We start from the raw sequence: 72089 nt of genomic DNA on the forward strand, positions 1-72089 counted from the left end.
ACAAATGATGTTGAACATCTTCCCAAGTTCTTTTTTGTTTGTTTGTTTGTTGGGTCTGGTCATGGGGCCTGAACTCTGGGCCTGGGTGCTGTCCCTCAGCTCTTCAGCTCAAGGCTAGCGCTCTACCACTTAAGCCACAGCGCCACTTCCAGCTTTTTTCTTTTTGCTTATGTGGTGCTGAGGAATCGAACCCAGGGCCTCATGCATGCAAGGCAAAAGTTCTACCACTGAGCCACCTTCCCAGCCCCCTTCCCAAGTTCTTATTGGGCTTCTAAAGATCTTTTGTGCATTTTTTTTGTCATTTGTGGGGCTTGAAGTCAGGGTCTGGAGATTGTCCCTGAGCTTTTATGCTCAAGCCTAGCACTCTCTCACTTTGACCCACAGCTCTACTTCCATTTTTCTGGTGGCTAATTGGAGATAAGAGTCTCATATACTTTCCTGCCCCCACTGGTTCGAACCTTGATCCTCAGATCTCAGCCTCCTGAGTGGCTAGGATTACAGGCATGAATCACCAGTACCCAGATGTCACCTGGTCTTTAATGAGTAGTGTGTCATCTAATTGGGTAGCCATTACTGTTCATATACTCAGATGTAGTTATGAGCTATAAAAACTTCCTCCTTGTTCAAAGTGTTTTTTTAAAGAAATTTTCTTAGTATATCTTTTGAACAGTAAAAGTTTTGGGGGTCTGGTGTGTATGTGTGTGTGTGTGTGTGTGTGTGTGTGTGGTACTGGACCTTGAATTCAGGTCCTCAAACTCTTCCTTAGCTGTTGCACTCAAAGCTGGCACTCTACCACTTAAGCCACACCCCACTTTCAACTTCTTGCTGATTAATTGGAGAAAAGAATCTCTTGAATTTGTCTCCCTGAGTGGGCTTCAAACCTTGTTGATCCTCAGATCTCAGCTGCCTGCGTTGCTAAGATTACAGGTGAGGGCCTTTAGCACTTGACCAACCTTTTCCTTTTATGGGCGATTGTGCTTTGTATTTGTTCTAGAAGAAAATTTTTGACAACCAAAAGCCAAGAGATTCTCTATTTTTTTTAATAGTTTCCAGTTTTACACATTTTAATTTTGCTGGTCTTTTGAAGAACCTTCATCCTTATATTATTTTCTTTCCTTGGTATGATCACAACTTGTGATTATGACATCATTCCTGAGGTTTCTAAAGTTTCCCTCACTTCCTAGGATCTGTGATTAATCGGGCTCCTTTTCCTCCTTCTTCTTACCAGAAAGAGTGGAATTTCTAACAAAGTTCTAGCCAACCTAACCTCAGGTAAAATCCACCCAAAAATATAAACTCACCAATGTCACTCACTTCTCCAATGTCACTTCTCTTTTCACTTTATTCTTCCTAATCCTCAGGTAATTGTTAAATTATTGATTTGTTGTTGTTAAATTGTTAATTACACAAAATTATTACCAGTAGGAGGACTTGTCTGTAGGGAGTTCACAGTATCATACTAGAAGAGGGATTTTAACATCCACAGATGCATGTGTGCCCAATGGTGGAGGTTTATTCAAGATCCATACACACATACACACACACACACACACACACACACACCTATGTGTGTGCTTTGTATAGTTGCACAAACTACCTTTGAAATGATCATTTCTCTCTTCCCTACCAAGGAGCAATTAATTGATTCTTTAACAGCTACTGCTTCTCCAGCCTTTCAAGTAGCATAGGCTGCTTTACATATGGCATAAGGAGTAAAAAAGAACAGAGGGGAGTAGTCACAAAAAAGGGGAAGTTGTGGTTAGTGGGTTCCTGAGCAATTCTCAGCTGGCTACCGATCAATCAGAAAGAGCGGAAGATTTCTAGTTTACAGTTACTCTCTGATTTCTCCTTCTTACAGTTCCAAATAGAAGAAACAAATATCTGACTCTTTCTGTGTCTTATACATGACCTCCAAAGTAGGTGGCTTTCCAGTCAGGACACAGGGGACTCTGAATGCGCACCTTGGCCCCCACAGTGCAGTGTGTCCCTGCCCCTCCATAGTTACTATCATCTCCACTCACTGACATGCTTGTCATTCTGTGGGATCTGGCCTGCCCTGGGAAGTAATCCTATGTGCTGAGGAATGCCAGTGATGGAGAGCTCTCTAGAGATGGGGAGACTTCATAAGTGGCTACAAATGGGGCAATTCCTGTGCTATCTATCTCCTGTGACCAGCCCCAGTGACTATCATGGTCCCCGAAAGCAGACATGTTCAAAAGGAATCTCACAGAGAAATCTATATTCCATGGCAGAAAAAGGTAATGTAATTATGATGATCATCTGTGTTCAACATCTAACCCTGATACTCGGCATCTGCTTCAGAACCTAATGGAAAATCACTGCTACAAAAGAGAAGAACCTTGTCTTCAACCCAGTGTTTAAATCTACTGAAAACTGGGATCCCTCTTCTACTTATTTAGCTATTTAGTTAGTTCTTGGTGGTACTGGGGTTTAAACTCAGGGCCTTGTGCTTGCTAGACAGACTCTCTTGGGCCACACAGCCATCTGCTTTAGTTATTTTTTTTTAATAGAGTCTTACATGGGCTGGGAAGGTGTCTCAGTGGTAGAGCACTTGCCTTGCAGGCATGAGGCCCTGGGTTTGATTCCTCAGCACCACATAAGCAAAAAGAAAAAAAGCCGGAAGTGGCGCTGTAGCTCAAGTGGTAGAGCATTAGCCTTGAGCTGAAGAGCTGAGGGATAGTGCCCAGGTCCAGAGTTCAGGCCCCACGACCAGACCCAAAACAAAATTTAAAATAAAAATAGAGTCTTACAAACTTTGTTCCCAGGCTAGCCTTAGACAGTAGATTTCCCAATTTCCACTTTCCACATAACCAGGATCACAGGCACACACTACCATGCTTGGTTCATTAAAAGGAGATTGAATTGGAAAAGGTGGGAGGAGATGATCAAGATGTATTATAACCATAAACTGACATGTTGTATTTGAAACTCCTTTGTACACCTACTTAAAGATAAAAATGCTAATGTGACCTTAAGCATGGGATTTTATTATAAGGAAATAGGGCTGGCTTTTAGGATAGAGGGAAGAAAGGTCAAAAACAAGCTAGAACCAAAAACAGTGATTCCTCTCTCGGTCATGTGTTCCCTCCCTGGGCCGGTTCTTCCCTGCCCCTGAAGGGAGTGATGGCATCTACCTCAAAAGGCTTTTGTGACAATTGCATGTGGTCACACAGGTAAAAGGTTGGAACGGTGCCTGGAAATGTCTGGAATTTCTCAACCTCTCAGATATTAGGTGTTTCTGCTGTTGTCAGTTGTCTCACACTGCCCATGTATCTCTGTTTCTAGTTTGTTCTTTTACTCATACAAATTTCCACCTCTGAAATAATGATGCATACCTGTTTGGAGGTGATGTCTTCTCCATGAGTATTCAAAATGTTTGCACCCTGGGTGCAGGGAAGGCAATGCATGTTCTGCTGCATGTGCTTCTTGCTGGTATTAAGGAATTCACCTTTCTGACCCAGCCCTTTTAATGAGCTTCTGCTCTGGAAACTGTCTCTGGGCCATTTTCACATCTCCAGCTAAAGGCTAAACTTCTAGGACAGTGGCAGAAAGCTCAGTAACCTCATCTGTACAGATGCATGAACCACAACTGATTTGGCATCCGGTCAAACTGAATTTGAGTGTTTTATGTTCTGTCCCCTTAAAGAATTTCTTTCTTTCCTCCTCCCTTCCTCCTTCCCTTCTTTCCTGCCTTTCTTCCTTCCTGAGTTTATTTATTTATCTTAATTAATCATCTTTAAGTTGTTGTGGAAAGAGGTTTCCATTCAATATGTCAATTTGTGAGTATCATACATTTTGTTCAAAGCCATCATTTGCTTCTATCTCTCCCAACCTCACCCATCCCCTCAAGTTACCAGGCTTCACCTTCACCTATGAACATGGAGCATTATGACTGCATCCACCCACTCTTCCTTTCTCCATTTATCAGTTTCTTTCAGGAATACTCCTGACTGGGGTTGTGATGATGTGGCTGTCCACTTCTAGTTGTTGCCAGTACATCATGAAAAACTATCTGCAAAACAAACCCGATTTTTTCTTCTTTTGTTAACTAGTTACACAGTGTTGTACCTAAGGCTATAGATATGCACCGCATGAGAGAAAGCATGCAGCCCAAGCCCTGTGGCTGCTTGAGCCAGGGCCTCTAGATCTATATTTCCTCTTGTGGATGGATTGCTGCTGTGTGTGTGTGCAGCTTGTGGTTAGGCAACACTTCACGCAAGATAAGCAGTGAGGATTCTGTGGTTCCTTGTAGTCACTTGATGAGCCACAGTGAAGCATTACATTTCTAATAAAATGTAATGTCATACAAATGCTAGTAGAGTATAGTTTTGCTCTAAAATCTTTAGAGTCTATACTTTAATTCTCCTCGTTTGGCTCATGAGAGGACCATACAACATCCAGATTTGTAATAGAGGTGATATCAGATCTATGAGTCATAAATCCATATGGTGAGATGCTTCCCTGACTATCTGGAATTGTTGTAGAGCTTTCTCTTGCCCCATTCATCACTGACAGTTAATGGATAAGAGGACTACCCTTAAGGGAGGAATATGTTGCTTCCAAACATCCAAAGAGATTTACCAAGCATCACACCTCTTCTTTGGCAGCAAGAGGGTACAATTTGGCTCAACTTTGAGATGTCTTGACACAGATATAACAATATTCTCTATCAATGATTGTGAGGAGAAAACAAGATACAGGGTCCAGCCCAGCACAATTATGCTTATCATTTGAAATTTAAGTATGACTGTCCAGAGAAACACTTTGCAGACTTTAAAAGACTTACTTCCTCCCCATCCTGATGACAATGCACAGTCAGGAAATGACAGAAATCATATGCTAGGTAGAAACCATTGTATCCATATCACTTCATACAAAGTAGCTCTCGAATTCAAGAAACCAGCTCATATCTATGCAAACAAGTGTTGTGTGTCCCACTTGTTTTCAAGGTAGCAATATATTCTAGGGAAGCCCTGTACTAGTTTCATAGTTTTTACGAGAACATGACAGGAGATATCCTTGGTCCATAATTGCAGTGTAAGTCGCATGGGAGCTGGAACTTTCTAGAAGGAAAAACAGGTCTTTGGGTTCCTAAGGACCAAATCTTCCCTAATGGTTGGAAGAACAGGCAAACTCTTTGGGATTCCCACGGGCTAACCTCTCCCTAATGGATAATCTCTACTTTGTAGAAGGGAATGAACTGTGTTCAGAAGATAAAGGCAATGATGAATGGATCTGGAATGAGAATGAGGAAAAGGGAGGCTTAGGTAAGGGAGAAAGCTGATCATCTGCTCATAGAGATACTCTCTTCCTTGCCTTCCAAGAAGTTCCATGCCTCAACATGAAATCCTTACCTAGGAAAGACATCTCACACTCAGCCGAGAACCCACCCTGAAGTGAATCTTTCCAAAGAAACTCCCTGAAATATTTGAATGAAGTCATTGATAAATTTGGGCCTCAGAGTACAGAGTAGAGTATTTGCTTACTTAGTTACTCATAAGATCAATCATTGGAGTCATTGAGGCCCACTGGCTCAAAAAGAAGGTAAATGTATGTATTTCAAAAATAGACTAGATCAATTCCATAGATGCTGAGTTTGACACAGATGGACATTTTATTTCTTTTTCATTGATTTATTTCTTGTGAGTGCTGCTTTTTATCTTAATTGCTTTTACTTATGGACTCATTTAATGATGAGGAGATTGGTATTTCTGCTCAAGGTGAGAATCAATAGATTTTTAGAGTGTATGAATGAGTGTTTGAAAGGTAAGGGTAGAATCGAAACTATGGGAACCCACATAGAGATACAAACTAGATACAAGGTACTCTGTTGACAGATATCAGAAATATTTGGATCTTAGCAAGATGTAGAAGGCATATCATCCTCTATAATCATCCTTCTGTAATCATTCCATGAGAATTTGCATGGGGAAAGAAATTAAGTAAACATTGTTCAGCAGGCTACAACCAATGAAAGACACAGTTCAGCAGATGGAGGCAGGGAATCCTCAATAGGTAAGTTCCCATGAGTAACAGTCCCTAGGACACAGATGCTAGGAACACTATTCATAGAATAGAAAGTCTTAAAAGTCCCTGGACAATGTTCTATGTATTATAGCCACAATGTTGCTCTATATTTAAACATATCTATAAACAAAAGGATATTTCATCTCTTTAGAACCTATTCCAGAGGAAATGGGAATTAGTAAATACCAGTATCCTTGGCATCCCTTCTTGGAAATCTTCTAGGCAATGATTCTTGGTTCCATAGTGGACAGCCTCTGCCAGCAGACTTGAGTTGTTATAGTCAGTGACCAAGAGAAGTTCACATCAAGTATCCTGGAGTTGGACTCCGTGCTTCTGGGTATTCATAGAACTCAGGGAAGAGAACATTTTAATGTATCTTGGCTGGTTTATTACAACATCATATGATAAAGAACATAGACAGGAAACTAAGTGAAGAGGCACTTAAGTTAAAGTTGGAGTTTCTCTCCCATTGAGGTAGGGGAAGCCACCTACCCAGCATGTGGACATGTTCAACAACTTAGAGACTTTTTGATGCCTATGTCAGGGACTCTTAGGAAGGTTTTATCTTACAGACGTGGGCTATTAGTTACTCAGTCTCCATTCTATCTTCCCTACTTGGTAATTAGGGAGGATGTACATGTGGTGAGGTAAAACTACAAGTCTGAGCTTCTATTCATGACTTGAACTCTAACCTGTTGCCCTCCTGGAATGCTTCAAGACTGTACCAAGAGGCACTTCATTAGAAGAAAAAATGGTCTTATCACCCAGGGAATGCCAAGGAGACTAGAGGTTCAGTGTCAGGAACTAAGGCAAAACAGCAAATATTAGAACAAATGATTCATTATAGCTTTCCTATAATTCAGGAAATTATGTATTTCAGGAACTGTGCCAGGGCCAGAGGCTAAAGTATATTCCCACCATGTTACATGAGACAAGGTCAAACAGTATTCAAGAGCTAGAGAAATAGAGTCCACATTTTAGAAATATCCAAAGAGCTGGGCTCTGGTGGCTCACACCAGTAGCTGGTGGCTACTCAGGAGACCAAGATCTGAGGATCCTGGTTCAAAAGCCAGCCAGGGCAAGAAAGTCCATGAGACTCTTATCTCCAATTAATCACCAGAAAACTGGAAGTGGCAGTGTGGCTCAAAGTGGTAGAGCACTAGCCTGGAACAAAAGAGCTCAGGGACAGTGCCTAGACCCTGAGTTCAAGCCCAATGACCAACCAAACAAGCAAACAAACCAAAAAGAGAAAACAAGAAATATGTACAAAGTCACATCTTAAGCTATGGATGTATGGAAGAGAAGAATCTGTGGCCATTTTTCATTCTACCAAAGCCTTGAGAAAGTCAAATGCTGAGTGGAAACATTAGTAAAGAGGATGGAGATAAAGAATTAAAATCCACCATTATATCATACACCTGCAATCTGTGCTTAAATTTTAGAACTAGACTATATCTCAGACTCAGTGCTTTTTTTCTTTTAGTGAAAGGTGAGGTCATAAATTCTTAAGGCTAGAAATGCAAAGAGATTAACATTTTCTTAATGAATAAGATGCAGGGTACAGTGATCAACTTGACACAAAAATTTAAGTGGCCTGAATATAATTTTAGTGTTTTCTAAAGGTTGTTTCCTACAGTGATAACATTGAGGACCTTTGGGCTCCAGTGAGAGGTTCTTAGATCATTGGGGGGGATGGGTACTTAGAGGGTAGTTCTCATGGGACCCCTTGACAGTTTTCATGACCGCATTATTATGAAAGCCTGAGTTTTGCCCACCCACTTCTGATCCTGGTTTGAGATGTGACCTTTTGCTCAGACACATGTAACCTCTACCCAATACCATCTGCTTCCATGATCAGAATTGAGCCAAGGTAGTTGGCTCATATCTAAGAACCTCCAAACTACAAAAGAATTTTTTCTCTTTATAAGTTAATTGCCTCATGCATTTTGTTAGACTCCAGGTGGCTTGCTTGTATCATGAATTAAAGCAACTTTATGTCACCCAATGAATAACATTGGCTTTAGCATCTCACTAAAGACCAAACAGACTTTTTAGTGGACAATACAATCTACTTAAGCACTTCCACTACTTCTCAGATAAGCATCCATGAATAATTACTCCCAAATTATTATCCTATTCAGCAAAATCAGCTTAGAGAAATGAAAAGAATGGTTTGAACTGCATATCCCAAATTGTGAAATTTTAAAATAATGAATTCAGTAAATAAAATGCTGGAAATAAACCAGCATGGTTAAATTGGCCTTTTTTTTTCATACTGATAGCGGGACTGGAGAGTTACAAATAGAAATAATTGAAGAGCAAGGCAACATCAAAGAACAATACAACAATGGAGGAATGCCAGCATTCTGTAAAGATCTCAGAAGTGATCCTAAATATAAAAACTATTGTGCAAAATTCCTTTCCAGGGTTAGAAGTGCCTGCATTTGCAAATAGCTGTTTGCCTTTATGAAGCAATAAAACTAAATAAGGCAACCATTTAAAGAACACAAAGCTGAATCCTGTGTTTCATACACAAGGTAAAATGTGAAGCTCTGACACCCATTTCCAGTTGCAGGAGAAATGTCAGGTTTCCAATTTCCAACTAAGAATTAATGAATACTGAGGGAAAAGTGAATTATTAATTAGGTCTGCATTCCATTTATCTTTTTCAAATTTGGATTTAAAATATAATTTCAAATACATGCTAGTCTTGTCACAAACATGCCCAATAGTTCAGTGCAAAATAATTGGATTTTAAGCATTTGGGCAATAAATAAATAAAATTTTTCTAATACCTCACTCTCTTCACTCTATATTGCCATAGGCTTTGGATTTGCAAAGTCTATTTGAAATAGGCTAAGTCAGATTAAAATAGAGGCCAGAGGCACCAGTCTATGACAACAATCAAACCAGAACAGAGCAAATGGGTAAAGAGTAAGCCGACTTCACTCCCATAGATCACAGTTGCCAGTATAATTCATTTAAAAAACATCTTCTCTAAAGCAGTTTGCTCTGTTAAATGTTTTTGTGATGCAAAGTTCAAGCTAAAAGTGAAAGTCTAAAGTCGTATAATACAAAGTTTAATAATATTTACCACAGGGTTTATGACTTTACCTTAGTATCTAAATTTTAAATCATTTAACACATGGCTTTCAAATAAATTGCTAAATTTGGGAAGTCAGAAAATCTAATGAAAGTTTACAGTTTAGTTTTTTTGAATTTGGTTATTCTCTTCTCAAAATTTTAACCGTTTTAACCAATGGAAGTGAAGTAGTAAGAAATTCGATTTCTACATAAAATAAAATTAATGGAAATTTATTCTCTTTTAGGTCCCAGGTTTTGAGCAAAAATATCCGTATGTTCCTGAAGATGGAGGATTTTTCAGCATAAAGTAAGAAATCGTCACAGAAAAGTCTCTAAAAGCATGATATTTTATCACTATAAATTAGTCGTATTTTTTATGGGCAGGCAGGGAAAATGAAATAAAGTTCCAAGATCATATTGCCTTCATAGACATCTAATGGAAATATATTTTCTTATATGTGAAATCCAGTTGCTTATTCCAAGTGATTGTTCCTCCATTACTAACACACAGCTATAGAAACCATCATAAACTTCACCACAGGTTTTGTAGCAGAAGCTAGTCATAAAAATAATAATACATGGGGCTGGGAAGGTGGCTCAGTGGTAGAGCACTTGCCTTGCATGCCTGAGGCCCTGGGTTCAATTCCTCAGCACCACATAAACAAAAAGAAAAAAGCTGGAAGTGGCGCTGTGGCTCAAGTGGTAGAGTGCTAGCCTTGAGCTGAAGAGCTGAGGGACAGCGCCCAGGCCCAGAGTTCAGGCCCCATGACCGGACCCCCCCCCAAAAAAAAACAAATCCACCATAATCTCTCAGTCTTAGAATAATATTGTTTCCACTTGGATGTTACTTCCATTTGGAATCCTCTGCTAATTCTGGGCCCCCGGGGTCAGTTTTCCTTCTCACTGAAGTATTTGAACACCTTCCCTCTGTGGGAACTTCCCTGCAGATTTTCTGTCTCACTCACTAGAATGGGGAGTGTGTTGAGTCTTGGTTTCTACTATGTTCCCAGCATGTAACACCATACCTGTGATACAGTTATGTGCTCAATATGTATTTGCCAAGACATTTCAGTAGCACAGGTTAGATTCTAAGAACTTTGAAAACTCATGGTCTGTTATAGGAAGCAAGATGGGGCTGCACTTTTCTCTTCCAACCATCTCCTTTCAGATCAAAGGTTGTGGCTTCCCCTGGGACAGATGAGTCAGGATATTTTCATATAGATCAGAAATGCGGGCTGTCTCATGACCGATGTCTAGATGGGCAGCTGGGGAGTTCCCACAGCTGTAACAGCAACCAGAGGAAAGCATTTCTCTTCTTCTTTAAAATAAACATTTTATTAGTACCAATTGATTATATAAAGGTATTTCATTTTGACAAGTTCATATATGCATTTGATAGACCTTGAGTGGTGGTTCACCCCTCTGTCACTCTCCGTTTATTCCCCTTGCTCAAATCAATCTAAACAAGCTCCACTGTTCCATTTCCACAGATGTATGCAAAGTATTTTGGCCATATTCACCCTCCTTCCCCTCTTTGTTTGTCTTCCCTTTTCCCAGCAGCACCCACAGCCTAGACAGGACCTGTTTTACATTCTTGCTTTTCATTTCTGGTGTATGCTAATTACTCAAAGAGGTTTCACTATGATATTGCACACATCCATATCCAGTATTTTAATCAGATTAATTTCCTGCTTTACTCTTGCTCTCTCTATACCCACTACTTTCTATTATTCAGCTGCTTGCAGTGAGCTTCATTTTGCTATCTTCTTTCACGAGTGCAATGGATTTTGGGGTTGATCACCCTCTAGCATTTTTTCTCCACTCCCTAATGCCCACAAAAGATTCTACAATTACAAACATATTCTATCTGTCTGTCTGTCTGTCTGTCTGTCTGTCTGTCTGTCTCTCTCTCTCTCTCTCTCTCTCTATATATATATATATATATATATGATCCTGGGTATATTTACACATCACTTTATCTTAGATCTGACATCTACATATGAGCGACAACATACACCTTTTGTCCTTCTGAACCCAGCTTACTCCCCTTAACATGACATACTCTAGTTCCATCCATTTCCTGGCAAACAATGTAATTTCATTCTTTATGGCTGAATAATACACCATTGTATGTATGTACCACATTTTCTTGATCCACTCATTCTTCTTCTTCAATTTTCTTTTGTGAAGGTTTTATCGTTTTCACTGTAGAGGTTTTTCAGTTCCCTGATTAAATTTATTCCCTGAGGCTACCATGAATATAATTGCTTTCCTGATTTCTTTCTCAGTCTATTCACTGTTGGTATACAGAAAATAAAATGAACTTTACAACTTGGGGGGGGGAGTATTGGGTGGGAGGGGGAAGGAGGATGGGAAGGGATGGGAAGGGTAAACAAAGGAGGAGGCTACAATGCTTGATAGGAAATGTACTCACTATCTTGCCCATGTAAATGTAACCCCTCTGTACAGTATTTTCACAATAAAAAAATAAAAATTAAAATTAAAAAAGAAAAAAAGAAAATCTACTGATATTAGTGTGTTGATTTTGTGTCTTATTACAAGAATAGAATCTTTAAGGTTGTTTAGGTTTAGGATCATGCCATCAGCAAATAGGATAATCTGACTTCTTCCTTATCTACCTATTCCCTTTTATTTCTTTCTCTTACTTCTCTGTCCAGGAATTTCAGTAATATATTGAAAAGAAGTGGGGAGAAAAGACACTCTGTCTCCTTCTTGGCTTTGGGTAATGATTTGAATTTTTCTCCATGTAGTATTATATTGGCTATTGGCGAATCCTATCTACCCTTGTATGAAACACATCCCTTTTATTCCTAGTTTCTTCACCACTTTTATCTTAAAAGGTTGTTGAATTTTACTGAAGACTTTTTCTGCATCAACTGAGGTGATTTTATGATTCTTGTTCTTATTTATGTTGATGTGCTATATTGTGTTTATTGATTTATAGATGTTGATCCAACGTTGCATAACTGGGCAGAGGAGAGCATTTCTAATAGAATAGGTAGCATTTCAGCTTAACTTCAGATTATGTGACTCTCAATGGGTCCTCAGTCTTACCTGGTATCTAGCAGAAAGTATTAAGTTGCAGTTTTCTGGAATGACAGAAGCTAGTGGGTTTCTAAAAATGGAAAAACTTAAAGCCTGGGAAAGCTCTTCATATAAGGATATCAAAACAGGACTTAAATAACACTCTTAAATACTGGTTTGGACTGGGCACTAGAGCCCATGCTTATAATCGCAGCTGCTTAGGAGGCTGAGCTCAGAGAATGACAGTTCGAAGCCAGGCTGGGCAGGAAAATCTGCAAGACTCAATAAGAGTCTTAATTGGAGATAATCCAATTAACCACCAAAAAGCTGTAAATGGAGGTGTTACTCAAGTGGTAGAACACTACCTTGAAATTTAAAAAAAGCTCAGGGATAGCACCCAGGTCTGATTTTGAGCGCCAGGACCAGCATCATAAAATAAAATATCAAAATCTTTCTCATTCTCTCCTTTTCTCTCTCTCCTCTCTCCCCTCCTTCCCCCACTCTCCCCCTCACTCTCTCTCCGTGTATTGACTTCTAGATTCTACCATGTGAGTAATATGCTATTGAATGTTTTAAAGGAGAGCCCCTTACTTCCTCTTTTTTCCTCATTATGTAACCAGCTACACTCAAAGACATTACAGAGCCGGGTACAGGACTCACTCCTGTGGGCTGGCAGTGGGACACCTGTTGCTTTGTCTGTCTGATTCTCCTGGCCTTTCTCTTACAACAACTCCACCTCCAGCTACTGGAGCAGGCCTTCATGTTGCTGTGGGCAGCCTTGCTCATCCTTGGTAAGTGATGGAGAGAAGCATGGCCTAGGCCTCATCAAGAGCAGAAGGCCCCTCCTTGGCTGGATGGATTTTACTCCCATTTCAGAATAGCATAAAATGAGCAATGGGAGAGATATTGATTTCATGGTACGAGGGGAAAAATAATTGATTTACTAAGGTGTATTCCTCATCTACTTTTGCTTTAAGCTATCTATGAAAAATTGTGCCCCAAAGTGGGCTTATTGTTCGTGTAAAAGTAACAGCAAAATTAAACCCAAAAATGTACTGCTAGATTCAGTTTCCTTCCTCAATCACAGCTCATGGAGCTGGAGAGAAAAAGACAAACTGGGATCTTTGTGAATGACTATATCCTAACTGTGAGCTGAGATAGAAATAATCTTGTACTGAGAATAATTGCCCTTGCTCTGTATCCTATGATCAAATCCCTCTTATTTGCACAGAGCAGGAAAAGAAATAAGATGGATTTCCTTGATTCCCTTCCATGTTTTTGGTATTATTTGTCAGTATTTGTCCAAATAAAGCACTGGGAAATTTGGAAAAGCAGTCTTTTGTCTATCAAGTATTTATAGAGTGTATTTATCTTGTTGTCATGTGTAACCTTAGACTCTAAGAGAAGAGTTACTAGAGTGTTTGGCATGTCATGGGAGCTCAGTAATTTGTGCATCCACAAATTACTGGATATTCTCAATATAGTACGGAGGTGGGTACTACAGACAGTGCAGAAATATGAGGGCATGGAAGGGGGCACAGCTCTATCCTTAAGAGCTGACACTTTGATTAGAGCATCAAAATATAAATGCAAGAATGTTTGACAACAGAAGAGAAAATATTATACAACAGATCATAGGATACAAGGTGTTAATAGTAACTGATTCTTGCTCTAAGAATATCTCATATATTAGCCTATCCTATTCTTTATCAATCAACAGCTGGAATGCCTATAACTCCTACAATTCCTACCTCCATGAACTAAGGCACAGAGCTTTGGGTAGCATGACTGATACTAGTACAGTGGCAGTGTTAGGATTCAAATTCGTAACTGGTCTTTAGAAATTATGCTTTTAATCACTACCCCATACTATATAACAAATTACAAGTTCCATATGGCAGACAGTGTTTCAAGTTAAAAAGAGAGGTTGCTTCAGCAGAGTAATATCTAAAAAGACTACTCTGGCCTTGATGAATGGGTGTGACTGGACTTCATGTAGTACTGAAGGAGGAAATGACTTCTATTAAATAATAATTTCGACAAGACAAGAAGATGATAGAGTCAAGAGGATGCTGTCAGCTGCAACCTCATATTTTTAAAAATGACAGCAATCATGAATTGAGAAATTGCTAATTTAACTCATTACAAGTATATTGTGAACTCATTTTTATGGTCCTCAGTTTTAAAATGAGGAAACTGAGTTTGGAAAATGTATGCTAAAATTAAAGCTAGGCTTTCTGAATCCACACTAACTTTTGGCCACTGTGTTGTTGAGTGGGTGGAACTGAGTATGTTTCTCTTCCTCTTGTTTGGAAGTAGATGGCTGGCTTGCGGGCTCTCGGGGAAAGCTGGCTGGGAGCTCCATGTCTGTGCTGATGCTTACCTTTGGCCTTTCAGTTCCAGTCAGTGGACAATTTGGTAAGTCTTTGCTTTCTTTTTTCCTGTTATATCGCTAGTAACTAGCCCTAACTTGCCTCCATCTCAAATATTTGTGCAAAGAAACCTACTTGTCCCCTTCCTCCTTTCCCTGAGGCTGCAAGGATGTGAAAACATGTTGTTCTGTTGACGGGGACCCTAAGCGCTAGGCTACTTGGGACTCACTCTCAATCCAAATCTGCCATGGAAGGCAGAGACACACAGCATAGAATTCTCAGCAGAAGGAGGTACCACTAGCCTAAGGTGGGATTCAAGCAAGCCTGATAGACTGGAGAGAATCCTAAAAGGAAAAATAGCTTTAAAAAAAAAGAGGGAAAAAGCCACTATTTGAAAATAGGAAGAAGGTTGGACTCCCATAGCTTTGACCCTAGCCATGTGTAATCACTTTAGCCAAACTTTCTGAGATTTTTTTTTTCATTAATACCTTAAGTCATGATGACTTTGAACTCCCGTCCATTCTACGGGTCAACAGAAAGCCCATTCTCTGTGGGATATATATATATATATATACATATATATTTTTTTTTCCAGCATACTAAGTGCATCCTGGGAGTTGTTGGTTCCCCTCTGCATGTCATGGCTCACAGGCTGCACATTGTCTCCTGCAGGGCCTGGGTCCGCTGTTATCCTCCTTGGTATCATTTCCTGTAGCTCCCTGCCTACCCTCAAGTAAAGGCAAGACACTGATAATGTTCCAGGATGGGGAAATGAAACAGAATGATTTGCTTCAGTTATTACAAGTGGTTAATTTCACAGCCCACTGAGTAGTAAGTTTAGGAAGGTCCTGGCAAGGTTATAGAGCCTTGAGCATATCGAAAGGGCAACTTACTCAGATCAAAGAGGAATCTAGCTATACTCACCTAAGAAAAGATTTCCCCACCCTTCTTTTTTTGCGGGGGGGCTGGTCGTGGGGCTTGAACTCTGGGCCTGGAGGCTGTCCCTCAGTTCTTCAGCTCAAGGCTAGCACTCTACCACGCCACTTCCGGCTTTTTTTCTTTTTGCTTATGTGGTGCTGAGGATTTGAACCCAGGGCCTCAGGCATGCAAGGCAAGAGCTCTACCACTGAGCCACCTTCCCAGCCCTTCCCCACCCTTCTTTCAGACCTGCTGCTCAGGTTCCCCATTTCCCTTTTCCAGGGCTTCCAGGGATGCTGGTGAGGATTTCTGTTTTCTTCAGGAGTAACACAGCTATTCTCACTGAGAACATAGGGCACTCTGTCCAAACTTTTAAGAGAACTTCTCTCTTATGTCTGCAAATACTTGCAAATGTCTTACATTACCAAACAGCACATCTAGATTCTTTTTTCTTTTTTCGTTGGTCATGGGGCTTGAACTCTGGGCGCTGTCCCTGTGTTCTTCAGCTCAAGGCAAGCACTCTACTACTTGAGCCACAGCACCACTTCCGGTTTTCTGGTGGTTTATTGGAGATAAGAATCTCATGGACTTTCTTGCCCGGGCTGTCTTTGAACCTCGATCTCAGATCTCAGCCTCTTGAGTAGCTAGGATTACAGGCGTGAGCCACCGGCGCCCTGCTCACATCTAGATTCTTGTCTAAAGCATACATTAAGAGCACTTTACAGCTTTTATTTCCAGGTAGAGAAAAGGTATGCCTTTATTACTTATTTTTCCATAACTAATGAATCTATTTGGGTAGTTCTTCTAGGAAAAAATGGTAAGAATGTTTAAAGTCTCGAGCTTTGGGAAAACAATTGTTTATAGGCCCCTTCAGTGGAAATACTCTCCCTTACCTGAGTATAAAACTACCAAGAAAGAAGCACATGTAAAGAGATTCTATGTAAAATTTTATAGTAAATTATATACCATGAAATTGAGATTTTTTATTTAAAAACAATAAAACAATACAAATAGAAATAATCTGTTTTACTTTCTACTTCCCAGAAGTTACATGACATAGGCAATGTGCACAACAAAGGCATACATCTCATATTGATTTTTTTTTCAATTTTGGTGGCTGCCACAGCTTTAGGCATCATAACTGTGTTCATGGCAGGAAAGGATGGGGGCGCCGGTGGAAGAGGGAACGGGAGCTGTCAAAGAACTCTCCATGTGCTTCTCCTAACATAAAGGAAAATCCTTTCCCTAGAACCCCCATTCTCCCTAGCTTTCTTCTGTTACTGAAGTCTTAGACTAAGGGTCCCATTCTGGGGATTCAAGAAGATCAGATTTGGCTATTTGTTGTGGCTCTGAACAGTAAAGAGATAAGACAGTGCATGGTCCCAATGGGAAGATAGTGGGTCTAGCCAACTTGCAAGAACTACTTTCCAAGCCAGGCACTGGTGGCTCATGACTCTAATCCTTGCTACTTAGGGGGCTGAGATCTGAGAATCACAGTTCTAAGCCAGCCCAGGCAGGGAAGTCCATAAGTCTCTTATCTCCAATAAACTACTCAGAAGAGCTGGAAGTACAGCTGTGGCTCAAAGTAGTAGAACACTAGTGTTGAGCAAAAATGCTCAGCAACAATGCTCAGGCCCTGAGTTCAAGCCCCACTACCAACCAAAAAAAAAAAAGAACGAAAAAAGAAAAGTACAAGTACTGGGCCAGGGAACCTTTTCCCCCAAGGGCCATTTGAATATTTATGACATCATTTGAAGTCCATATAAAAGTATCAGTACACACAGACAGACAGGCAAACAGCAGTTGATTAGAGCTAGATGATTCCTACTCCTAGTCAAGAGACAAAATGGAGTTATTTGAGGTGACAACTGCCCTTCTTCAGGTTTAGGACAATGATGGGAGACTTATAGGCGCCATTCCTGTGATCTGTAATACAACATAGTAAAATATGGTATGTGACATTCTGTTGATTATGATGTTTAGTCAATCTTTTCCTTTCCTTCCCTTCCCTTTCTTTCTCTCTCTTTCTTTTTCTTTCTTTCCTTCCTTCCTTCCTTCCTTCCTTCCTTCCTTCCTTCCTTCCTTCCTTCCTTCCTCCCTTCCTCCCTTCCTCCCTTCCTTTCTCTGTCTTTCTTTATTACAGAATCACATTATATAGTCCAAGTTGGCCTTGCAATCTTCCTGCCTCAAGGTCCCAAGTGCTGGGATTACAGGTGTGTACCATCAGGTCAATCCTAAAATCTTGAAAATAGTTATTCCTATGTCTTCAACCTTCAAGCAGATAGATTAGGTAAATGTAGAACTATGTTACTAGTTTTAGATAAGTACTCTTAAATGATTAACACAACTACATGAGTGAGAATCTGACCTAATGTTTTAAGTAATAATGGAGACTGATACAATATGAAGGGAGACATCAAGCTTTTATCCTGTGTTCAATTACCCATCAGATATCTGCAAGAGAAAAGTTAGTGTGTTTATGAAAGCAGCCCTCTAGTCCCTGGTATAATGTCTCTAATGGAACCTAGCACTCAAAGTCAAGGCTCACTTTTTCAAATCTGTGGTGAGCATCTTTTTAGAGGGAAATGAATTGGGACTACCCATCAGGAGTCAGACCCATGTTTTCCTTGTTATCAATTCTCCTTCTCAATTGTCAACCACTTTTGTTCTGTCACATCCCTCAGAAGTTTAGGAGCCATCAAAACAGTGGTTCCACAGAACTTTTTTCATCTTGGACAGAATAATAAATAGCAATACAAATTCATTTGTATTCCCATTGAAAGATTAGCCTACCCCCAACACGGATCTTTGAGCAAGCCAGAGAGTAACTTTGTGACAGGAAAGGATGCGTCTCTTGGTAAACAATTTGTGTGGAAACTATTTTTATTGTTAGCCCTCACAATCTCAAAGCTGCACAACTCAGAAAATAAATACTCTGATTTAGAAAGAGGCCCAGTAACAGGTTTTTATTAGGGAAGTATCATTTAAAACAAAATCTTCCCCTAATCAAAAAAAAAATTCTCTTCACCTTGGTAGTAAAGGAAGAAAACACTTTTATTATCAAATAAACATAAATCAAAATGCATCACAGGCAATCCACTAAGAGAGTGAAAAGACAGAAAGGAATCCTACTCCTTTGTTCCAACAAACAGAAACAACCCATACATGCATGTTTTCTAGAGAAACATTAATTAGCAAAAGGACCTGAAGAAGCAGGTCATTGTAACTTTATCATGGAAGGGGCGGGGGGTGGGGGGAGGAGACCAACTGTGTTAGCTAACGGACTTTTCCTTGGAGAGACGAAGTTCTCAGAGTTTGATGAGAACCATTTGTTTCAACTATTAGAGCACTGTGAGCTTTCCAATGTTGGGCACTTCCTCTCCCATAGGAACTAGAAGATGAGGAAGATATCCCTAGATGGCTACCAAACAAAAAAGATAGCACCTGAGACTTAGCTGAGACTAACAGATGCCAATTACCATGGTAAGATTTACAAACATCTGAAGAGTCAGAGAAATACATTTCTTAAAAGGAGGGAAAAAGATAAAAGTCTCTTCCCTTGCTTACAATAGGGAGAGTTAAGTTTCTTTCAGATTTTTATTTGCTCATAAATTCTCCGCCTTCTGTCCCTCCATGTTTCCAAGATCTTAGGGCCAAATTCATGCCAGGTAATATCTTCTTGTTATGAGAGTGTCTTGGATATTTGGGTCTTTAGGAGCACTGTACTCTTGCACTTCAGATGGTAGTTTAATCAATGCCGACTTCTCATTGGTATGAGTAAAATACAACTTGGACCTTTCCCTAAAACTGCATAATTGACCATCAAATGGCTATTTTCCCTCCATGTACAAACTCCATCTCACCACATACTTGAGCTATATGTATGTTTCCCTCCTTCCATTTGAGGTTCATTGCCTAGAGCTGATGAATAAAACTGATAAAAAAAATAAGACAATTCAAAAGAGAAAGTAAAGTTTTAGCTATAAATGTATACACAGAATTCACACATTAAACTGTGTGAGCCAGATGACTGAAGTTTATTTACTGCTCATGCTAAACAAAGGAAACAGAGTTTGAGACTTTGGGGAAAGGGAAGCAAGTTATGGGAAGGAGACCAGAAATGTATATTGACCAAGAGTTTTTTAGGTTGTTCTACAGATTCAAGTTTCTACCTTCTCCATTGAGAAAGTCCAGGAGAACAAGATATCTTACCAAAGGAGATTCTTTTTACAAAAGGAACATTGATTCATTGTTTAGAGCTTTTCTTACTTTTGATGGGCATCAATTCTCACAATAATCCATATTCCAAAGAGCGTATTTTGCGATGTTGTATTCTGATACCCACCACACAGGTACATTTATCTTAGAGAAGTATCTGTTACATGAAGAGCCCTGGAGGGAGTCAGGAGAAGTGTAATACTCATATAGTAGCTGTGGTACTTGCCTACCTGAAAAGATAAGAGAGTTTACGAGCCTCTTATCATTCATCAATGGTAAATAGGCCCCCTAGGCTTGCCCCTCTCACAGTATCTGAGAGATCTACCTACTCCTGTAAATTCCTAAGGAGCCACGGCACCTTTCAGTGAAGTAAGGCCAAGTAGAAAGTAAAGATCAGAGGCCATAGGGAAGCAGTGTCCCTCTCTGTATCATTGGGAGTTCTCCAAATCCTCTCAGGAATCTCTGTGGCTGGGAACGCAGGCACCTCATCTCAGTTCCCCTTCTCTCTCCTCGGCAGCTCTACCGAAACCTGTGATTTCCCTTCATCCTCCATGGACCACAGTCTTCCTCGGAGAGACAGTGAACCTGACTTGCAAAGGATTTCACTCCTACAAACCAGAGAAAACAAAATGGTACCATGCAAACTACAGGGGGGAAAAGGAAGAAAGAGAAATCTCAGGCAATACCCTGAAGGTCCATGAACCTGGAAAGTTCAGATGCCAGGTTCGGGGCTCACCTCCAAGTGACCCTGTGCACTTGTATTTTTCTGAAGGTGAGAAAGACGAAGAAATGGCTTTGGATTCATCTTGGTTTCCTCGGGGTTGAGAGAACTGAATCCTTCATTCCTAATTTTTTTTTCTTTTGGTTGGTAATGGGGCTTGAACTCTGGTCCCACAGCTCTTCAGCTCAAGGCAAGTGCTCTACCACTCAAGCCACAGCACCAATTCTGTTTTTCTGGTGGTTGATTGGAGATAAGAGTCTCTTGGACTTTCCTGCCCAGGCTGGCTTTCAACTGTGATCCTCAGATCTCAGCCTCCTGAGTTGCTAGGATTACAGGTGTGAGCCATCGGTACCTGTCTGATGCACACTTCTCTTTTCCCATCTATTTTTTTTTTTACCTTGTCTCCTATCAACTTCACAGTTTTCTTCATTGTTTTTCACTTGAAAATTGAAGGTTCCCTTTTTTTTGCTTGTTGGTAAAAATGCTTAACATGAGCTAACATCTATGCACACTTACATAGTCAAGGAAGTAAGTTAGTTTTATGTGGCACAGAAGAAAGTTATCTGAGACCTTCCCTGCATGATTTTTTTTTTAATTTAAAAAAAATTTTTTTTTTGGGTCCGGTCGTGGGGCCTGAACTCTGGGCCTGGGTGCTGTCCCTCAGCTCTTCAGCTCAAGGCTAACGCTCTACCACTTGAGCCACAGTGCCACTTCCAGCTTTTTCTGTTTTATGTGGTGTTAAGGATTTGAACCCAGGGCCTCAGGCATGCAAGACAAGCGCTCTACCACTGAGCCACCTCCCCAGCCCCCCCTGCATGATTTTATAGCTTTGTAAAGGAGAAATCATGTACATGTGTGCTGAGCAAAAACAGAAGATGGGAAAGAAGGGCAGAAATCTCCAACCTCAGGCTTTTCATCCTCATCTGTTCTGGTCTGATAGCTGGCCTTTCTTTTTCTCTCTTTATCATTTTTGTCAGTCATGAGGCTTGAACTCTGGGCCTGGATGCTGTCCCTGAATCTTTCTCTCAAGACTAGTGCTTTAGCACTTTGAGCCACAGCACCACTTCCAGGAGCTGGCCTTTCTTCATTCCTATTTTTCTGTCTGATTGGCCTAAAACCTCTTAGTTTAGACATAAAGACTTGGATCACCTCCCTGGGCACAGGCCTGGAGAAAGAGGAATTCTCCAGTTATTTAAAAATGATAATATGGGCTGGGAAGGTGGCTCAGTGGTAGAGAGCTTGCCCTGCATGCATGAGGCCCTGGGTTCGATTCCTCAGCACCACATAAGCAAAAAGAAAAAAGCCGGAAATGGTGCTGTGGCTCAAGTGATAGAGCGCTAGCCTTGAGTTGAAGAGCTGAGGGACAGCGCCCAGGCCCAGAGTTCAGGACCCACGACCGGACCCCCCCCCAAAAAAAGTAAATAAATAAAGTGATAATAATAATAAAAAAAACTAACGTGGTAGAATGTTAGCCTTGAGCAGAAAGCCCGAGTTCCTGAATTCAAGCCCCAGAATAATACAATGATTTCCATAAAGGGTCATTTTTATTGTCTCTTGAGCCTAGAATTGTGTCTCTGACAATAACTCCACTAAAAAACACCCATGCCTGAACTACTTCCTTGTATATTTCTCCACAAGCCACTCCTTTCATAGCCCCTACTCTGATATTTGGGAAGAATGTTGATGTTGATTTTTCCCATATTCTATGATGTCAGGGGATTTAAGCCATATTTCCTCTGCTTTTTCTTGTCTTTATTAGAAACTTTATAGTTTGAGTCTATCTTTGAATGACTGTATAAATACGCTTATGGTTTATATAGGATTTGTATCTGAAGTGTGACACACTGGCTTTGAAGGAATAGAATATACTTGTTTCAAGAGACAAAATTCTTTTGAAGAAGAAAAGACAATCAAAGACAATCTTTGTAATTCAAGGCACGCAGAGGAAAAGAGCCCCCTAAAGGATGCACCCTTATCTCTGTTGTTTCTAGGTTTGTTAATCTTGCAGGCTCCACATTCTGTGTTTGAAGGAGACACATTGTTTCTGAGATGCCAAAAACAAGGGAAGAAGAAACTATCTGCTGTCAAATATATTTGGAATGGAAACACACTCTATAAATCTAACAAAAGCTTGGATCTTTCTATTCCAAGAGCAAGCTTAAATAACAGTGGCCATTACCGATGCATTGGATTTACGGACAAAAATCATGTGCTTGAATCAAATACCAAAATTATTAAAATTCAAGGTAAGCCAGATATGGTGATTGCCTGCCCTCAGTCCTAGCTATCAGAAGGCTGAGAATAGGAGGATCAAAGTTTGAGGTCAGCCTGGGCAAAAATGTTTACAACAGCTTATCTCAACCAATTAAAAAACAAACAGACTGGACATGATAATGCAAGCCTGTCATTCTAGCTACATGAGAATTGTAAATAGGTAGACTGTGGTCTAGTCTGGTCACATCATAAACATGTGAGCCTGTTTTTAAAAATAAATAAATAAAGTAGACAGGCTCTGGTGGCTCACATCTGCAATCCTATCTACTCAGAAGTCTGAGATCTGAGGATCGAAACTCAAAGCCTGCCCAGGCAGGAAAGTCTGTAAGACTCTTATCTCCAATAAGCTAATTAGAAAAATCTGGAAGTAGCACTGTGGCTTAAATCATAGAGTGCTAGCCTTGAGCAAAAGAAGCTCAAGGACAGTGCCCAGGCCTGAACTCAAGCTCAGGTACAGTGTCCAGGCCCTAAGTTCAAACATACACACACACACATACACACACACACACACACACACACACACACACACACACAGAGTCAAAAAGGGTTAAAGGTGTAGCTCAAGTGTTAAAGCACCTTCCTAGCAAATACAAGGCCCATAAATCCCAGTACCACCACCACCAAAAACAATAATTTCAAAATTTCAAAGTAAAACCTTCATTTTGTATAGATTAATTTAATAATGTCAAAGTTAGAAACATTGGGCATTATACAAGGAGTTTATATTACTATCAAAACTCCACATAAGTGACAGGCAGAAGTATCCTGGGAGGCAGAGAAAGTAGAATGACTAGACTTGAGCCATCCTAGAGAAGGCAAACACAATGGAGAGCTTACTAAGTTTATCAGTCAGACATTTCCTATTTCTCCTAGAGTGCTAAGTACTCCTCAGTTGAGAACTTGAAGAAAAGAAATAACCACCCTTTTAGAGGTTGGAGGCATGGCTCAGTTGGTGGAGCCTTAGCTAATGATTGAAAGTATCAGATTCCAAGTATGAGTCCCGGTCTTAAGAAGAGAGAGAGAGTTAACTTTTCTCTTCTAGAACTATTTCCACGTCCAAAGCTGAATGCCACAGCCTTTCAGCCTATGGAGGGGTCTTCTGTCAACCTGACCTGTGAAACACATCTTCATCCAGAGCGACTAGACACTCCCCTTCATTTCACCTTCTTCAGAGACAAAGGAGTCATCCTGTCAGGCTGGAACAACTCCTCAGAGCTCCAGATCCCAATCATCTGGAAAGAAGACTCGGGATTATATGGTTGTGGCATCGAAACCGTGACCCATAGCGTCCGAAAACACAGTCTCCTGCTAGAGATCAGCGTGCAGAGTAAGTGTAGCACCCAGGTAGCCTGAGTGAGGCTGTGACATCTTGCCTCTTTCTGCTCCTGCTGGCCCCATAGGTATAGACACAGTCCATCAGAGATGGGTTTTGTCATCTTTATAGAGATTCCAGGCTAAGATTGAGTAGTGAGAAACAACAGAGTTAGATTCCATCTCTATTTCTCTAAAAACTCAGTCTTTGCCAGCTTGGTCATATTGAAGTGGTAGGGGTTGCTTCATGGAGTTAGATATAAGGCCTGGGGAAAACAGAACATGAGAACAAGATGCTCTGCTCCTGAGTGGGTAGATTCCACAATGCCAAGCTATTTAGAAAATGAATGTCCACTTCTTCTGAATTCAATGTGTGTGTTCAGCACAAAAGAAGGAGGCACACACATATACATTCAAGTATGGGAACAGATGGCATAGATGTCAATGCAGGGCTTCTGGAAGCGGGTAGATTCCAGCCTAGTGCTTAACAGCCACTGTTGCTACCCTCCTATTTCTCAAAAATAATTTAGACCACCAGTTAGATCAGACAAAATGTTAATGCATCTCCAGGAAAAGTCTATGATTGTTCCTGGGGCTTTGGTATTGAAAATGTAGCACATTTGATGTTCTAAGTCAAAAACCCATCCCACTGATCACAATGCTAATTCTTGTTGAGAGGCATGTCTTAAAGTCACATATAAAGTGGCCCTGTACTACACGTTAGCCCTTCCTTTCCCTGCCTGGCCCTCACCTGCCATCTCCTGTTCCCAGGGATCCCTGTGTCCCAAGTCTCCATGGAGACCCAGCCCCCAGGAGGCCAGGCAGTTGAAGGGGAGACACTGGTCCTTGTCTGCTCCGTGGCGGAAGGCACAGGGTACACCACGTTCTCCTGGCACAGGGAGAACATGAAGGAGAGTCTGGGGAGGAAAACTGAGCGTTCCCAGAGAGCAGAGCTGGAGATCCCTGCCATCAGGGAGAGCCATGCCGGCGGCTACTACTGCACAGCTGACAACAGCTACGGCCCTGTCCACAGTGAGGTGGTGACCATCACTGTGAGAGGTGAGTTTTAGCCACCATTGACCTTATTTATTTTCCATAGACTACATCACATTAGGAGTGGGCAGAGCCAGCATGACTCTGTGACACAAATCTCCTTTATTGATTTCCACATTGCCATCCTTCCTTGTGACAGACATCTGCTTCTTGCTGCTTATTAGTAACTCAACCATGTCTGAGCAAAGTGACCATGGAGTAATGCTGATCAGGAGCCCTTTGACCATGCTGAGGTGATTTTATATGTGTGTTCTTTGGTCCATCACGTGTTCATCTTAAAGAACAGCCATACCTCATTAGCAGCAGGGGACACAGCTCTGTCACCAAAGTGTCAGCTACACCTCTCATTTCAGTACATCATCCACAGGGTATCAGAACAGTAGCTTCAAAGTGGACAGAATCAAAGGCCTAAGGCAGTCTTTTATTGGTGCAGGCCTGAGGGATGACAAGCTACCAAATTGTGTGCGGGCAGGTTATGAAACTTCCAAGCACAGACAATAGACAGAGCCCAGCTTGGTCCACTGAGGAAATAATAAACAGCTCACAGCCTTGTTTACAGATAGTACCAGCTGTAGTGCATAGCCTTCATTTTCTTTGGTCCCAGAAGCCACACTGGGCCAAGGCAGCTTCTTAGTCAACAACCTTGACACCTAGGAAATGGTTTCTATTGGGCTTCAATTCCTCCTCCATCTCAGGTTCAAGGTGCATATCTGGCCACCCAATAAGGCTCTTTTGTTACACACACACACACACACACACACACACACACACACACACACACACAACTATTATGCTTTTCTTTACAATAAAATTCCTCCAAAAAGTTTACTCTCTTCAATCCTCCCATTTTCTCTGAAACCCACCACTATCTACCCCAGACCACCAAAATTTCTTGCTTTGATTGTTGCAATCCCAGTCTTCTGCTCAACTCATTGCTCTTCATTGTATTCTCCATACAACACCAGAAAGAACTCTAAAATTGCAATTTGTTGCTCTCCTGTTCAAACCCTTCCCTGGGCTGGGAAGGTGGCTCAGTGGTAGAATGCTTCTTTATATGCATGAGGCCCTGGGTTTGATTCCTCAGCACCACATAAGCAGAAAAAGCCAGAAGTAGCCCTGTGGCTCAAGTGGTAGAGTGCTAGCCTTGAGCAGAAGAGCTAGTGCCCAGGCCCAGAGTTCAAGGCCTACAACAAAAAACATGTTGAAAACGAACTACAACTTTGGCTGGGAAGCGGGGCGGGGGGGGGGGGTAGGAGGAAGTTGTGTAGGGAGGGAAGGGAATGGTAGGGGGGAAACAAAGGAGAAGGCCACAATGCTCAATAGGAAATGTACTCATTACCTTGCTCATGTAACTGAAACCCCTCTGTACAGCATTTTTACAATAAACAACCATACAAAAACAAAAAAAAACAAAACCTTCCCTGGCTTCTGTCTCCTTCAGAATGACAGCCAACCCCCCCTCCCAGTGACTCACCAAGCCCTGTCGAATCTAGCCTTCTTCCCCTCACTTTGACTCAATTTTCTACCACTCTCTTCCTATCACTTTCACAACAGACACTCCTGTCTCTTCCTTAGATTCCCAGGACCTTCATATTGCTCTTTCTCTATAACCTCATGTTCACCCCTTACTTCCTCCATACAATGTAACTAACAGCCCTCTTCCCAACTCTCCCTCTCCTAGTTCTGCTTCTTCCCCTTCCACAGAACTTATCACTAACTACTAGGTCAGGAACACTACCATGTACCCTGTGTTGCTCACAGGGGTGGATCCTCACCTTAGCCACGATTGTATGTCAAATGCCTAGAACAGTGTTTGGCTAAGCTCACGCATTCAATAATTATATATGGAATGGATGGGTTTTACTTTCATTGTCTCTGTTCATTGTAGTCACAATCCTAGAACATGAAGCTATTATTGTTTGCATTCTACAGAAAAAGAGAGTTCAAAGAGGTTTGGTAATTTGCACATAGTCACAGAGTTTATACATGACACAGAGTTGAACCTTGAAATCTTTCAGCACAGAGAGATGGATAATCATGTTGAAGTTCTCAGCAGAAGTGCCACACTGACAAGTCCCTACCATCAACCATGCTAAGTAGGCAGGGAGTTGTGCTATTTATATAAGCAGTCAGTTCTGACAGTCAAAGTCATGAACCTAAACCTTTCAGTTTGAGGCTCTGGGAAGGGGCTGCCATACTAAAGGCCCAGCTGCTACTCAATTTTCCCTTCACCTCCCTTGGGGGCAAGTCTGGTGATCAAGTGGGGCCCTCCCAGGTCAGGTGATTGAGATGTTTTCCTAGAACCAGGTGATATAGAAAAGTATGCATCCTAGACTAGAAGCAGCTTGGGAGCAGAAACTTCAGGTATCATTCTCAAGAGAAAGACTGCAGTCCACAGCACTTCACAGGAATTTCAACTATCAAGGTAGGGAAAGAGGAAGCAGGTGGGGAGGGGTAGAAAAGTTAAAAGCTGCCAAGGGCATGCAATGTCATGAAAATGCAGAGTGACTCTGAAGGTAGGGAATGGTTCCTATGCAGACTGTGCCTCAGGGACCACACAGGTTCTGATCCCGAGGAGGCCTACAGTGAGTCTATTGGTAATACACATTTAAGTGCAAATTACTCCTCTTGTTTAGGAGAATCAGATCCTGGAATGAGTTTTCATCTTCTGATCTAAGCCATCTCTCTCTCTCTCTCTTTCTCTCTCTTTCTCTCTCTCTCTCTCTCACACACACACACACACAAATGCTATTAGTACACCCATTTTCTAGATGGGAAAAACTGAGATATGAGAAAATTGAATCATTTTCCCTAGCCACCCAGCTAGTAAGTAGAAAAGATGGGATCCTAGCCCAATAATATGGTCTTAGAATCCTTTCTAAAACTGATTTTTAAAACTTTTCTTACAATTAGCCATTTAGTTCCAAGCATGGGTATAGATGATTTTCATTTTGCACAGACAGAGGCCCAAGCAGGCAACCTAAGATGCAGGGGCCAAGCCATTGTGTTCCTGAATTTTCCCTGCTCCCTTCCTCACCGCCTCTTGAACAATCATGATGGGAAGGCCAGACTGGCTGCCCCCCTGAACACTATTTGTAGGTAGGACTGTTGTAGTTCAAATGATAGATTTGTTGGTTTTGTCAGGAAGGGCAGAATGAAAAGAGAAAAGTCACCTGCTGGCCAAAAGGCTATTCTGTGCCAGGAATCAGATTAAATCCATGGGAATTATCATTACTGTTGTTTTTGCTCTGGTGTATGGATGCTCCCTGCCTATAATTCTTGAGTACTGGTGTCTGAAGTCTAAATTTGGCTTACTTGGGGACTCTTTGTCCCCTGATCCTGCTCTTACCTTCCATCCCTTCCATTTATTTGTTTATTGCTGTCTCCTCTTTCCAGCCCCTAAGCTCCACAGCTGTGGGAGCTTCACTATTGTGTTTACTGGCTGAATCCTCAAGGCTGAATCCTAGGCTACTATTTGCTAGGATTCAGTAAATGTTTGATAAGTGTGTAGATACACGGAATGAAATCTCTCTGGCTGTGGATAACAGATTAAAATGGACACTATAGAAAAACTCAGAAACTCCCAATCTCAGAGTTTCTATTTGTGAACCAATCTATTGGTTCTCAATCATATAATCTCTTACTACGTAACTTGGAGAGATGTCCAAGAAACTAGATTACAAGAATATGGGATGCCCCCCCACACACAAATTCTTCCTAACCTATTAATTTCTGAGTTGATTCACCGAAGGTAGAAAGAGCTATTTCCCATGTCACTCTGGTCTATGCAGGAACTTTTCTGTCCATACCTTGGCCCCAGGCATCCTTACAAGTCCCACCTCATCCCTTATATCTTTTTGTCTATAAGGTACAGGATCCCAGTCAAAATGAGGAAAGGTTCCAGGACTGCATGGCAAATTCAAGCCCTAAGTTTTTCTTCTGGGGCTCATACAGGCTCTTTCCCCTTAGAGATCCCAAGCAACAGAAGCAACCTCATGGGTTTGGGAGCTGCTGGAGGCCTCTTCAGCATTCTTCTCCTGCTGTTTTTCTGCTGGAGCTGGAGGAAATCAGGTTTGTGCTCCTTTCTTACCTTTGCTGGGGTCCCTACCTAGTCACCACATGTCATCCGGACAATCACACAAACCCACATCTCTTCCTTAAAGGGCAATTTCCCAAATAGACCCAAGTGGATAAAGCTACTTAGAGCCACTCTAGTATATTAAGTCTCAATTAACAGGTAGAGGAAAAATGAGATTTCGATTGTTAAGCTTCAAACAATTTATCTAAACAATTTATTTGGAAAGTTCATACAAACGAGGCAGCTAGATATTTCTTTCTATCTGAACCCTACCATAAAAAGATATTAAAAGTAAACTAGAGGGATCTGAAGAAAAGACAGAATAGAAGCTGGTGAGGAAGCTGGATTCTCTGGGTCGAAGCGTGAGCCTTCCATCTTGTGTGTCAGCTGCCTTATTCCCCACTGTTCAGCCTCCTTGCCCCAGATACATGCGTGATTCCAAAGGCTTTCTGCCCAAGCCTTGGACAGGCTAACTTCAAATGCCAGAAAGCCTGGTATAGAAGACAGACTCAGAAATTTTTTTAGCTTTAGAACATTCCACTCATCCTTCAACTCTAGTACTAGGCTGGACATAGAAGTTTTGAACCCCAACCACAATACTCTTTAGGAAACCTGAGTTGGAATTTGAGTTCCAACCTGAGTGGGGACCTGAGGTTCTTATGGCCACAGCCACAAATGTTCCTTGAAATCCAGTGAAAGCTCACTACTCTGTAAGAGTAATTTTTTTGTTTCATTAATATTTATTTATAGAGGTATGTCGACACACCCTTAAGTTGTAATGGTCTCAAATCATTGCACATCTAACTCAGGAATGTGTAGTACTGGCCTCAGAAATCTATATGTTTTGTTCAATCCTTTTTCACAGTATTTCATGAAGATCATTTCTGGGCTCACGTTTGTGTTAACTTCTAAATGACCTGTCTGTGTAGCTCTACTATGTGAAGTCTTTGAGAAAGAGCTTCCTCTGCTGACGTGAATGTGCCTTTGCTTCATTTTTCAGGAAATAATTTCCAGGAAGAAGAAACTAGGTAAGTGTACAATATGCAAAACTGTGTGAGGCTGCAAAATTTGATCAAGTTATTTCTTTAGATCCTATGGCTAGGTACTTCCACTTTCATGTTTCTTGAGTAGACCAAAAATGAGGCTTCCTAGAACTATTCTTGTGTGTTCCTAACATTATTCATTTTGCATATTATTTAGATTGGTTTTTAAAAAATCTGAAATCAATCCATTCAAGTGAATGCATGGTCCCAAAGAGTGTTGATTTACATGAGTTGGAAGAGAATATTTCTGATACCTATGGTCTGGTAGTTAGACTGTTACTATGCCAATAGACACAATGACTAGATTCCAGTTTTTCTATAAATGCTTTGCATTTTTCAGGGAAGTCTAAGTTTCTAATATTCTTATTATTACCCAAAACATGCATGTGAATTTTTAGACTTTGTGTGCTTGAGTTCAGTTTGGAAAATATTGTCTATGTCAGTATCTTAGTCTTAGGTGATAGCCAGGAATTAGGGAATGGGTCATGTTTAATTCTTCTTTGATTTGTCCAGATGTGACAGTGTGAAGACACTTAGTCACTACTTCCTGATGGTGAGGCTGGTTATTGGAACCATTCCATGAGACCACTGTCACTAAGATGTCAAAGATTGTTTGGCTTTTTTCCCAGGCAGCCTGCTCATACCATAATCCTTGGATTTCTTTCAAAAGTACAATCTGACTCTATACAGCCCATTGAAGCACCAATAAAACCCTTCTCTTTCCTATTGACTTTTCACTGGAGTCCTCTCATGTTGTACCTGTTAGAATGCTCCAGAGATCATCACATGATTTTACATTTCACAGGAGTCCTCCCAACCCTGCCTCTGGAGAGTCCCCTTGGTCCATCTGCCCTGCCCAGGTCCAACTGCAACCCTTGTATGTTAATGGTAAGGACTCCCCTGTACAAAGCTGGAAAGAGAATGTGCTTTGAGTCCTGCAGAGTCACCCTCAGCTCCCTACAGTTCCCCAAACTCAGATATTCACCTTAAACAATTGCTTCATTGTGTGTCCAAGAAGAATAGAGGTAATGCTTGGGAAGAGGCGTTTGCAACTTACAACATGAACAACACAGCCTAGAAATGTTGTCTTTTTTTCCAGTGCAATACCAAGAGGGTGAGTTGGTGTATTCTGAGATCCAGACTATTTGGCTAAGAGGAGAAGAAGAAGGTATGTCTCTGGGAAGAGATTCTGGCTGCAAACTATGTTCACTAATCCAGTAGACAGTTTTTGAGCACATCCTATATGCTAGGTACTCTGTAAGTGTGTGAAGAGTCAATCAATGAACAAGGCAGACAAAAATTCCTATTGTGTGGAGCCTAGATTCTAAAGAGGGAAGAAAGACATGGAACGTGCATAATGTATCTTTACTAGTGATCAAAACAAAAATTAAGCATTCTTCTAAGCGATACCATGATCCTAATAGTGTATTATTACGATTGTCTCTAGGTCTGAATGGACATTTGTAAAGAATTTACCATGATAGTTACTACTCTGAGAACATTTATATATAACATATAAAATTTTTCCTCCGTTTGTAATAGGGCTATGTCCCAATAATTGTAAATTGAGAATATTTGAGTTGAAAATACATATAAGGTATCCAATAGCATAGCTTATCATTCATTCTGCAGTGTGCAGTTTTATTGAGCTGATACTGGAGCTTGAACGCAGGGCCTTGCCACACTCCTGCTTGGCTTATTTTACTCAAGGCTGGTGCTTCTACCACTTGAGCCACATCTCCACTTCCAGCTTTGGCTGGTTAATTGGAGATCAGAGTCTTACAGACTTTTCTCACCTTGCCACAATCTTCAGATCTCAGCCTCTGGAGTAGCTAGGATTACAGGCATGCGCCATCGATGCTAGGCAGAAATCTACTTTCTTAAATCTCTTTTCTCCGTATGCTTTCTTGCTCCGGTTGATTAACCCAAGCTCCTAGAGTCAAGGAAATAAACAGTTCTGTTTCTTTAATAAATCCAGGTATAGCACCTCCCTTGGGAATTTAAACCTCTGGTATCATTATCTCACTTATAATTTAATGCTGAACCTTTTTTTACAAATCAAGTGTGTAGGAGTTAAAGAGACTGAGCACTTTCTCAAGGTCACAAAGCCAGAAAAAGTCAAAGCTCAGATCAAGTTTTGTGTCTTGCTCTAATATTTGCCGCTTGCCTAGCCTTTTCTACATCTGAGTGATGTGTGTCACCACATCCCTTGCTTTGTCTATCACTTTGCTATCTGAACCCCTTCCATGAACCAGGGACTCTGAACAGCAGAATTAAAACTGTCATCCACGTGGATTGATTGAGTACATCTTAGCTTATCTTACAGAGATACCTTGATCATTTAGTCATTCTTCACACTCCTTTACATATTTGCCCAAACACCATTTCTATTGATAGACTAGATATATTTTAGGCACTTGAGGCATTGATGATCTGTAGAAAAAAAATCTTTCACTTTATGCAGCAGGTTTGCATAAAGTCCCTGAAATAATAAGCAAAATTCTGTGCATCTGACCATTATTCCGGGGATAGACTACCTAGCTTCTGTCATATCACTAAAAATACCAATGATCCCAAAATGTGTGATAAGAATACACTGAAATGGGGCAGGGGGTGGGGAGAGGGGAGATAGGAAGGGATGATAAGGAGAAACAAAGGAGGAGGCAACAATGCTTGATAAGAAATGTACTCATTACCTTGCCCATGTAATTGTAACCCCTCTGTACAGTATTTTCACAATAAAAAAAAAGAATACACGGAAACAGAAACCTTGGGGAGGGTATCTCCTTTTCAGGCTTAATTTCTCCATACAATTGCTGTAGTTACCTGACTTATGTAACTGTAACCCTTCTGTTCATCACCTTTACAATTAAAAAAAAATACTGTGGTGCTCCAATGATTCCTCCCTTTGTTTTCTGGGATTCCTAATTTCTAGTATATGTAGTCCAACAAATCATGCCTCTCTATGGCTTTACCCCTATGAGACTGTGTCAACAGGGGCTGGGAAGGTTGCTTAGTGGTAGAGTGCTTGTCTAGCATGAATGAAGCCCTGGGTCTGATTTCTCCGTACCACATAAACAGGAAAGGCTGGAAGTGGCATTATGGCTCAAGTGGTAGAGTGCTGCCTTAAGCAAAAGAAGCTCAGGGACAATGTTCAGGCCCTGAGTTTAAGCCCCAGGATTGGTGGGGGGGGGGGGACAAAACTATGTCAACAAAATCAAGAACTAGAGCATGCTAATATAAGAAGGAGTTTTCTCACAGGATAGACCTATAGAGAGCTCTATGGGGATTTACCAAACTGTTGGGGAGGGTAAGATGGATGGACCATAACTCAAGAGAAGCAAGAACTGAACAAAGTGGAAAAATAATACATCAATATCTGGTAGAAGAAGAGACTTTACAGATCAATGAAGCTTGAGAAGAACTTGCAGAGGGCTGGGCTAAGAAATGATGAAACAGGAAATGAAATGGGTTGTACAGAGTTGAGGAGCTGAAGTGGGAAAATTATGGCCATCAGTGGAGAGAGTCAAAAGGCCCCAGACTGTGAGACATAGGCTCCAAGTGTATCTTCATGCTTATGATTCAGTGGTTTTTCTTTCCCTCTGTAGCCAGAGCCTCCAGGACTTCGCTAGAGCAAAAGGTGAGTTTCATTCCCCATTGTTTCTCTCCTGACACTTCCTGTAGTGCCATGCTCCCATTCTCTTTCCAGTTCTTCATTTATCTTCTCTTCATTCCAGAGGACCTCAATTGTCTACTCTGAGGTGAAGATATAGCCCTCCACTAACCCAGCAGAAGAGGTCAGCAGCTCCAAGGATGAAGACATGGAATGTTATACAAACATCTTCAGTTGATTTGAACCTGATCTAGAGACCCAGTGCAGTCAAGGCTCTAGAGTGACCAGCTAGTCAGTATTTCTCCTCCCACCCAGGACACTCTGATCATCTATCTGAAGTGTAATGGGCTGTCCATGGAAATACTTTTCTAAAAGGACCAGGTCCAGTTAGGGGAAGATTCTATTACCTGCTCTGAGATTGTATTCCTGAGTCACTGATTTAGGGAAGGGAAATTGTGAAAGAGAAGGACTGAGTTCAAAAAACAGAGGCATACATTTCTATGCTCTGGGACTTGCACAAAGAGAAAAGATTGAGCACTCTGGATTTGTGTTTAACACATTTGTAATTCTGCAGAGTCTTCTGCATCCACTGGTTTGACTGTGAGGGGCTATGCAGGTGTATCACAGAAAATATATAGCCTCTCTCCCCTGCCTGCAATGTTCACACTATCCACCTCAACTCGTTTAAAGACAAAAACTTTTTTAAAAGATGTGTTTAATTCAAAAAAAAAAGTCAGGAGAACTGGAGAAGTAATCTCTAGGCTAAGCTACCCAAACAAGAACATTATTTTAAGGTCACTTGGGACAAAATCTCTCTTTCTGGTTTTTGTTGCTGTTGTTAGTATTGAGGTTTGAACTCAGGGCCCCAGGCTTATTAGACAGGCACTCTATTACTTGAGCCAAATACCAACCTTTTTTTTTTTTTGCTTTAGTTATTTTTCAGATAGGATCTTGCTGTTTGCCTAGGTCCAGCCTCAGACCAGAGTCCTCCTTCCAATATGCCCAAGTAGCTGGACCAACAGACACATACTAGGCCCAGCTTATTTGTTGAATTTTTTTGTTGTTTTTCATTTTCTTTTTTTTTTCTTTGTTTTTTGCCGGTCATGGGGCTTAAATTCTGGGCCTGGGTTCTCTCCCTGGGCTTTTTTGCTCAAGTCTAGCACTCTACCACTTGAGCCAGTGTACAACTTCTGGCTTTTTCTGTGATTTATTGGAGGTAAAGGTCTCATAGACTTCCCTGCCTGGGCTGTCTTAGGACCACAATCCTCAAATCTCAGATTCCTGAGTGACTAAGATTATACATGTGAGCCACAGGTGCCTGACTTACTTGTAATATCTTTTTATGGTGTATTTCAGATAGACAGAAGTATCTAGCTGACTAGTTTATATTGTATGAACTTCCCAAGTAAATTGTTTAGATATATTGTTTGAAGCTTTATAATTGAAATGTCATTTTTACTAGAAACAAAAGTGTACTAATTTGTAGGGATCATCCTGAAATATTAAAGGTATTAATGTGGATTGAATATATATTAAAATAGTAAACCAAATGATAAATTTGACTTGAGGTAATCTGATGAGGGGAGGGTGTGGAAAATAAGCAAGGTATTGATGAGATGGGACTGGCCATGTAGGGAACATTTCCTTCCTTCTTTCCTTCCTTCCTTCCTTCCTTCCTTCCTTGCTTGCTTGCTTGCTTGCTTCCCTCTTTCCTTCCTTCCTTCCTTCCTTCTTCCTTCCTTCTTTCCTTCCTTTTCTTTTGTGCTGGTGCTGGGGCTTAAGGCCTCACCCCTCACTTGGCTTTTTTGCTCAAGGCTGGCCTGCTGGCTGGCCTGCTATCTCTGGAACCATACCTCACTTACAATATGTGTGCCATTTCTGAAGCTGGGTATTAAGCACAACATCCAGGAAGGAGGTTTATACTATTTCTACTTTTGTATGTTTTCAATTTTATACAATAAAGAGTTAAAGTTCTATACCCATACTACTACCTCCTTTGTCACCTTGACACTGTCAATCACCTTTGACCGAAGCACCTCACACTCCCATTGCAGCAGTGGTCTGTGTCACTTTGCCTCTTTCCTTCCCCAGTCCATTCTCAGCACAGTGGCTGTTGTGCTCCACACCCTTCAGATGGTCCTGCTTTCTTACACTAAAAGCCAGGTCCATAAGAGTTTACAAGGTCTCCCCAGTCTATGTCCTTGGGGCTCTCTGATCTCATCTCCTATTTTCTCCTCTTTGCATCTCTACACACACAATCTTCTTGCTGCTTCTTGAACAGACATAACACAAAAATGCACACTGAGACCATTACACTGGCTGTTCCCTCTGCTTAGAGTGCTTTTCTACCCAGGAAGGCTTTGAGGTCTACCCTGAATCACATAGAAATTTAGAAACTACTCCCCTTTCATTACTGACATAACCCAAGACATCTACAACTATGCCTAGAACATAGAAGGTAATTGATACATTTTATTTTTTCTTTGCCCTGGGGCTTGAGCACAGGGCCTGGACCCTGTCCCTGAGCCTCTTTGTGCTCAGGACTAGTGCTCTACCATTTGAGCCACAGCACCACTTCCATCTTTTTCTGAGTGGTTTTTTTCAGAGTCTCATGAACTTTCCTGCCTAAGCTGGCTTCGAACCACAACCCTCAGATCTCACTCACCCTCTGGAGATAGCTGGGATTACAGCTATCTGATAACTAGGATTACATGTGTTAGCCACCAGCACACAGCTTGACCCCTGTTTGTTTGTTTGTTTGTTGCCGGTCGTGAGGTCTGAACTCTAGGCTTGGGCACTGCCCCTCAGCTCTTCAGCTCAAAGCTAGCGCTCTACCACTTGAGCTACAGCACCACTTCTGGTTTTTTCTGCTTATGTGGTGCTGAGGAATCGAACCCAGGACCTCATGCATGCAAGGCAAGCACTCTACCACTGAGCTACCTTCCCTGCCCCCTGACCCTGTTTTTTTTTGTTTTTTTTGTCAGTCATGGGGGTTGAACTCTGGGCTTGGGCGCTATCCCTGAGCTCTTCAGCTCAAGGCAAGCATTCTACCCCTTGAGCCACAGCACTTCTGGTTTTCTAGTTGCTTATTAGAGATAAAAGTCTCACTGACTTTTCTGCCCGGGCTGGCTTTGAACGGTGATCCTCAGATCTCAGCCTCCTCAGGTAGCTAAGATTACAGGCGTGAGCCACTGGCGCCCGGCTTGACCCCTGTTTTTGAATGAAAGAATGATCTTTCAGTAAAGAGAATCATTGTTCCTTCCAAGACGGAAGGGACTCAATGTAAGCAATACTACCACATAGCACTCTGCCCTCCAAGGAGCCGACTCTCAGTTCCACTTCTGACTAGGCAGCTGATGGTGGTCAGAGCAGCCTTGTTTGAGCACAGACTTATGTGACATATAACTTCTCATCTTCTACTAGCCCACTTCATCCTGAGCCCTTTGAGTAATCACCGCAGTAACTGGAAAAAGACAAAGCTGCTTGATACTCAACCAGGGCAGATGATCACATTGGCTGATTTCCTCCCAATCAAAACTTGGTGGTTTAACCTTTTTTTGTTGTTTCTTGAATAATCCTGTGTGGTACTGACAATTCCTTGCCTTCACTTGAGTCAAGATAGAGCATTACGTGTCTAATGTCTAATGTCTATTATCCCTCACATATGTCATTATACGTATAGTCATTTATATGTATATGTATACATACATATAAATGTGTGTGTGTGTATATATATACATATATATGCATCTTTGTGTCTTCCCGTACGCACCATCTTCCATCAGTGCATCCATCCCCAGTTCTTGCTGTTGGTCATATCTAATAAAATCTCTAAGGCTGAGTGTGAACTTGAAATATGATCTAAAAACAAGCCTCCACCAAAATGTCACTTCAAGAGCCACAGAAAGAGGAACTCCAGGATAAATATATCATTTATGTTTATGCAAAGTAAGCTGGTTTGTTGGACTTCCCAGAGGCATGGAAAAATTGTACCTCAAACATTTACATGAGCTGGGGGGATGGGGAGGAAAGGGGAAAACCTCAAGCCAGTTGACTTCTATTATTTTCTGATTTAAATAAGAATTTCCTTTCGGGCTGGGAAGGTGGCTCAGTGGTAGAGCACTTGAGGCCCTGGGTTCGATTCCTCAGCACCACATAAGAAAAAGCCGGAAGTGGCACTGTGGCTCAAGTGGTAGCGCGCTAGCCTTGAGCTGAAGAGCTGAGGGACAGTACCCAGGTCCAGAGTTCAGGCCCCATGACCGGACCTAAATAAATAAAAAAATAAGAATTTGCTTTGAAAAGAAAGTTGGCTCTTTGAAGAGGGTCCTCCTTCCTAGAGAACACATCTATTCAAAAGCTAGAGTTTTTCAGAAGGCTGCCCAAGGACTGCGAAAAAGAGAACAGAGATCGGGTGACCGTGGCTCATGCCTGTAATTCTAGCTATTCTGAAGGTTGAAAACTGAGATTTGAGATTTGAAGCCAGCCTAAGCAGGAAAGTCCATAAGACTCTTGTCTCCAATTAACTAGTAAAAAGCTAGATGTAGGAGGCATGGTTCAAGTTGTAGAGCACTAGCCTGGGGAGAAAAGGATAAATGACAGGATCCTGGTCCAGAGTTTAAGGTCAAGGATCAGCACCAAATACATAAATAACAGAATTAGATGCAAAATGATTACATGATTTGTGGGGCATGGTGCAAAATGAAAATGCAAGATCTCTTATTCAAAAAGCAAGAGAAGCCAGGAGCTGGTAGTTCATGCCTGTAATCCTAACTACTCAGGAGGCTGAGATCTGAAGATCCCGGTTCAAAGCCAGCCTGGGTAGGAAAAGTCTGTGAGATTCTTATCTCCAATAAACCACCTGAAAACTGGAAGTGGCACTGTGGCTCAACTGGTAGAGTGTTCACCTTGAGCTGAAGAGCTCAGGGACAGTGCCCAGACCGAGAGTTCAAGCCCCATGACTGACAACAACAATAAAGCAAGAGAAAGAAAGTACCATAAAAGGATTAGAATATAAAGTTTTACCTTTCTTCTGTGATCTCTTCCTTGACTTTTCCAATGCACTGTATTAATGCTATTCTAAGAGAAGAAAGTATAAAAATTTTAAGTATTAAAATGAATGCTTCTGTCCAATATACTTTGTAATGCTGATTTTTCCTGCAAATATAAAATCATTCAGTTAATAAGTGGAATCACTAAAATTAAGCTATTCTATTTTATAGCTGTTGTACATATTTTTTTCTTATCAGAACAGTAGAAAAGGAACAAAATTTTAAAAACACCCAAATATCTTCCTTTTTCTTTTCTTTCTCTCTCTCTTTCTCTTTTTTAAATTTTATTTTATTTTATTATAAGGGTGATGTCAGGGGGTTACAGTTACATAAGGTAATGAGTACATTTCTTGTCGAACATTGTTAGCCCTCCCTTGTTTTTTCCCCATTCCCCTCCCCCACTCCCCTTCCCACCAAGTTGTAAAGGTTATTTCCAACATAATGTCTTATGAGTCTTTCCCTTCCTCTCTCCCTCTCTCCCTCCCTCTCTGTGTCTCTCTCTCTTTCTCTCTCTCCCTCCCTTCTTTCCTTCCTTCCTTCCTTCCTTTTTTTTTGTGCTAGTACTAGGGCTTGAACTCAGGGTCTGGTTACTATATTTTAGTTGTTGGGTTTTGTTTTTTGTTTTGTTGTTTTAATTTTATTGTAAAGGTGATGTACTGAGGGGTTACAGCTATATAAATCAGGTAATGAGTACATTTCTTTTTGAACATTGTCACCCTCTTCCTCATTTTCTCCCAGTTTTTCCCCTCCCCTCCAAGTTGTATAGCTCATTTCCAACATAGTATCTGGTGAGTATCACTTAGTTTTTTTAGCTCAAGGCTAATGCTGTACCACTTGAGCCACAGCTCCACTTTCTGGCTTTTGGGAAGTTATTTGGAGATAAGAGTCTCATGGACTTTCCTGCCTGATCTGGCTTTGAACAACGATCCTCAGATCTCAGGCTCCTGAGTAGCTAGGATTATAGGCATAAACCACCAGCATCCAACTTCAAACAACTATTTTTATTTCATTTCTTAACAATGCGCCACATATTCTAGCAATACTTTCTGGCTTTGGCTTATTGATGAGTAAGGAAAGACTGACAGGTAAAGCAATCCCAGGTTTCCATGTTCCTTTTACCTTTTGTGTTATTGTTAACTTAAGTGATTACCATAGTCACTGGAGGTAAAACAGATAACATCAAATAATATAAGAACAGATGAGAAAGTGTTCCTTTATGTTTAAGGGTCTCAATGAGAAAAAAGTTCTAATTCAAATGGAAGTGCAGCTTCTTAGGGGTGTCAGCCATTGACAGTCTACCATACTTGCTACTTGCTTTTGAGTCTCCCTGAACTTCTGCATTGAGTGAGTCCATATGCTCTGAACTCAGAGCACATTTCAATTGCTGTTTGCAAACAGGCAGCAGGGAAGGCAGATTGGCACATGCATTCTGAAGGCAGCTCTGAGCTCACACGCTGACTATTGTCTCTTCAACTTCATTTTCACAGCACATATGCAAAGATAAAATTAGTATTTTCAAGATGGCAGTAGCAGAACCTTTGAATCAATCTTAGGGCCCTTCTGAATGTGAGGCCTGCACAAATCACAAGCCATGAGGATCTCTGTCATTAGGCATTTTCGACTAGTCACAGAAGGCTTTTCCAATGGAGAACGGACCTAGAATCAAACAGAACTCAAACTTCTCTCTTTCTATAAATCCTATGTAACTCATTTGTGAACCTTCCATTGGAATTTCTAATATCCTACTGCTGAATTGGGAAGACTACTGGGCCTGAAAATTCCAGATTAACAAGAGTTTTGGTGACACAGTTACTAAATGATTGGAAAGAAAAACTGAAATCAGAGTAGAAGGTGGCTAACAAACTTCATGACAGGTATATATGCAGCTTCTTCTATGTGCTCTGTGAAATATATGTTCCAAACGTTTTATTAATCCTGACAACAACTAGAAGGCAAATGTAATACTTGCTTGATAAATGGGAAAACTGAGGCCGAACATATTGCAAAGTTTTCCCACAGTCACTTATATGACAAGAACTAAGATTCTGTTCCATGTCCGTCTAATCCAATACCCATATTCTTCCCACACAAAGAGCCCCACCTCTTCCTAATTTGTTCAGAGGATCAATGTCTGACAAGCCAAGGAAACCTTGTATTGAGATGGTTGAGTTGGAGTCAGGTGCTGGTGGCTCATGCCTGTAATCCTAGCTACAGAGGAGGCTGAGATCTGAGGATCATGGTTCAAAGCCAGCCTGGGCAGAAAAGTCCATGAGACTCTTATCTCCAATTAACCACCAGAAAACCGGAAGTGGTGCTGTGACTCAAGCGGTAGAGTGCTCACCTTGAGCTGAAGAGCGCAGAGGTAGCATCCCAGCCCAGAGTTCAAGCCCCACAACTGACCAAAAAAAAAAAAAAAGATGGTTGAGTTGGAAGAAATTTTGGGTGAGAGTCACCTTGCCACTAAAATGATAACGTTGAGAAATCTAATGATAAGTGCCTGTTTCAATGTTTTTTTTTCCTAAATATAACCAAGAAGCTAAGTGCATAAGGAAGAAAAATCAGTGAACAGGCTAGTAGGGAATACCTAGGAATTGATTTAGGTGGGAGAATGGACAGAGTTCAGAGAATTAGCATAGTATTTAAAGGCAGGAGAACTTTTGTCACTGGAGCCCCATGCACATAGGCAAAACCACAGCAGGCAAAGAGTATGGCCAGAACTCAAGGTCATCATGTTGGATATGATGAGGGAAATCATAGCCTCATACACAGATATACACAAAGAAATGACTAAAGTATGGTATAAGTGAAGGAGGATTCCAATGGTGTAACTCCATGGAACAACCAATGTACAGTTTAGCAATCTGAATCCCAGTAAGCTGGTACTGTTGGAGGGCAGAAGCCATCAGGAGAGAAGACCCATGAAGAGATGAAGAGTGGGTCAAAACAGTCATAATATTCAGCATTTATATGTGAAAATGGAACCAGGGAGTTTGAGGAGAGAGATGGAGAATGAGGGAAAGGATGGCACTGATCAAGATGCTCAAAAACTGACATGTTGAATTGAAATCCCTTTGTATAATTACTTCAAGATAATAGTAATAATAATCACAACTACAACAATATAAAGTGATCTAGGGTTGGAAGTGACTTTCCCAGAATGGCCCAGGCAGCTGCTTCCAGTATATATCAGATAATTTCTTTGATTTTCTTCTGGTTTGGTTTTTATTATCAAAGTCAGATACATGTAGGAATACACTTAAAAACTGAAATCTTGTAGTATATTTTAAATAACTCTTGCTACACTGCTTCATATCATTCAAGCTACATTGAAGTAGACTGAAAACATGCCTGAATCAAGTAAATCCACAAAGTAACAAAGCATACCTTAACGTGAATGAATGAGCCTCAGGAACATTACACAAAGTAAAAGAAGTCAGACACTAAAGATGACATATTAAATGAGCTCATTTCTATGTTGAGAGTAGGCAAATCTTTAGAGGAAGAAAGTTGGTTATTAGTAACTGATGGCCTGGAGCTGGGGGGTGGGAGTTGAGAGTGACAGCAAAAATGGACACTAGGTTATTTTTAGGGGTTACTGGAAATGTTCTAAAAGAGGGTTGTGGTGCGCAAGGGTGTAACTCAGTGGAGTAATGCTTACCTAGCACTCACAAGGCACGGTGGTCAATTGGCAATACCATGAAAGTAAATTAATAATTAATTAATCAAACAATTTAATAAAATTAGTACCTGAGAACACAGTTCAATAGTAGAGTGCTTGCCTATCATACACAAGGTCCCAGGTTTGAACCTCAGTACCACACACAAAACTCATAATAAATAAAAAAAAGTGGAATATGGTGATAAAGCAAGTGAATTTTCTCATTAAAATTATACTTTGGCAGGGCTATAAAGTATGTATTCATCTATGCATGACTTTTTTGGGGTTTTTTGGTTGGTCATGGGTCTTGAACTCTGGGCCTGGGCACTGTCCCTCAGCAATCCAGCTCAAGGCTAGTGCCCAACCATTTGAGCCACAGCACCACTTCTAGTTTTTCTGGTGGTTAGTAGGAGATAAGAGTCTCATGGACATTCCTTCCCAGGCTGTCTTTGAACCATGATCCTCAGATCTCAGCCTCCTGAGTAGCTAGGATTACAGGCATGAGCCACAGGTACCCAGCTACCCATGAATTTTGATAAGAATCTGTTATCACAGGGTAAAGTCATCTTAGTTGAAAGATTGAGTATATTATTTCAAACTCAAGAGAACTTTGAAAGAGCAACAGAAGCTCAGGGACAGCACCTAAGCACTGAGTTCAAGCCCTAGGACTGGCATGTACACATACACACCAAAAAAACTAGTATTCAGGGCTGGGAAGGTAGCTCAGCGGTAGAGTGCATGCCTTGCAAGCATGAGGCCCTGGGTTTGATTCCTCAGCACTACATAAACAGAAAAAGCTGGAAGTGGCGCTGTGGCTCCAGTGGTAGAGAGCTAGCCTTGAGCTGAAGAGCTGAGGGACAGCGCCCAGACCCAGAGTTCAGGCCCCATGACTGGCAAAAAAAAAACTAGTATTCACAAACATGACAAACACAGTACATGAATTGTCATGAATTCTAAAAACCTAAAGATAAGTTGTTAAAATTGGTAAGTAATTTGACCATTTTAGTAAATAAGAAGTTAATATACAACCAGCACAACTATGTTTATTGCAGCATTATTTACCATAGCTAAGATATGGAACCAACCCAGTAGATGAATGGATCAAGAAAATGTGGTATATATACACAATGGAATTCTATGCCTCCATCAGAAAGAATGACATTGCCCCATTTGTTAGGAAATGGAAAAACTTGGAAAAATTATGTTAAGTGAAGTAAACCAGGCCCGAAGAAACATAGGTCCCATGGTTTCCTTTATTTGCAATAACTAGTATTTGTCTGAGTCAAGCAGAAAAGGTCAGATAAGTTGATGTTAGAGGAATGAACCCCAAGATAAGTATTCAAATGTTTTTTTTTCCTTTCATGCAATTGTTTCTAACATATTTATTTGTATGTCCCTCCCCCATGGTATAACCCATGCTTTCACTGTATTTGATGTTAGTATAATTTGTGGAGCAGAAGGGAAAAAACAAATCCTTTAACTAGGGATACAGGTGGACCCATTGCAACAACGATATATACAAGTCGTTATGTCAAAAAATGAACTTTACAACTTTGGAGGGGGGGTGGGGGGAGGACCGGGTGGAAGGAGGGGGGAGTATGGGAAGGGATGGGAAGGGGAAACAAAGAGGAGGCAACAATGCTTGATAAGAAATGTACTTATTATCTTGCCCATATAATTGTAACTCCTCTGTTCAGTATTCTCACAATAAAAAAAGAAGTTAATATACCAAAAAAATCAATATTTTCCTATACTAGTAAATGTTTTAAAAGACTTCATTAAGTCTTACAATATCATCAAAATTATATTAAATATCTAGGAATAAACCTAATGCAAAATACAGCCTCTACAGACAAAGCACAGAAAATTACTGGGGAGGTTCAAGCCAACCTAGGTCAACAGGGGATAGATAGTTTATGCTTATGATTCAAAAACTCAGCCCTACTGATTTATATAAGTAACTTATAGATCCAATGCAACTAATGATTAAAAACCTGGCAGGAGCCAGGCGCCAGTGGCTCACACATGTAATCCTACCTACTCAGGAGGCTGAGATCTGAGAATCACAGTTCAAAGATAGCCCAGGCAGGAAAGTCCTTGAGAGTCTTATCCCCAATAAACCATTCAGAAAACCAAAAGTGGCACTGTGGCTCAAGTGGTAGAGTGCTAGCCTTGAGAGCTAAAGAGCTGAGGGACAGTGCCCAGGCCCAGAGTTCAGGCCCCACGACGGGACCCAAAAACAAAATTTTAAAAGAAAAAAAGAAAAGGCGTTCACCATGCATACAACCAGCTAACATCCAAATCCAGAGTTTGGAAGAACTACAAATCAAAATGACTGAAAAACAACATAAAAGTAAGGAGAAATGGAGACAGTTCACATAAAAGGTCTCTAAATTACCAACAAGGATATGAAAAAGTGATGACCTTGTAGTTCAGCAGAGACGTAAAAAATTAAAACCACCTTGAGATAATCCCACCAGAATGTATAAAATATCCAAGATAATGATACCTCCAACAGCCAGGACTATAGAGCAATGAGGATTCACATGGGTTGCTTGGAACAACGCCGCAGCTTTGTCACAAGCACTATGGAAAACAATGTGGTAATGTTTTTCTAAAAGTAAAGACAGTATTTACACATTTTGTGAGCCAGGAATTGAACTTCCATGCATATACACAAGAGAAATGTAAGTGTACATGTACCTGGAGACATTTAAAAATGTTCACAGTCATGTTATTTGTTTTAGCTCCAAAAGTTGGCAAAGACTTTATTCTCTTTGAGGTTTTCTTTTCTTTTTTTGGGGGGGTCCAGTTGTGGGGCCTGAACTCTGGGCCTGGGCGCTGTCCCTCAGCTCTTCAGCTCAAGGCTAGCGCTCTACCACTTGAGCCACAGCGCCACTTCTGGATTTTTTCTTTTTGCTTATGTGGTGCTGAGGAATCGAACCCAGGGCCTCATGCATGCAAAGCAAGCGCTCTACCACTGAGCCACCTTCCCAGCCCCTCTTTGAGGTTTTCATAATGAACTGAAATGAATTAATCTGCATGATCTTCCTTCCTTCCTTCCTTCTTTCCTTCCTTCCTTCCTTCCTTCCTTCCTTTCCTTTCTTCCTTCCTTCCTTCCTTCTCTTTCTTTCTTTCTTTCTTTCTTTCTTTTTCTCTCTTTCTTTTTATTTCATTCTCTCTTTTGTTCTCTCTCTCATTCTTTTTCTTCCTTCCTTCCTTTCATTCATTCTTTCTTTTTCTCTCTTTCTTGAACTCAAGGCCTAACACTGCCCCCTTAGCTTTTTCACTGGAGGTTAGCTGTCTACCATTTGAGCCATACATCCACTTCTGGCTTTTTGGTAGTTAATTAGAGATAAATTTCATGGACTTTTACAGGCTTTGAACCACAGTCCTCAGATCTCAATCTTCTGAGTGACTAGGATTATAGATGTAAGCCACCAACACTCAGACTGTATATTTTTCTTGAGGTACAACAGATCACCTAAGGTAATGTGCATTGGTAGCTAGGAAACTAACCCCTTGGGAAGACCAAGATCCTAAGACCACAAATCCAAGAGAAAAGGTGGGAAGAAATTATTTCAAAGAAACCATCACTCCTTGTCTTAGGGACTTTGTTGACTCATATGCCCAGATGGAAAAACTGACTTTTAAAATATTGTAAAAACAGCCTGGCACCAGTGGCTCATGCCTATAATCCTAGCTACTCTGGAGGCTGAGAGCTGAGGATTGAGGTTCAAAGCCAGCCTGGGCAGGAAAGAATGTGAGACTTTTATCTCCAATAAACCACCAGAAAACTGAAGTGGTGCTGTGACTCTAGTGGTAGAGCGCTAGCCTTGAGCTGAAGAGCTGAGGGACAGCACCCAGGCCCAGAGTTCAAGCCCCACAAACAAACAAACAAAAATTTGTAAAAACAAAACATCCACATGGTAATTTGTAAGAAGAAAGAAAGCAGACAGTATAAAAAGATATAATATTATATACTTCTTTCCCATCTATAAATCCTCAAATGTAACCATTATTTTGGTATATTCTCCAGAAAAAAGTGTAGCTTATAAGTACCTATAAAGTATAGTTTATATTATCATTTGTACCCTAAAGGATAATTAAACAAATACCATCTCACTTCTCTTGCATTAATCAGTATTGCCTTGCCTTCTTTGCATGTGTAGGTTTACCTCATTATTACTGGCTTCATCGCTTGTCATTGCGTAAGTGGACTAGAATATTCTCAAACAGTCCCATGTTCTTAGTCTTTTACTTTGCTTCCAGTGTTTAGGTAATGATGAATGATGTTATATTAACCTTTTTTTTTGCAGTACTGGGATTTGAATTCAGGACCTTGCACTTGTACTCTGCCACTTGAACCACACTCTGAAATCTTTTAGCTCATAGCTATTTTTCAGATAGGGTCTCTCATGGGTTTTGTTGTTGTTATTTGTTTTTGCAGGAGGGTGCTGGGAGCAGAGCAGGGTCTAGTTTGAGATATCTACAGCCTCACAGGCAGGGAACACAGGTACACACGGCCATAGTCCCCTTTTGATTGAGATGGGATCTTGCTGTTTGCCTGGGCTGAACTTGAACAGCATCCTTCCAAATGTCACCCTTTAAATAGCTGGGATTATAAGCATTTACCACCATGGCCAGCCTTACCATAAATATTTTTGTGAAACTATCTTCACATGTTTTCCTTAAGGTAATTTCCCAACTGCATAAATATGGGTTCATGGGTAGATGGTTTTCAAACCCTAACATTTATCTTTTCACATTTTACCATTAGAGCAGGAAATAGAGTCTTAGTTAGAGATGAGCACTCCCACTTCCTTTTTTTATGATTCACCAATATATTTTGTTCTTCTAAAACAAAAAAAAAAGCAGTTGCATTCCTTGGGGCTGGTGTGAGCTGTACATTGATTATAAAACAAGACCAAAAACTGATGTTCCTGGGACAATACCTGCTTTGGCCTCCATTCTGAATGGTTCCGGTCTTCATGCCACTGTGGGCAATATTACTGGTCCTGGGTGAGTACATGGCTCAGCATGGGCCCAGGGGGGTTGGGAAGCCCCTCTCTCTTGCTCCACCAAGAAAAGCTTGGCCCTTTCTTGGAGTACAGCCTTTGCTCAGAGAGTCTTTCCTACCTATGGAGGTTAATATTTTCTAGCTTTTCTGTGCAACACAAGACTTCCTCTCTTGAACCTAAAGAAAGTGGTCACAGCTGGGGAAAAAAAATCTTTAACCTTAAGAGAAAGAAACCATAGCAACTAAAATTTCAGTTACAATTTCCACAGATACTTCACAAAGCCTAGAAAATAGTTATGTCTGCTGATTGATAGTGTTTTTCTGTTCTGGATTTGTTGTTCTTGTTCTCATTCTTGTTGTTGTATGTTTCCCGGGGCTTGAACTCAAGGCCTGGGTGGTGTCTCTGAGTGTTTTTTCCCCCTCAAAGCTAGCACTCTACCAATTTGAACCACAACTCAAGTGGACTTCTAGCTTTTTGGTGGTTAACTGGAGATAAGAGTCGGGTGGGCTTTATTTCCAGATATGGCTTTGAACCACAATCCTCAGATCTCAGCCTCCTGATAAGCTAGGATGACAGACGTGAGACACCAGTGCCCAGCTTGGTTGATAATGCTTTATCCTGACAAGAGCCTATTCTCTCTGTACTGCGGATGCATTTACCCCCTTATGACAAGGCCAGGTTTGGGTCCTGAATATAGGAAGAAGTGGAAGATACCTCCTCCTGCAAAAATTACAGCCATAATTGGCTGTGAACAAGCACAGTAGGTCCAGTGGGTAGGCACAGAGGAGGCAGCAGGCCAAATAAGGCAAAACTTGCAGCTCTAACATTCTCCTTGTGCCTGGGGTTGTGCATAAGTCTCCATCAATCCATAGCTCCAAATCCATTCCTCTGTTTGGCCAAGGTGAAAATGTTAGAATTAAATAGTTTTACTCTTTCATTCAGCAGAACGTTGATATACACAGCACCGCACCAGAGGTTAGGAATAATAAGAGAGCACAGGAAGCCCTGTTTTTGTGCTCAGGAAGCTCAGCCATAGATGGGAACGCAGAAAGACTATATAAAAAGATCCTAGTTAATTATCCAGGCAAAGTCACTAATAGATGGCATAGACAAACATAAGCTACCCCAACTGGTTAATAAAGGCTTTGGAAGCCTAGGAGGGGGGAGGACAGCCACAGGACAGGGTGGACAGCCACAGGGTGCATGGTCTATTATTTCAGAACTAGAAGCGCATTCCAGTGTGGCTCAACACAGAGGAGCAGGATGGGGACTGGCCAGACCATGTGCTTTGGGCTCAAAGAAGATCTGGATTCAAAACTCTGTCCTAGCTGGGTGCTGATGGCTCACACCTTTAATCCTAGCTAAATAGCAGGTTGAGATCTGAGGATTTCTATTTAAACCAGCTTGGGCAGAAAAGTCCATAAGACACCTATCTCCAATCAACCACCAAAAAGCCAGAAGTGGAGCTGTGGCTCAAGTGATAGAGCACCAGCCTTGAACTAAAAAGCTAAAAGGCAATGTCCAGGCCTTGTTAAAGGATGGGTAATGGTGTACTTACCTCATAGAGATTTGCAAGATTACATGAAATAATGTATATAAACACATGCCATATAGAAAGTGCTCAGGAAAATATTAGCTGCATTTAAAACAATATAAAAGCCACGTTGACTAAAATATTTGGGTAATTGTGAATAATTCTGTTCTCAATGGAAATTATATGGCTTCAGCTACTTCTTCATGAGTTTTACATGGTCAAGAGTGAAGTGTCGGGCTGGGAAGGTGGCTCAGCGGTAGAGTGCTTGCCTTGCATGCTCCAGGCCCTGGGTTCAATTCCTCAGCACCACATAAGCAAAAAGAAAAAAGCCGTAAGTGGTACTGTGGCTCAAGTGGTAGAGTGCTAGCCTTGAGCTGAAGAGCTGAGGGACAGCGCCCAGGCCCAGAGTTCAGGCCCCATGACCGGACCCAAAAAAAAAAAAAAAAAGAGTGAAGTGTCTTTCACTCCCGGCTGGTTTCCCCTGCCTGGTCTTGGCATTTGGCTGGCATTCTAGAAATTTCTAGAATCTGTCCCTGCCAACTTTGCCTCCTCTATGTCTTCATTGCTCATTTCTCAAATTTGTGTTCACCTACCTCTATCACTCACTTAGATTGTGAATTAATTTATTGTTCAATAAATATTTAATGAGTGTCTCTTATATGCCACGTAGCATTGTAGATTCTAGAGGGTTATTTGGTGGAGACGAATCCCCACTTTACAGAGGAAGCAATCAAAGTGAACAAGTCAACAATTGTTTCAGATCACTCCAGTTGAATAGTCTGAAGAAAATGAAATATCACCAACTCTCACATGGCCTTCTAAAATACCCCACATCTTGTCCCGTTGAAGGCTGCTCTCTGCCAGAACACGCCATCTAGGGCTTCAAATTCTAATTCTCACACTCCTTGAAACCTCTCAATGGTTCCCCATGGCTTTTATAGTAAAATCAAAGCTACTTACTTGGGCCTTATATTCCTCTGTAATCTTACTACTCACCACTTCTTACCTTTCCAGATGTACACACACACACACACACACACACACACACACACTCCCTGAGCACCAATGACATATTTTTACTTCTGTGTCCTTCCTATCTTAAATACTCTCTCCAAGGGTATTAACCCTTACCTGGCCAATTCCTATGTTCTTGTTCATAGTGTTCTCAAGCATCATGTTCCTTCAGGTACCTCCCATGGTCCACCTGAGTCTTCAATAATCTCTCCCCCCCCCTCTATCTCTCCCTTTCTCCCTTCCCATCTCTCTTTCAACACTGGCCTGAGTTGTACCTTGATTCTCAAGATACCCATTGTGTTCTTGTATTATTTCACTAATTGAATTACATTATGTCATTGTAGTATAATTATGGTTTTGTGATTTTGTTTCCCCCACCAGTCAACTTGTTGCTGGCAGATCCCATTCAGCTTTTATCTTAAAAGTCTAGGAGGGGCTGGGAAGGTGGCTCAGTGGTAGAGTGCTTGCCTTGTATGCATGAGGCCCTGGGTTCAATTCCTCAGCACCACAGAAGCAGAAAAAGTTGGAAGTACTGCTGTGGCTCAAGTGGTAGAGCGCTGGCCTTGAACTGAAGAGCTGAGGAACAGTGCCCAGGCCCAGAGTTCAGGCTCCATGACCAACCAAAAAAAAAGTGTAGGAATATATATATATATATATATATATACACACACACACACACACACACACATACACACATATGTACTAAACATATGTAAACTATATGTACCACATATACCTTATATATACCTTATAACATATATATATACTACATATACCTTGGTATATATAGACTATATTTAGAGGCCACATAGAGTGTATTTGATTAACTGCTAACATTTTAGAAATGCATTTGTAATGGAAAACATAATAAATAGATAGCAAAATATATTATTTCAAAAAATACCTTTGGTCTATGTGTATTTCTGGCTCCTTGTTACATTTGTTCATTTATTTTTGCAGGTCCTGTCCCGGGACAATCTGTCAGTAGACAATTTAGTGAGTACCCCTGCCACTGTTTTTGTGTGTTTGTTTTGCTCCCAAATTTAAAATATTTTTGTGGGCTGGGAAGGTGGCTCAGTGGTAGAGTTCTTGCCTTGCATGCTTGAGGCCCTGGGTTCGATTCCTCAGCACCACATAAGCAGAAAAAGCCGGAAGTGTCACTGTGGCTCAAGTGGTAGAGCACTAGCCTTGAGCTGAATTGCTGAGGGACAGCGCCCAGGCCCAGAGTTAAGGCCCCACGATTGACCAAAAAAAAAATTGTGACTGCCAGAGTCTCTCCCATTTTCTTGTCAAGGCAAATAGGGATGTAAAAGAGATGTCTGGGCTTTTGAAATCCCCCTGAAGCCAGAGTAGCTTTATTTTACCCTCTGACCCTCCGTGGGTAAGGTGTTGAATGAACACCTGGCAGCTCCTGACCTTCACAGGCCCTGAACTTACTCCTATTGCAGATGGACTACCTACTTAGCCAGGCAGGACATCTTCATCTCTACGGTAAACATTCAGACTCTGAATGGAATCCCCTCCAATCAGCAGGCTGGGAAATTCCCTTGACAGCATCACACTATGGAGATGCCATCAGGAGCATTGCATTCTCTTTTAGGAGGAATATCCTGAAGGAAGTTAATGGAGAACAAAAGAACATCCAACAACTAGGCCATTAGAAAGAAAAAAGACATAAAAAGTTAACTATCGCCCACATTTCCTTAGCTCTGACTTATCATTATGACCTTTTGAGGTCAGAGAGTTTCTTGGATTTGGGGGAACTCATGAATAGCAAGAACTTTCTATAACTACTCTACCCACCCAACCTCAGCTTCTCCATTTCAATCATTGTCTTGGTCCAGAAGATGATTTGTCCATTCCCTGCTCTGCCACAATTATCTGCGATGACTTTTTTTCTGGTCATTTGAATTATCACTTATAAAACAGTTAGGCAAGTGGATTCCTCAAGCATTCTTTGGTGCTAAAATCTTATGATAAAATGATGTGTTCTTTTAGAGAAAATGCAATTTAACAATGGTTCTATAAGCCCCCATGAGTTTGTGAGCACAGCAATAGAGCAGGAACACTACCAGAATCAGCTAACTAACCATTGACATCACAGAGAACCCTGCTAATCTAATCCCCTGGAAACCATTTTGCTCATTATCATCCCTCAGCTAACACTCTAACCTGGGAGAGGTGAGGCCTGCCAGCTCACATGCAGCCCAGAGCCTCTCTGGGACTGTCCAAAGGCAGTCTTCCCATCTATCCCACAGGACCTTGAAGCTGAGACTCCGAATACCTCTGCCTTAAACTCATTTCTCTCTCCTCCTCAGCAGCTGCACTCAAATCTAGGATTTCTGTACAGCCTCCATGGACCAATTATTTTTCAGGAGACACAGTGACTCTGTCTTGCCACAAACCTGGCTTCTTGCTATATCAAATAAAATGGTACCATGGAGGCAAACTATTAAGCCACAATACTAATACGTTTCAAGTCAATGAATCTGGAAATTTCAAATGCCAAGCTGACAACTTACTTCCAAGTAAATCTGTGCACTTGGAGTTTTCCAATGGTAAGATGGAAGTAAAAGAAATAAAAACTTTCTAAATCATTTCATGCCCGTTTTCTCTGTAGCTGTTACTACTATTCACTTTGAACAACACAAGGATGAACAGTTTTATTCTGTGATTCCATATACAAGGAGGCCATTCCAAAGCTCTGTATAAAATCAGACAGGAAACAGAATTCGCTTCTCAAGTTTGAACATAAAAATTAAGGAAACAAATTAATTGGATGAAGTTCAGTCAGCCCAGTGGGTAATAGCTTTAAGTCATATATCTAAAAGGACATACTGGTCATATAATAGCTAAAGGTTATAGAGACTAAGGACTATAATCTCTATAGAGAGGATTAATACCTTCTACTCTTGTGCTCCTTCAAGTCTAATCATCTGCATCACAAAGTTTGGGCAGCTTTTTAACTATGCAGATACTTGGGAACAACCCTATATTTACTGTGTCAAAATCTGTAGAGGCCCAAGAATCTGAAGCTTTTACAAGCCACTCATGTAAAAAGAAAATTTTGAGAACTAATTTATTTGAACTCTTCCTGATTCATTAAAAACTGTTCATTAAAATGTATTTCAAGCCAGTTTACTAATTAGAAAAATAAATAGGATGAGAATATTTCAAATTTAGCAATAGAGATGGATTATAGAGAAGTATAAGACAGATTGATTGATATACATATACCAAGGAGAAAGAGGAAAAGGTATTTCTTCTATTTTCATAGAAGCACGTGTTTTTAGAGTTGAGTAATATAATCTTTGTTATAATACACGTTAATTTCATGAACAATGGAGAAATGTAGTAACAAAGAGAAGGAAGAAAAGCTTAGTGTGTGGGGGGGTATGTGATGTTGCTGGAGTTTGAACCCAGGATCTAAGAAATGTCCCTTAGATTTTGCACTAAAGGCTAGTGCCTTAGTGCTCTGCCACTTGAGTCATAGCTCCACTTCTGACTTTGTTGATTATTTGGAGAATATAGTATCCCAGACTTTTCTGCTTTTGCTGGCTGGCTTTAAACTGTAATCTTCAGATCTAAGCTTCCTAAGTGGCTAGGAGGTACTCAGCTACTTATTCTTTTTGATCTAACAATTCCCCTTATACATAACCCAAATGTGGAAGACTCTAACTGATTAAGAAAAGAAAATTTATTATATAAACTCTGTTACTTCGTTGAAGAAAACTTCATGGCCATTGAAAAGCAGTCAGTAATGAAACTAGTGACCTCCCTAAATCTTATAGCACAGTCAGTAAAGGTAAACTATCTAATATATACACATTATTCCTATTCCCTAAAAATGGAAAAGAATACACAAAAATTCACATATGTGCATATAAAAAGAGGAAAGCAAAAAAGATATATGTCAAATTTACAGAACAACCAGAAGCTCACACTTATAATTAATCATAGCTACTTACGAGGCTGAGATCTGAGGTTGCTGTCCAAAGCCAGCCAGGACAGCAAAGTCTGTGAGAATCTTATCTTAATTAACAACAACAACAACAACACACACACACACACACACACACACACACACACACACACACACACACCAGAAGTGGAGTTGTCGGTCAAGTAAGAGAACATCCCTGAGCAAAAATGTTATAGGACAGTGCCCTGGCCTTGAGTTCAAGCCCAGTGCTGTACAGAAAAAGCCAATAAAAACAAAACAAAATTACTGGAGGTGAGATAATAGGTACTTTTTACTTACCTTTCTGCTTTCCAACTTTTCTCAAAGTACATGTTCATTTGAACAGAAAAAAACAGAAGTAATAAGAGTCATTTCTCCCAATTCTCTTTCCTATAATGCCTAATTGAAAGTCACACCAAAAATCCTAGCTACTCAGGGGGCTGAAATCTGAGGACCGTGGTTCAAAGCCAGACCAACTAGGAAAGTCCATGAGACTCATATCTCCAATTAACTACTAAAAAGCCAGAATTTTGCGGGGAGGGGGTGGATTTTGGGGAGGGAAAGTGGGAGAAAAACAAGGGAATAACAATGTCCTACAAGAAATATACTCACTACCTTCTGTATATAACTGTAACCCCCTCTGTACATCACCTTGATAATAAAGTTAAATGTTTTAAAAAGCCAAAAGTGGAACTATAGCTCAAGTGGTAGAGTGGTAGCCTTGAGTGAAAGAAAACTAAGGGGCAGCTCACAGGCCTTGAGTTCAAGCCCCAGTACTTGCACACATACACTCATATATACACATACATAGATACACGCACTTGTGAGCACACTCACACAAAGTCTAATTGGCATAATAATGAAAAGCAAGAAGAAACAACAATGTGATGAAACAAATTTGATCTTGTGTTTCCTACAGCTCAGCTGATCCTACAGGCTCCATTTGAGGTGTTTGAAAGAGACTCTGTGGTTTTAAAGTGTCAGGAAAAGAAACGAACATCAAGGAGTAATATAACATTTTACAGGAATGGCCAGCATTTACCACATCAAGGAACTGAGTACCACATTCAAAATGCAGGTCTACAGCACAATGGTGACTATCGCTGTAACAACAGATATGCTTCTTCCAACAAGGTCAAAATCCAAGTCCAAGGTAAAGCTTTCATTATTTAGTGAGGGGTATTAGACAAAAGGAACATTGTAGAGATAGAACATGAGGTTGTAGAGATAGGACAGGAAGAATATGGTAGACTGGGACACTAGAAAGAAGTGCAGCAGCTTTCTACTGAAGGATGTCAGAAACAAGAAGTGGTGTCCCTTGGCTGGGCCTTGGTGGTTCACACTTGTAATCCTAGCTATTATATTCCTAGAAGCTGAGATCTGAGGATCAAAGTTCAAAGCCAACCTAAGTAGGAAAGTTCATGAGACTCTTATCTCCAACTAACCACCCAAATGTCAGAAGTGGAGCTATTGCTCAAGTGATAGAGCTCTATTGTTGAGCATAAAAGCTAAGGGACAGCTCCCAGGCCTTAAATTTAAGCCCCAGTACTGGCCAAAATGAAAAATAAAATAAATGGCATCCCTTTCTTGCCTGTTTTTTGGAGAATGTGGTGCCATAACTCTGCTTGCTGGTGCTGAGGGTAAACTGTGGTTTTTCCAGAACCTTTCTAAGCTTCATTGCTGTGGGAACTGTTGTGTTTCTTCCCCTAGAACTGTTTCCGCGTCCTGTGCTACTTGCTAGACCTTCCCAGCCCACAGATGGAAGCCCAGTGAACCTCACCTGTGACACCCAGCTCTCGCCACAAAAATCAAATGTCCAGCTCAAGTTTTGCTTCTTGAAAGATAACCTGATTTCTAGGCAAGTCTGCAGCCAAGACCCAGAGTATCACATTCCTGCCATAAGGAAAGAAGATTCAACGTCTTACAGATGCAAGGCAGGGACTTCCAATATTTGGAAAACCAGCCGTCCATTCCAAATTCCTGTGCAAAGTGAGTACTGAGATTTGTACGTCGGGGGATGGGGAAAGGGGGATTGTGGAGATACACATCAAGTCTTAAAGACAAGAAAAAACTAAAGGACAAACAGCTGGGGGAATGAATAAATGCCTCACAGGGATATTGCTTTTTCCTAAGTTCCTAAAATTGTGTAAGCTCTTAAGCAAGATTGTTAACCAATGGCCAAAGGCTCTACCTGACTTAATTTGGTCTTCCCAGGAAATCTATTTGAGCATTAGAAAGGGACACATAGTTTGAGATATCCACTTTCCTAAGTGAGGAGGAAATGCTGAAGGTGATAGCATTTCCCATAAATGTATTCCTATTCCTAAAGTTAAAAAAAACCCACAGCATAGTAATCTGTTAAAGGAAACAGGTGTAGGGTGTTTGTTTTCTTATACAGGTACTGGGACTTGAACTCAGGGCCTTGTGTTCTCCCTTAGCTTTTTTAATCAAGGCCGGTGCTCTACCACTTGAGCTACACTTCTACTTTCAGTTTTGGGGTGGTTAATCAATCCTCAGATCTCAGCCTCCTGAGTAGCTAGGATTACAAGCATGATCCACTGGTTCTTGACTGGAAACAGATGTTTTTAAGGTCACTGGTTTAAGGAAGAACAATTCACACAGGTGGGCATCAAGTTTCCAATGATTAGTACACAACAATTTCTAGCTTAGCCTCTTCCTCAGCACAGTTGATGAAATTCCACCCATTGCCCCTTCTTCTTCTCTGTTCAGTTTACATCCTTTGTCCTTAAGACCTGAGAATAACTCCAAAGACACTGTCTTTGTCATCATTACCTGAAATCATACCCATCACGGATTACCCTACTTAATGGGGACAATCTGACCTCATCTCCTTTGATCATGCTACAGAAGAAATGCTGTTCAAGAGCCAGGTACAATGGCTCATGCCTGTAATCCCCATTACTCAAGAGATAGAGATTGGGAAGTTTCAGGTAAGCTCTAGCAAAAAAAAAGTTAGCCAGATCTCATTTTGACAAAAACAAAACGTTGATCATAATGGAACTGTCTTGTAAACCCATCTGTATGAGAGGTGTAAGTTGGGTCATTGTGGGCCAGGCTGGCCTGGGGGGGAAAAATACCTATCTGAAAAATAACTAAAACAGAAAGGGTTTGGGACTTGACTCAAGGGGTAAAGTGCCTGTCTAGCAAGTGTGAGGTCTTGAATTGAAGCCCTAGTTTTTTTGGGGTTTTTTTTGGGGGGAGGTCCAGTCATGGGGCCTGAACTCTGGGCCTGGGCGCTGTCCCTCAGCTCTTCAGCTCAAGGCTAGCGCTCTACCACTTGAGCCACAGAGCCACTTCTGGCTTTTTTTCTTTTTGCTTATGTGGTGCTGAGGAATCAAACACAGGGCTTCATGCATGCAAGGCAAGAGCTCTACCACTGAGCCACCTTCCTAGCCCTGTGAAGCCCTAGTTTTTTAAAAATTGTTTGCTCTAGGGTGAGGTTACTCTTCATGTCAATGTCTCATTTCTAATTAGACAGTGCAGTTGCTATTTTCCCCTGATGCCAAATCTTCCTGTCCACTTCATACCCCCATATGCCCCAACTTTGGTGCAGCTGGTGACCTCTTTGCAATGGCTGATCTTGCTCTATCGGGGAGGGGTGGATATGAGGGCAGGCTGGGCAGGGTTGCTTCTACTCCTGGATAGACTCTTTACAAGCCCTAGAAAGAGTCGGGGGTCCTCCCAGACAGCTATGGGCTGAAGTTTCCCCACCTTCCTCCTTCTTCACGAGAGTAAGCCTAAATCTACCCCAGACCAACTTCCCACAGCAGATTTTACCCTCTGGCTCTTTTCCATCCATAAAGCCACTCACTGTTAAGAGTCCCATGTGTGTCATTTTTCTTAGGAGTTTGGCCAACATCCAAATACACATATTTCTAGCCCTAGAGTTGGTGTTTGAAGGGCAGGAATTGGTGTTCTTCTGCTCAGTAGAAGGGGTCCCAAGACTCAGCAAAGTCTGGTACAAAAGAGGCAAGCAGCATGAACAAAGATGTACTTGTCCTCAAAAGCAAAGTTGAGGAGGTCCATGGTGAGAAGTAACAATGCTCGGGTATATTCCTGGGAAGCCAACAACGTTGCCAGCAATCCATGGACCAAAGTGCCAGGTGTCACTCAAAGAATCAGTTATCAAACCACACCTGAGGATCCTTAAGGAAGACCACAGGTAGGGAGGAATTCACATTAAATATAAAGACCCAATGAGTCACCAATAATTCAATGTTCTGAATCATCTGCCAAAGACAAGAAGGGAAGAGTTAGGTCTGGAAGGGGCCATGGGCACAATCCATTAGAAATGAGCTCTGACCACCAAAGCCCTCCCCAGGATCAGTTGTGTGCTCTCCATGGACTACAGGCGCCATCTACTCCCTCCCTGACTTCCTCTTCCTCTTCTTACATAGAAATGCAAGAGTGAGTGTGGGTTCAGGGAGAACTCAGAAGTAGAAAAGAGGTCCTTGCAAGACTATGTGGGTTAAGGACAGAGCCCTCAGGCCAGCCAGAGTAAAGAGAAATAGAGAACAAGAGGCTGAAAAGGAAGTTCAAAATGGTAGGAAGGAAAGGGTAGGGTGGGGAGGGTTTTCCCACAATGGTGGATCAAGGGAGAAAGAGGAAAGAGCTGATGGAGGAAAACATGAAGCTGGTGGCCGCAAAACACGCGATGTCTCCCCTGAGGAAGTCCTCTCCTCTGCCAAATGGAATTGTCACTTCAACAAGGGGCCTCTGGAGGAAAGGAGCTAGAAGTCTGAAGGGAAAGGATGAGGTTAGACAAGAACAGCAAGATAGGGGCGGGTTAGAGCTGTTGGAGATGCTGAGGAGGTTGCTAGGCTGCCCACACAACCAAGGGAGACAGGAGCTTTGCACTGACCACAAATGGAAATCTACAGAAAGGCAAAATAGCTGGTCTTTGGTTTTCTTTCCCTCAGTTCCTGTGTCTCTGCCTGTCCTCACCCTCAGCACCGCTAAGGCCAAAGCTCTGGAGGGAGACATGGCAACACTGCACTGTGAAGCCCAGAGAGGCTCTCCACCCATCTGGTACCAGTTCTATCATGAGAATGTCCCCCTGGGGAGCAGCACAACCTCCTCTATAGGAGGAGCATCCCTCAGCTTCTCTCTGACCACAGAGCATTCTGGAAAGTACTACTGCACAGCCAGAAACCATCTGAGGCTCCAGTACAGTAAGGCTGTGAGCCTCTTTGTCATTGGTAAGCTCTGGGTTCTGGCCAGTTCTTGATATTGGTCAAAGACCCTTGGATGAACTTTCTTCCAAGCCGGTCTCTACGTAGTTTTCGTAGTGTGGGGATGTTGACTGTTTGATGCGTGTGCTATGATTCTCTACCTACTATTTTGCTTTTCATCATGTGCTGTGCACAGCTTTCCAGGTTGGTGAACATGCAGGTGTCGACACATATTCACTCATGGTAATGGCTGTGCAGTATATGTCACCTTACCCATATATTTTAATCTATTTTACAAGTCTACTCTTGATAGCTATATAGGTTGTTTCCATGTTTTCATTATTCTTTTAATTGTTTTTTCTTTTTTATTAGCATGAGTTAATTGTGCAAAGTTGTAATAAAGGGGCAAGTCTGTGTTATAATGTACTGAACATTTTTAGAAGTATGGCGTAGATTCAGAAAAGAATACAAATCCTAGTTGTATAACTCCTGGTTACCAGTGTAACTATCACCAAGGTGCCAATTGAGGAGCAAGATTGCTTCTGTTTACACTAGGACCTTTGTTGTAAGAGAATAATATCCTGTTCCTTTTTAGAGTAACGGGATAGCTACAGTTTAAAAAAAATCTCAGGTCTGGCATGTCAGACTATTTCCCATCACAAGAATACAGGCTCAGGTGATGCTGTGGGTAAGACTTTGTTAGAAGACTATCCAGGGAGAAAGAAACATAGGAAAGATTGTTTGGAAGCCAGATTGAAGAATTAAAAGATACCCCCAGAATATAATGTATTCTCAAAACACCCAAAAGACTTTAAAGTCAGAGCTCTCAAGCTCAATGCTCCATTTAATGTTTTATTATCTTCTGGCACTTAATGGTATCTACAACCCCTTTACTTCTGTTTTCTTTTCTGTCAGCAAACTGTGAAAACAAGACAGTCCCAGTCTAGGTCTCCCTACATCCCTGTGCATGACGTAAAGCAGGAGCTCAGTCAGCATCTGTAATTCAATGAACAAAAAGAGGCTGAGGTGAGATGAGACACGAAGAGTGAGAGAAAACAGTGATCTTTGCACCTTCTTATATCAACTGACCAGAACTTACAAACTTTAGCAAACAAGTTGTCTATGAACTGGAAACTTTTACTGTGAGTCAGACAGACTTTCTGGCAGAAAAATCTGCATTATTTGAAAGACTGGGGCCCAATCCAAGGACACAGATTGATTTCAGGTCTATTGACAGTCCTGTGGTTCCTGAACACATTGCACACACACACACTATTCCAACAGCAAATATCAGACCCTGAATTATAACTTCATTCATTGCAGGATAAGTGAAAAGCAAAACACTGTGTTCGCTGTAATAATCTTTGCATGTCTTCATTTAAAATTGTAAAGGGAAGTCTCTTTGCCATACCAACTTCCTTTCCTTTTGACGCACATGTAGAAGTGGGCTAGCTATATCATATTGGAGTTCTATTCTTAGTTTTTCTTGAGCCTCTACTTCACTTTCCATAATGACTACACTAATTTACATTCTACCAAGAGTGTATGAGAATTTCCTTTTTTCTGTATCTTTGCCAGCTCCTGTATATATGTATAATCACCATTTTAACTGAGCTGAGATACTGTGTTGTGGTTTGATTTGCATTTTGTTAATGATTCATGAGCATTTTATATACTTTTTGGCTATTTGTACATTATCCTTTTGAAATAGAAAGGTTACTCAGATTATTTCCCCAGTTTTGATTGAGTTATTTATTTTTGAGTGTTGAGTTGTTTGAGAGCCTTGTCTACTTTGTATATCAATCCCTTGTCAGATGAGTCCTTTGCAGATATCTTTTGTTCCACACATTGTCTCTTCATTCTGTTTATTGTTTTCTTTGCTGAACAGAAGTCTTATAATTTGATAGGATCCCATTTTTAAAATAAGACCCTAAAAGTAAGTAAAGTAGACAAATTGAGGACATTACATTAGTGAAATTAGTCAAGCACAGAAAGACAAATACTTCATGTTATAATTTATATGTGGGAGATAAATTAGTTGATCTCATAAATTAGAGACCAGAATTGTAGTTACTAGAAGCTAGGTGCAGGGGATGGAGCCAGGTAGTTAATGGGAACAGAGGTGCAAGGAAATAGGACAAATGTCATATAGCACATCAACAGGATAGCAAAGATTAACACAATTCATAGACAGAACTTGAAATGTTCCCAAGACAAAGAAATGATCAATGAATAAAACAACTACCCTGATGTGAACATTACACATCCTATAAATACATTGAAATATTATACTATACCATATTGTATATGTGTGTGCTTGTGTGTAAATTAAAAGCAAATCTATATGTACACATATGAAGAACACATAACACTTTTGTGAGGAAGAATTTCTATAGAAAATGAAAACACTTCTAAATATTCTCAATATAATTGAAGTAAGTTTAAATATTAAAAATGAGTTAACAGGGATCAAAGAAGATATGACAATATAATAAGAGATCACACAAATGATCTAGCAGAACTTAGGAGAAATTAATAGCAAAGCTATTTTAGACTAAAATCTAAGTTTAAAAAGTAAGAAACCTATTTGCACTGTCAACTAAATGAAGAATCAGTCTGAGAAGTACAAAATGCAAACCGAAAATACAGAAATAATTGCAAAAAGTGTAATATGGGCACTAGATAATATATATCCCATAGATGGAGTTAAGTGTTTCTTACCCACATACAAGATATATAGTTAGAGTTAAGTCAGAAAACCAAACTAAAGCCAGGCACTAGTGGTTCATACCTGTAATCCTAGTTACTCAGGAGGCTGAGATCTAAGGATTGCAGATTAAAGCCAGCCCCATCAGGAATGTCCATGAGTCTCTTATCTCCAATTAACCACCAGAATACCTGAAGTGGCACTGTGGCTCAAAGAGGTACAGCACTAGCTTTGAGCAGAAAAGAGCTCAGGGACAGCACCCAAGCCCCAAGTTCAAGCCCCATGACTGACAAAAAGAAAAAGAAAGAAAAAAAACCAAACTGAAGACAAAACAAAACTCAAAGATAGAATTTCAAAAATGTCTTAAACTTGAATGTGTGCATCAAAAGATAAATGCTAATGAGGCTATTACACTTCAAACTTAAGAGGTATGAATAAGACACACACACACATACACACACACACACACACACACACACACACTGCAGGTAGAGGAGACCAAATGTCTAATAGAGGCAACTTCTGGAAAACAAAAATAAGAGAAATGGTAGAATTTTTCATTTTTATCCTATAAAATTCTTTAGTGTTTAGTTCTTTTTGAAGTAGGAGCTGTTTTTGATTAAAAACAACATAACACCAGTGTCAACTAACCCATTTCTTTCCTCAGTTCCGGTGTCCCAGCCTACCCTCACCCTCAGGACTCCCAGGACCCAGGCAGTGGTAGGGGACATGATTGAGCTTCACTGTGAGGCCCCGAGAGGCTCTCCCCCCATCCTGTACCAGTTTTACCATGAGAACATAATCCTGGGGAGACACACAGCCCCTTCTGGAGGAGGAGCATCCTTCAACCTCTCCTTGACTGCAGAACATTCTGGAAATTACCTCTGTGAAGCTACCAATGGCCAGGAGGCCCAGCGCAGTGTCACAATAACACTCAATGTCATCGGTATGTGCAGCCCAAGGGTCAGAGCAGCCCCCACCCCCTGCAGTTGGAAGGGCTGCAGCTCAGGCTCTCAAGAGCTGCCTGCTGTACCACATCGCAGGCCTGCTGCCTGCGCAGCCTCCCTGTGGAGTCCAGTTTTACATGCTGCAATGGCAGCTTGCCTTTGTTAGCTGCACCCTTCAGCCATTTCAGCTTCAAATCCCCTAACAGAGGAGTAGTCTTTTCAAAGTACAAACTATATTCTGGTGATTTGTGATCAATAAGAAATGAAAGCCGGGCACCAGTGGCTCACATCTGTCATCCTAGATACTCAGGAGGCTAAGATCAGAGGATCATGGTTCAAAGCCAGCCTGGGCAGGAAAGTCCATGAGACTGTTATCTCCAATTAATCACCAGAAAACTAGAAGTGGTACCATGACTCAAAGTGGTAGAGAGCTAGCATTGAGGGAAAAAGCTCAGACCCACGGGCTGGGAAGGTGGCTCAGTGGTAGAGTGCTTGCCTTGCATGCCTGAGGCCCTGGGTTCGATTCCTCGGCACCACATAAGCAAAAAGAAAAAAGCCAGAAGTGGCGCTGTGGCTCAAGTGGTAGAGTACTAGCCTTGAGCTGAAGAGCTGAGGGACAGTGCCCAGGCCCAGAGTTCAGGCCCCACGATCGTACCCCCCCCCAAAAAAAAAGCTCAGACCCCGAGTCAAGTTCTATGACTGACCAAAAAGGAAGGAAGGAAGGAAGGAAGGAAGGGGGGAAAAGGAAGGAAGGAAGGAAGGAAGGAAGGAAGGAAGGAAGGAAGGAAGGAAGTTCAGTGTGTTTCAGTTCAGAAGAGATTTATCTGTAGTTTTCTATCAATATAAAGGCCAATACATTACTGGCTCACATATTTCTCCTTCTGCCGGAAAGGCCTGGATTTCCCCTGAGGACTACTTATGGAAGATGTCCCAACCTCATTCTCTTGCTTTCTTACTGTTTAACAGTATCACTGTGTCCCTCTGTTCACAGTCTGACCACTCAGCGGTGCCCACTACCAATGCAGGCTTCAGCACCTCACTCAAACCTTCCTTTCTGCTCTACATTCTGTCATCATCGTATGACTGCAGTGTCCATTTGTGTGACCCAACCCCCACTTCTCCATATACATTCCTACATACTCCCACAGCTCCATTATAAGCACTTGTTTTCTGATTACAACTTCTTACCTTTCAATTTGTTTTAACACTCCTATCACTATTATTCTTATACCTCAATGGAACCTCTAGTTCACTAACACCTCCATTCTGTCCCTAATTCAACAGACAAAACAAACAATACCACATTGATTCCCAACACCAAATTCAGTATCTCTGTATCTACCTAATAAACCAACCTTCCTCTTCCTAAAGTTCAGAGAAGAGGATTCTGTTCCCTGTGTCAGGGCATAGCTCAGATCATCTAATCTCTACATTCCATTTTTTCCTGAATCCTCAGGAACTGGTAATATAGACAGGGTCTCATGCTTATGCTAGGCAAGTATTCCATCACTTGAGCAATGCCCCCAGCCATTCTCAGAAAATAATTACACCCTTTCTATTCTATAGTTCTCAACATATCCCTACTTGTAACACCACTTCATTGGCATTTAACATGCTGCATTTCTTCTATGACTAATAGAAAAAAAACATAATTTGATCCTCATCTCACTGAGCACCTTGCATCTTCCTTTGGCTCCACCCACTCCTGTCTCATAACTAAACTTCTGAACAGTCTGTCACCCAGGTTGTCTCCATTTCCTCATTACATACTAGGTTCTAACCTATTAGGGTCTTCTGGCCTCTCCATCAAAATGATCTCACAATGATCATCAACAATTCCCGATGTATTTAGATCTAATGGCTAGTTTCCAATCCTTGCCTTACTTAATTTCTCCAAAGTATTACTTAAAAAAAATCATTCCTTCTGGGCTGGGAAGGTGGCTCAGTGGTAGAGCGCTTGCCTTGCATGCATGAGGCCCTGGGTTTGATTCCTCAGCACTACATAAGCAGAAAAAAAAAGCCAAAAGTGGCTCTGTGGCTCAAGTGGTAAAGCGCTAGCCTTGAGCTGAAGAGCTCAGGGACAGCGCCCAAGCCCCACAACCAACAAAACAAAACAAAATCATTCCTTCTTTTGTAAAACTGTCCTTTCCTTGGCTTCAGTGACTCTATCACTTTCAGCTTTTCTCTCTTCTGACAACTCTCTCGGTCTTTACTAGATACTCCTTTTACAGATTGCTTTTAAGCACTGGCATGTTCCAGAGCTTTGATCCTGTGTATATTGTATATAAAAGGTGCTGGCATCTCTAATGATTCCCACCTGAGCACCTGGGCATGCCACTCACATTTCTCAAAAACTCATCATAGGCTGGGAAGGTGGCTCAGTGATAGAGTGCTTGCCTTGCATGCACGAGGCCCTGGGTTCAATTCTCAGTACCAGGTAAGCAAACAAGAAAAAGCCGGAAGTGGGGCTGTAGCTCAAGTGGTAGAGCTGAAGAGCTGAGGGACAACACCCAGGCCCAGAGCTCAGGCCCCATGACTGACATACCCCCCCAAAAATTTTTTAATGTTTTTTTTATTGTAAAGATACTATACAGAGGGTTACATGAGTGAGGTAATGAGTACACTTCCTCTTGAACATCAACCTAAATATCTGTCATATGGGACTCTTGACCTTTTTCTCAGTCCTGTCTTTCCCAAGTGACCCTGGCTCTGTGAAAGATCCCTCCATCCATCTAAATATACACTAAATATCCAAGTGCATCCATTGACATCTTTCTCCCTCACTGCTCATAGCCAGTCCTATTGATTTTACTTCCTAAATATTTCTAGATCTTTTTTCTATCTCTATTGTTACTATCCTAGTCAAATCCACTATCATTTTTAACTATTTTGATGTCACCTAAATACCCATCTATCCCAATTCTGTCCCTGCCAGAGAAGGGTTTTGCTGAGGTCAAAATGGTCTTTCCATTACTTAATGGAAAAGGATAAAACACACAGCCTACTTTACACAGCTCTGCCTAGCTCTCCAGCCTGGCACTCTTTGTGCACTTTTCTTCCTTCCTTCCTTCCTTCCTTCCTTCCTTCCTTCCTTCCTTCCTTCCTTTCTTTCTTTCTTTTTTTTGGTCAGTCGTGGGGCTCAAACTCTGGGCCTGGGCACTGTCCCTCAGCTCTTCAGCTCAAGGCTAGCGCTCTACCACTTGAGTGACAGCGCCACTTCTGGTTTTCTGGTGGTTTATTGGAGATAGGAGTCTCACAGTCTTTCCTGCCCAGGCTGGCTTTGATCCGAGGTCCTCAGATCTCAGCCTCCTGAGTAGCTAGGATTACAGGTGTTAGCCACCAGTGCCCGGCTGGACACTTTTCTTATATTACTGCTGCCATGTCATTCCAATAACTAAAATGTGTCCAAATTCTTCTCAACTGGGGCTTTGCACATACTGCTTGCCTGCCTGCCAGCCTCTTCCCTTTCCTCTTCACATAGTAAATGTTAAAGTCCCTTCATGAAGATGCTTCTCCTGATTAATCCCTCTTAGATCAGTTCCCAGTGTTATACATTTCATAGCGCCCTGTCTTTATTTTGTAGCAATTATCTATCTAATTCTATTTTTGTGTTTTTATTCAATTGCTGTCTACCTTTTCTTCAGAATGTTAGATTCCATAAGAACAGAGCCTATGTCTTTCTGATCACTGAATTCCTACCATTCAGATCAGTTATTGGAACTTATTGTTTACTTGTTAATTTTAAGTGAATGAATATGAGAACAAGTGACCAATACTCAATTCTCATGTGGACCCCATTTCTAACTCAGTTATACTCATGACTAAGTAAACAATAGCTCTCTTCTGTCCCTCATTTCCTATGGAAGCAACTTCTCTTTCTGTCAAATGCCTCAGTTTCAGTGTAACCCATGTTTTGAATTTGAATTTATATATCTAATTACTCTAAGCTACATATATATGTATATATATACATATATGTATATATATATATATTACTACATAAATATTCTCCTTTCCCAAGATTTCTATGAAGAAATCATAGATGCATTCTAAATAGTATCACAAGATATTACAAACTACACTTCCCATTAGAAGTGTCTTTAGTGTGGAAAAACACCTTCAAACAGAAGGAGCTGATGGCTGTCTTTCCTCCCTTAGTTCCGGTGTCCCACCCTGGTCTCACACTCAGGATGCCCAGGACCCAGGCTGTGGTGGGGGACACGGTGGAGCTTCACTGTGAGGTGCTGACAGGCTCACCTCCAATCCAATACCAATTTTACCATGAGAACGTCAACCTGGGAAACAGCTCAGCCCTCTCTGGAGGAGGAGCATCCTTCAACCTCTTTCTGACTGAGGAACATTCTGGAAACTATTTTTGTGAGGCCAGTAATGTTGCTGGAGCCCAGCAGAGTGAGGCAGTGAGCATCAAAGTTATAGGTGAGTTGGCTCCGCCCGCTAGTAGCAGCAGCAGCAGCAGATTGATGGTGTCTTTTCTTCCTAACAGCTGAGAATGAAGCGGAGGTGCTCCTCAGAGCTGCTTTCTGGAATGAAGATCCTGCTTAGTCCTGGCTATAGAGCCTCTTCTTGGAAGTGCAGGGTCTTACCTGTTAAACTTTTTCAGGAACCTGGACTTTCCCAGTAGCATTATTCAAACAACTTTGAGTTCTGATCAAAATTCCTCAATAAAAAAAAAAATAGGAAGAATTTTTTTAGGAGATAGACTATTTTCTGATGTGAAAATTATGACATAAAAAAGTAACCAGAGAATGTATAAATAGTAGTTGTTCTGCTCTCTGAATAACAGGCTCTTCCTTGTCAGGCTCCTAGTAAGCCTCTACTCATAAACATCCTCCATTACTGGGAAATAACTGTTACTTACATACCATATTTTAAAAGTATATTAATACTAGCTATAGGCACAGATATAAGGAGAGACACTCGGTGATCTTCAAAGGCAGAGGCACAGGTAAGGAGGGCCGAGATTGACTTCTATTTCTTCATCCACAAAGTGGGAAAATCACACTACATAGAAAAATCCTGGTCATCTCTTGACCTAGAAGTCCATGAGTTTTATAGACAGGGAATATGGAGTGTGCAGCCTCAACTAAGGGATGTATGCAAAGGGAAAAGCTGATTCTTCCTGCCTCTGGAAAACAGAAATAGGAGACCATGCATTGGATGCAAATACAAAATAACACAAAGCAAAATACAGGGTAGGAATATTGGCTCCTCTTGGTTGATTCCCTGGGTGTCATAAGTCATAGAGACAAAGTTAAATGAACAAGGTGTTTGTGGAGTGCTAGCTCAAACCCAACCTACTCAATTGATTGCTGCAGCCATCCCTGCATCCAAGAGGTGACTTGAGTTCAGAATTGACTTCTCTTAGTGCTGAGATTCCAAGCTGCATCTCCACAACATGTTCTCTGTACAACTATGTTGGATATGGTATTAAGAGTTGGTTTGGGGAGTCCAAGTTTGTATCTTTTATAAATTAGGTATATATCATCAAATAACTATATTATATAAGTGTCTTCAATTTGCATTCCCACCTAGGAGTTTATGTACAACCTCACCAGTGTAACCAGTGCCAAACTGGTGAAAAGGAAAAAGAATAACATTTTACAGTTGTGATCATTTATACTTATTTAATTAATCATGGGGTTGAAATTTCTTTTATATATTTATGGACTACTGGAAGTTCTTAGTGATTCATATATACTTTTTTAAACTCTTCTATTGAATATTGCTGTATATGAAAAGGTTTTTGTAGGTCAAAGAGATTCGTTTTATCTATCATATGTGTTTTCAACCATTTTCCAGGATTGAAAGCTTATTTCATTTGCTTGTAGTATTTTTTTCTTCCTTATAAATACATTAGAAACAGAAACCACCATTGAAGTTTTCTCTTTTTATCTCTCTCTCTCTCTCTCAGTTCCAGTGTCCCGCCCTGTCCTCACCCTCCGGGCACCCAAGGCCCAAGTTGTGGTGGGAGACGTGGTGGAGCTTCTCTGCGAGGCCCTGAGCGGCTCGCCCCCCATCCTGTACCAGTTTTATTATGAGAATATCACCCTGGGGAATAGCTCAGCCCCTTTTGGTGGAGGAGCATTCTTCAACTTTTCTGTGACTAGAGAACATTCTGGAAACTACTCCTGTGAGGCCAATAACCGCCTGTGGGCTCAACAGAGTGACAAGGTGACACTTTTCGTCACAGGTATGTTTCCTAATACGCCTAAGCCACAGATAGGAACCACATATTTTCTTTAAGAACACTGGTAATCTTCATCATGCTTATCCAGGACAGTGTTCTCAGGGACAAGTAGACAGAGCGAGTAGCTCTCTATACTGTTGTAGTAAAGTGTTTCTGTAATGTTGGGGGATGGGAAACATGGCACAGAGCATCCCCGAGATTAGAGCTCATCAGATGCTTGCTTCTCCCTGGCTGCCATCCATCTTGACTCTCAGACATACAGACAAGCTTCTTCACACAGATAGGAGCCATTTACTGTGCCACACAGCTCCTGCTGAGACTAGTCTCTCTCCTCTCCCCTCTCCCCCTCCCCCGCTTCTCTCTCTCTTTCTCTCTGTCACACACACACACACACACACACACACACACACACCTCTCCCTCTGCCTTTCCCCCTTCTCCTCCCCCCTTTTCTCTCCTTCCCTACTCAGCTTTAGGACTCAGGGCAGTTCAAGACCACAGTTTCTCCCTTGGGTTTATGTATGGAGTCTTCCCCTCAGGGTTGACGGGAGACAGAAGTGGTTCTGTGGCTGCAGGACTCACTGGGGTGTTGCTCAGCATGGTGGTCCTGGCTGCTGGCGCATTGCTGTTCCATTGTTGGCTCTCAAGAAAAGCAGGTGGGTAGCACCCTAGAGCACCTTGGCTTGATCCACACCTTTTCCATCTCCATTCCCTCAGCTTATGCTAACTGTATGATTCACCCCTGTCCCCCAAGCTCTCAGGAGTTTCTCCTCTCCTGTCTCACAGCCCCTCCCTTTCCTTCTGGATCCCTCAGAGGGAAAGATTGGAGGAAACATACTCTAATGAGATGTCATTTGTCCAACATCATGAATGACAGTTCATCTCCCTAATACAAAACCCCAAGAAATGGGAAGAGGAAGATTGAGAAACAGCAGTAAAAACAAAAACTAAACTTACTGATTTCTAAATCTACATTCCTGCCTGCAGCTATTGAATCATGTGTGTTTTTCAAGGCCTATTGCCCTTTTAAACCCTTTTCTTTTATTAGCATATAATTATTTTAGAAAGGCATTCCATTGGGATAGTTCCATACATGCATTTAATGTACTTTGATAAAAAATCACTTTATAACTCTCTCCCATCCTCCTTCCCCACTTTTTAACATTTTTCCTTTTTCTAATGAGTTTATTAGAAAATTAGTATAAGGAACAAATGAGTATATATATATATATATATATATGTATCAGTAATAGTGATTCAGACAAAACAGTTTAGTGATTTTAAAGTAATATGGATATGTATTTGCATATGATATATATTAAATTTCATAGTAATAAACACATGTAAATCAAAGAAAACCTGAAGTATAATTTATCAAACTTTAGAAAAAATCTCTCAAGGCCTCGTGCTTACTAGCAAGTGTTCTATCACTTAACATTTTTTAATGGACTTCATTATTGTATTTTTATATATGTATATAAAGTACTCTGACCAAAGGTCATTGCCTTTAATGCTCCAAGTTAAAGGACTGTGGATTGTGGGCTAGGAAGGTAGTTCAGTGGTAGATGCTTGTCTTGCATGCATGAGGCCCTGGGTTTGATTCCTCAGCACTACATAAGCAGAAAAAGCTGCAAGTGGCACTGTAGCTCAAATGCTAGAGCACTAGCCTTGAGCTGAAGAGCTGAAGGACAGTGCCCAGGCCCAGAGTTCAGGCCCCATGACTGACAAAAAAAAAAAAAAAAAGGCTTGTGCATTGTTACTCCCCTTTCACATAGTAACTACTACCATCCTGGAGGTCAAGGTCAGTAGTTTCATAGTTCTTGTCCCTTCTACAACCTCCCTTGGGCATAACAAAGGATTGTGACATCAGTAATAGCATCTGGTAGTGATCTGAGTGTCCTCGAGCTGTGCCCCCTGAGAAAACATCCTTTTCTGGAATCTAATGCCTCTGTGTTTTCCTTTGCAGGTAGAATGCCTGCCTCTGACCCCACCAGGTAAGACCTTGGTAGTATTTCTGTACAGTTAATGCAATTTCCATAGGAGAGAAAAATGGAACTGAATCCAGTTGTCACAAAAAATCTAGTTTCTATTATATATTGCTGAATGGATGGTACCCAAGTTTCCTTGGGGTAGTTCAAGACAGTTCCCAGGACTTCCTCTTTTAGCTACATTGTCCTTCTTATCATATCAAGTGTTCATTGATTTTCACTTACTAACTTGCACCGTTTTACCATTGTTGGCTTGGTTGTCCAAGTGGCCACTGAATCCATCTGTGTCCTGACATGATATTGTTTCAATGCCCTGGACAATTCTGGACATGGCCAAGCCAGTCAAAACCAGTTGGGATGACAGCCAAGAAGATGGAGTCATGCACTTTGGCAAGACAGAGAAGTCACTTTTCCAGTACGATGTGGCCACCATCTTGAATCTTGAAAGCTGACTTAAGGCTCACAAACTACCCTTGGGAACCCTTGGATAGAAGTATTCAGATCACTAAGAGTTTCCTCATAACCTTTCTGGTTACTGGTTTCTCTGTGACTCTCATCTCTTGGAGATGTAGAGAGATGTTAGAGCCTGGTTTGAATCTTAGCTCTCCCTCTTTCTGGTTATGTGGTTTTCTTGTCTGGAACCTTACCTTTTTGTAGTTAAGGTTATCTAAAAGTCTTTTCTTAGGCACCAATGGCTCATGCCTGTAATCCTAGTTACTCAGCAGGCTGAGATCTGAGGATTGTGGTTCAAAGCCAGCCTGAGAAGGAAAGTCCATGAGTCTCATTACCAATTAACCAGAAAAAAGGCCCTAAGTGGAGGTGTAGCTCAAGTGGTAGAATGCCGATCTTGAACAAACAAAACTAGGGAGCATGCCCAGGTTCTGGATTTAATCCTAGTTCCAGCACACACACACACACACATACACACACACACACACACACACACACACACACACAGCTTTTCTTAAAAAGAATTTTTGTTTTTCATGTGTAAAATGGTGACAGCATGGAACTAAATATAAATATAATGCCTAA

General features: G+C 41.2%; 2 protein-coding genes across 5 annotated transcripts in view; both read left to right on the forward strand.

The window, feature by feature from the left end:
- The first annotated feature begins 12860 nt into the window (after positions 1–12860).
- On the forward strand, positions 12861–34640 carry Fcrl4 (Fc receptor-like 4). Its single transcript, XM_013030618.1, has 12 exons — positions 12861–12968; positions 14497–14595; positions 20203–20457; positions 22398–22652; positions 23723–24007; positions 24763–25050; positions 29014–29115; positions 30123–30150; positions 30971–31053; positions 31265–31333; positions 33774–33805; positions 33903–34640. The coding sequence occupies exons 1-12, from the start codon at positions 12938–12940 to the stop codon at positions 33936–33938; spliced, it is 1563 nt and encodes a 520-aa protein (XP_012886072.1). The 5' UTR covers positions 12861–12937; the 3' UTR covers positions 33939–34640.
- Positions 34641–47340: 12700 nt separating this feature from the next.
- Positions 47341–72089, forward strand: part of LOC105996509 (Fc receptor-like protein 5) — a 29082-nt gene continuing 4333 nt past the window's right edge. The window contains exons 1-10 of one of the 4 annotated variants that reach the window (XM_013030613.1): positions 47341–47506; positions 51014–51049; positions 52372–52611; positions 54934–55167; positions 55725–56003; positions 62581–62859; positions 67019–67297; positions 68793–69071; positions 69606–69722; positions 71033–71060. In XM_013030613.1, the coding sequence (XP_012886067.1) occupies positions 47461–47506; positions 51014–51049; positions 52372–52611; positions 54934–55167; positions 55725–56003; positions 62581–62859; positions 67019–67297; positions 68793–69071; positions 69606–69722; positions 71033–71060 (1817 nt within the window). In that variant the 5' untranslated portion in view covers positions 47341–47460. The remainder of the gene's footprint in view (positions 47507–51013; positions 51050–52371; positions 52612–54933; positions 55168–55724; positions 56004–62580; positions 62860–67018; positions 67298–68792; positions 69072–69605; positions 69723–71032; positions 71061–72089) is intronic. The other 3 variants (XM_013030615.1, XM_013030614.1, XM_013030616.1) reach the window with 3 other exon arrangements.

Source organism: Dipodomys ordii, unplaced genomic scaffold (assembly GCF_000151885.1).
Source record: "Dipodomys ordii isolate 6190 unplaced genomic scaffold, Dord_2.0 Scaffold131, whole genome shotgun sequence".
NCBI classification, from domain to species: domain Eukaryota; kingdom Metazoa; phylum Chordata; class Mammalia; order Rodentia; family Heteromyidae; genus Dipodomys; species Dipodomys ordii.

What these genes read in the sequence shown, in the direction of transcription:
- Fcrl4 (XM_013030618.1), top strand. Translation starts at nt 12,938, where the DNA reads ATGTTGCTGTGGGCAGCCTTGCTCATCCTTG. An exon ending in TCCAGTCAGTGGACAATTTG is followed by an intron (nt 14,596 to 20,202) that starts GTAAGTCTTTGC and finishes TCTCCTCGGCAG; the next exon opens with CTCTACCGAAACCTGTGATT. An exon ending in TTCCAGGAAGAAGAAACTAG is followed by an intron (nt 30,151 to 30,970) that starts GTAAGTGTACAA and finishes TACATTTCACAG; the next exon opens with GAGTCCTCCCAACCCTGCCT.